Source organism: Rhamphochromis sp. 'chilingali', assembly GCF_963969265.1.
Source record: "Rhamphochromis sp. 'chilingali' genome assembly, chromosome: 1".
Taxonomy (NCBI): domain Eukaryota; kingdom Metazoa; phylum Chordata; class Actinopteri; order Cichliformes; family Cichlidae; genus Rhamphochromis; species Rhamphochromis sp. 'chilingali'.
In genome coordinates, this window is record NC_137929.1 from 40919798 (window position 1) to 40990093 (window position 70296).

The 70296-nt window shown below is 42.2% G+C and overlaps 1 protein-coding gene across 1 annotated transcript; it reads left to right on the top strand.

Moving 5' to 3' along the window:
• The first annotated feature begins 284 nt into the window (after nucleotides 1–284).
• znf219 (zinc finger protein 219) lies at nucleotides 285–22154 on the top strand. Its single transcript, XM_080874540.1, has 5 exons — nucleotides 285–431; nucleotides 9837–9921; nucleotides 10153–12475; nucleotides 12637–12783; nucleotides 15744–22154. Exons 2-5 carry the CDS (start codon nucleotides 9916–9918, stop codon nucleotides 16916–16918), a joined length of 3651 nt encoding a protein of 1216 aa, XP_080730666.1. The 5' UTR covers nucleotides 285–431; nucleotides 9837–9915; the 3' UTR covers nucleotides 16919–22154.
• Nucleotides 22155–70296: the final 48142 nt, after the last annotated feature.

Here is a 70296-nt window from a genome sequence, read left to right on the forward strand (position 1 = left end):
AGCGTTGTAAAATGGTGCCCGTGCTGAGATTATAATTAACATTTCCAACCTACATCACTCTCCCTCCCACTTCTCCTATGCTCCCCCCACCACTCCCCCCCATTCACTCACTCCTGTGTAATAAATGGGCAAAAATGCAAGAAGAAAGGAGAGAAGGGGAGAAGGAAAAGAAAAGGGAGATGGAGGAGGAGGAGGAGAAGGAGGAGGAGAGAGATAGTGTGTGTGTGTGTGTGTGTGTGTGTGTGTGTGTGAGAGAGAGAGAGAGAGAGAGAGAGAGAGAGAGAAGAGGGTGACCAAACGGAGGGAGGGGGAAACGGCGTATGCTTGTATACAACCCTGATTTCCATTTTTTTCCCAACTCGTAATGTATTTAATTCAAGTGAAACGTAATCATGACGTGTCGTGTCATTAATCTCCTCGCCGCCTCTCCCGTAAGTACACTGAGTCTTTACTTTCAACATATATCCTATATCTTCATTTATCTTCTTACATTTTATTTACCACTATGTTTACATATATGCACTTTTATGCGTGCTGGCACGAAACACCGGCGACGAAACATTTCCAAAATTGTTTAATTTACTGCGACTGTTGTTGCCTCTTTTTTCTCTCTTCTTCTTCTTCTTCTGTCACGGGCAACACGCGGGATAATGGCCAACATAGTTGTTGATGTGTTTTATTTCACTCCGCTTTTTCACATTTATTTATTTCATTGGCAGCTTTGGCTGTGTGTGTGTGTGCGCGTGCTCGCATGTGAGTGATTGGCACGAGGCATGCATGTATGTATGTATACATGTAACCGCGCGCTCCGGACCACTTTACGTGTGTGTCATGTATGTAAGCCGGTGTATGTGCGCGCGTGGTCGACAAGCATGTAGCAGTCGGAGCTCCGCTTCTAAGCCGTGACATGACAAAAAAAAAAAAGAAAAGAAAAAAAGCGGAGAAATGCACTGTTTTCCCTCATAACTGAGGAAATACTCGGTGTAACAGTTAAACCAAGTCGACTCGAACAGTCAGCACGAGATGAAATGCGACTTAAAAATGCTCGCAAGTGCACGAAAAGTCACTCGGAGGTTTATTTTTGTTTAAAAATTGGACACAACTTCAGCTAAGTAGTTGTGCAAGCTAGCTCTTAATTTTTGTTTTTATCCGCGCGAGCAGTTTGGTAATTTGGCAGCTCTTCTTTAACCTCTCTGAAAAAGAACGGCGTCTTCTTCTTCTTCTTCTTTTTTAAGTAGGTTATATTTTTATTATTTATTATATATGTGTATTTTTTTTTTAAAGAAGAGCCAAGTTCTCTGTGCGTAACGGAGAATTTCGATAAGCCGCGGACATATTGTCCAAGCGTAAAAGTGGATTTTTGCATGTTAGCAAGTTGATTTACAAAGCGTAATTTGTAGGTAGATGCGATTAGCTTGACTAATTCTTTTGTTGGACACACATTAGGCATTGTGTTGTGCGTTGTTTCCGAGATAAGCACCGCCACTTTTCGTGTGGGATACGCGCAAAAAAAGAGAAAAGACTGTTTAACGGTGCTTTATAAACCTTATACTTTCGGCCACCTTTTACTACAATGTTTACTACAACCCGTTTAGTTGTCCTAACGTTACCTCAGCGCTCAGAAAGTAGCATAGCAAGTGTGGCAATACATGCAATGTTGGGGCCGTGTGCGTGCAAAACGCGTGTTGCCAGATTGTGTTCAGTAAAGATAAGTTACCGGTTTTCGTCCAAAAATGTGCGTTTTTGGACACGATGGCTCTTTTTTTTGAGGGGGGTGAGGGGGGCACTGATGTCGGTGGTAGATTGGCAGAGAGGGATTCAAGATGAAATCCATGATGGCACTTTTCCCCCCTCCCGTCCTCTCCTTGCTCGCTCACTCGTCTTTTTCCCCTCCCTTAATCTTTTGTATAGAAAATTTAGGAACAAAATGGAGCAGGGGAGAGAGAGCGATAGATAGGCTGACATGACACACACACGCCACCCTCCGACTTCTCCGACTACCCTGCATCCCCCGTGTTCATGATTTTTAATCGCATTTTTTCTTTTGGTTGTTGTTCTTGTTTCTATTTGGAAGCGGGATTGTGCGCGGACACCATCTGCGGGCAGGGTTAATTTGATTTTTAGTGTGTGTGAGGGGGTGTTTATTAGTGCATTGTTTGTTGATGGTTATTTATTTCATTAATGTGCCTCTAATTGAGATGGCCGCGAGAGAGAAGAGAGAGGGGGGAAAGGAGCGTACTGAAAATGGTTGCACGTTATTGACGCACATCACAGGGGCGAGGAGGAAATTCCTCTTGAGATAAGGCGCAGACGTGTCATCTGGGTTGACCAAAGACACTCCCGTCGCCTTTTTCTATATCCAATGGAATATGTTTAGAGATCCTGAAATGCCCTATTTTTTTTTTTTTTCATATCTACCCAAAATGTCACACTCTTGAGAGCCTGTGCACAGTGGAAGTAGGTTGACATTGCTTGCGTGTCCTAAAATGAGGCATGTTTTTGGAGGGTTTGGCATTTTTCAAGACGGGTTTATGCACATTAACTTTCATAATCCCTCTACGAAAAAGAAAAAAAGAAAAGAAAGCTGAGACAATTAGAAAAGAAATGACTTCACTCCAAATCCCTGTTTTTCTTTGGATCATCGCCTGCAAGAGTGACTTTTGGCAACAAGACGCTACTTTTCCTTATCCGGGCTTGATCAAAAACTAATAACGCAAGCATTGTTTTTTTTTAATTATTACTCTGTTAGTAAAAAAAAGCCTCCCCTGCCTCTCTACAGGTTGTTTGCCATTAGATATAAGGCGTTGATTTCATGTCAAACCCTTGGCAGATACTCATCTGCAACCAGCTGTACTAATGAATATAAAACACTGGCCCCATGTTAAAAAGGCTCTAATGGTTTTTGCTTCATTCAAACCTCTGTCTGCTTGTTGTGTTCAAATAGTATCCACCTCCTCCTCCACCTCCTCTGTCACCCTCAATGCTGCCTACTTCCCATCTTTGTACATACTGTACTGTACTTGAAGGGGCACATCCACCCCATCCAGGTGGCTCTTGGGAAAGAGATTGTATGTGAGGGGAGAATGAGACAGAGGGAGAGAGAGTAAAAGGGAAAGGAGTGTAGCACCAATCAAGGCTTCTGATTGATATAATTGGGTCATTAGTGCGCTGCGGGAGAGGCACCTGCTTGCCCTCAGTTAGGGAGAATCTACTGCATTGTGACATTTTGAGACTGTTGAGAGTTCTGCTAGGCTGCTCGGGATTAGAGTGTATTTAGAGCATTAGGGTCTTACTTAAATAGTCTGCCACTTTTTGTCGCTCGCATTTAGTTTGGAAGACCAGCTCTGAAATCAGCGTTTGCAGCAGAGGCGTACAGGTAGACGGTCTGAATAAAAAACAAAAAAATCAAACACGACAATTTGATAAGCAAAACATTTTTCCAACTTTCCATTAGTGGCAGTCCCGTGACTGCGCTTTTCAGCAAGGTGTGCGATGTTATGAAAGCAAGCAGTATTTGAATTTCTCCCTCAAATCTTTTTTAAAGTTACAATACAACTCTTTTTGTGTTTTTTGGTTGCATTTCATTTGACCTGCTGAGATCAGCACAACAGATGCCTTCCCAGATGAAAAACTGAAAGTGTGAACTATTTTGGCCTCAATTTAGTCTGAAAACATTCTGGACACCGCATCAAAGCACTTTATACTGTAACCTGAAGACTGTGCAATAGAGAGAGAACCCCACAGTCCCCAGTGAGCAAGTACTCGGCGACTGTGGGGAAGAAGACATAAAGTCATTGTTGGAGTGCATCCTCACTCTTCAGCTCAAATCCCCTGCAAAAAAAATAGAAATAAAATGTTACATTCCAGCCTATACATAGAGTCAGGGAGCCCTTGAGTGCAATCAGTCACCCAGAATTACACCAGGATGTGTTGATTTAAGTACTGGCACCTCCCATTTATATGTCTTTATAAAATATAGTGCAACAGAGTGTGTTTCAAACAAGATGTTCCTAAGAAAGAGAACACATGCTCTGCAAATTTCCCCAGGGTGAAGAAAGAATGAAGCCATTACTATTATACACTTACCCTTTTCCCCCCCCACACTAAAGCTGTTTTAGGTATCTGATATATATACATAAATACCCCAGGGAGGTCACAGTGAGTGGTGAGCATCCCTGAGGGGGTCGAAAGTAGTGTGTTGCTTAAGGACACTAAAGTGGAAGGGGCGTCATTCATGGAAGAAAGGTTTCTGAACCTTTTCCCAGACAGTAGGGAGAAAATTGATCAGGTGGATGTTTGTTTCACCTGCAGGATTGTCTCCAACCTAGCAACTGATCCTCGGTGTGCACACAAAAGCCTTTTAGGAAGAATGCGTACAACCACACACATGCTCCAACCAATTCTTCTTTTAAAGCATCAGTCTCGTAATCCCGAGTCAGACGAGTCATTCAGCACCCCCCTTCCCCCTCCACTCACTGGTTTTAGGAACGGCGCGGCCTGTATGAGTTGGAGTGAGACTCTTTTTTTTCTCTGCCGAGATGCTTTCCGGTGTTCGGGATTCGCCCGCTCGGGTCTGGCACTGCAGCGTTGCCTCCAAGTTCGAGCATCAGCTCGTGTTCTCTCGCTAGAGGAGTAATTCATTCAAAAAGAGGAGAAGCAGGAGCTCGAGAGGGGATGGTGCATTAGAGGAGGAGAGGTTAGACAGGAAGAAGCAAAAAGGAGTAAGGTTGTGAGAAGTGGAACATAAAACACATCAGTGAGGCAGGAAATGCTGGCTCAAGCTGGACTTTGCGCAGATGAAAGACGGTAAAAGTTGGGACGCTTCCTTTTAATGTAACTTTTTCTTCAACTCCGCTAAAGTACCTTTCGAATAAGGTCAACGGCGTAACAGATGCGAGCCATTAGATCGCCGTTTCACTTGCGTTCTGCGATCAAAACGATACACATGAAGTAGCATTTTTCCCCGTATAAGCAATCTGCAACACTCATCTTTAACGGTCGGTGGCGGAGACTGCGCGGGAGATGTTCACCCTTATCATTGTTGAAGCTGAAGATGAGGGAAGAGCGAGAGTGCGAGGCAGGCAAAGTTGAAGCGAAGCCGGCGGTGGGGAGGGAGGAGGTGGTAGTGGTGGTTCAGGGAAAGGTGAAGTAAAGGAAATGAATACCGGCTGTGGGGAAGTTCGCCACGTGACCACGCGATAAAAACCACAGGGCCAAATTATACTGTACCGCACAGGGAGCGGGCTCCCCTCACTTCCTCTCGCTCTCATCTTCTCTTTTTCACACACTTTGTTTTTTTCCCCCCTTCCTTGTGGTCAGTCTCTCATACACCCACTTATCCCCAAAGGACACCTCACCTCGCGCTGGCTTCATCACATGAGAGTGCAAGTAATGCAGCGGGAAGAAAGATGCACTTGTAGGGATTCACAGAAATACACACAGACTACGAGCACAGTCCTTACTTTATGCCTTAAGGCCGGTGCCTGAGACCTTGAAGATGTCTATTTTTAGGTACGTGGAGGAGGACTTAATTTTCAAACAACACAAAGGTCGCTGTTGCTATAGATCACTGGTTCCCAAACTGAGAGCGAGATCCCCAAGGGGTCACAAGGGGTCAAGGAGAGCAGAGCATACACTCAGATTTATTCTAAATCTTTTGACATTTACCTCCACAGACTGATAGGAAATGAATGAAGGGATCATTGTAAGTCAGGCTTAATTACACAAACTGTGACGAGGCATTCAAAGTACTGTTTAGCTTCATGAGGCTACAAATCACAATACACAAACCCTTCTTATATACAACCTATGATACATTAACACTATTTATTATGAAGCTGTATAACACTTCTATCCCACACACACGGTTACCATTATGAACACTAGGTGAAAGGTGTTCACGCCCTGATATATATTTACAATTACAACATGTATCTCTCATGTGCATGTGCAAACCTGCACTGACTGCCTTCACAATAAAACTCTGCCACTTCGGTGGATATTTACACAGTGACACCCCCGATCCCCACCCCCAGCTAAAAGAAAAAAAACAAAAAACTTGTCTGAACATATTGTGCAAATTTCCCTCAGCTAGTATTTACCAGGTATGTAACGTATGATTCAGCCATATCGTTATGCACTCCTTGTGATCTGAGTCAAGGAGTAGTTATCAGTATTTAAACAGTGCAGTTTAAAAAAAACAAAACAAAACATAGTGACCCTGATGATAAAAAAAACCTCATTTCCAGTCAAGGCAATTCAGGACCCACAAAGCTGCATTTCAATTGCTGGAATGTCAACTTTGGGACGCTTTAAAGCTGGTGTCATCTTGCGAATTACTGTGTCATTACACTCCTGCTCATGCACTGCAAATTTCAGGATCAGGGGAAAAAAGAAAGGGAAAAAACAGGAAAAGCCAGTGAAAGTGCAGGAAAATCCAGTTTGTATCGAAGGGATGGGAAAATCCATTATGTGTTGCATATCAGCAGTCAACTATAGCTCTGGGCCTGAGAAGTGGAACAAATGCTTAAGTGCGTTTTACGTGGAGTCTTTGTAACGGCCCGCAGGCCGTGGCTGCGACAGGAAACCAGGTTGCTCAGAAACCCTGCGTTTCACTCCATTTGTGATCTCAGCAAACGCTTTCCTGAGCAATTTAGGGTCTCAGCGGTTCGCTTTTTAATGATGATGTCATGATGTCTATTTTGTAAATTGTGATCACATTTAGGCGATAAATCAGGGCCTGATTAAATGTGTGGCTATCCTGTGATTGACAAGCTGCTAGCATGTATGTCTACAGTGGCTATTAAGCCTCTTTTCCACTAGTACCTGCTCAGCTAAACTCAACTTGGTTTTTAGGGTTTTTTCATTAGGTGGTAGTTATGGGTACTCTGCAGTTTATTAGCGTTTACTCTGACTGTTTTCCAAGTGACCTGAGTCAAGTTGAAAAAGTGATGTCAGAAGATCGCATGCCACTGATTGGCCCACAAATGAGGTCACTGAGGGAGTCATGAGAGCAACTCTTTCGCAAGACTCAAACCCGGCAACGGCTGCTGGGCAATGGCCTCACACCTACTTGGCTCTTTCTTTTACCCTGAGTCTGACAAAAAGCCAAAGTGTGTGAAGCAGGTGTACCATCGCCTCGACCTCCATTGTTGTGTTGTCTTTGGATTGCAGGCAAACAGCGTCACTGGACTTTTGGGCTGCCTTGCTATAACGATAAGAGTGAAGATTTAAGATTGGGTGAGACCCCATTTTCTGGTTTGCAAGTGGGCCACTTGCTGGTCTGTAATATCATTGTGAATCTCCTACGTGGATCACATTACCTAATATTAAATATTCATTGCCATGACGCACATTTAAAATCAGATTATTACCCCTCCCCTCACAAAACTAAAAACACCCACCACACACACACGTAGGTGTCACATTTTTGTACGCTGCTCTCACCCTTGCTTTGAGTACCTACCCCAATCCATTTTATAGCTCGCCGTGTGTGTGTGTGTGTGGACACACTGGGAATGAGCAGCATTTGTGGATGATGTGAGAATGTCGTCTTCGGTGCGCTTCTTGCTTAATTTACACCTGCTTTTTATGTGTTTCTCCCCCACCTGATTCCAGCATGATTTCTTCCCCACTCCACCCTCTCCCCGAGTCACCCCCAGCCCCCTTTTCCCATGCATCCTCTGCTGCACCTTATCTCCCTCTCTCAATCTATCCAAATTTTCTTTATTGGCATGACAGGGCCGGTGGTTGGCGACAGCCACCGTCACGGTGGAACAATGCATTGTGATGGTGATATTCATATGATAATGCCATCAGACTTAATACTGCAGCAGATACATTTAGATAGCCGCTCTCTCTCCCTCCTTTTCCTGCTTTTTATTCCTTCTCCCTTTCTGCACCCCCCCCCCCCCCCCCCCGTCTCTGTCTGCATGTGTATTTCCGTGTTGACTTTCAAAATGGTTTTTAAATGTTGCTCTCTCTTCATGTTATGCCCCAGCCTGCCACTATCACTACTCTGATTTCTCTGCTATTCTCTGTTCTAGCATGTCGCTTTCTCTTTTTTTGGTTTCTTTGCTTTTACCCTCAACACCATGTTGCCAATCAAATTAAATCATTTTCGTTCACATGGCTTCTGAGACTGTTTCTTTTTTTTTTAATGCTGCCCAGTTTGTAACTGCTCTGTCTATTTGTCTGTGTCTCCCTCTTTCTTTCTCTCTGTCTGCCTCCTTTCTCATTTTTTTTTCTTTGCTCTTCGCCATGTTGGCAGGGCCCAATCTACCAGCTGATATCAGCATTCCTTGGCACTCTGCCAACTGGCAACACTGCAGGAGAGAAAAAAGAGAGGAGAGAGAGAGAGGGGAGAGGGAGAGAATGAAAGAAAATTAGTGAATAATAGACGGAGGGAGGGAGGGAGGGAACGAGAGAATGAGAGGGGGATGGGAAGAAGTATGAATCAGGGAGAGAAAGAAAGACAGAAGGGAGAGGAATATGGTGAGAGAAAGAACAATAATGGTGGATTAAGAAAGGACTGTCTGTGTCTGTGTAAGAGAGTGTGTGTGTGTAAGTGTGTGTGTTAATGTGATTGATATGGTGTGATATCCCTGTGAGTCATAGCTGAGCTAAAATGTCAACTGGCTACAAGCCTCAGTAACTCACACACACACACACACAAATACTCAAATCCATATAAACACATATGTGACCATACCGCCATGTGAACAAAAATGTGGGTGACACACCTGCGAGCACAGATGTTCCATTGTTTTTGCCACAGTGATTTATGACCTTTTTGTTGTGTTGTGGGTGCTCAACTCCTGCAAAAATGATGGACAAAAACCAGCCACGGCGCACACAAATTCGGTGGAAGTGAGGCGAAGTGCTGCGCTCTCAAAATATTTGGGCGTGTGAGCGTGCCCTGCCAAAATGCTTGTGCGTGTTCAATGCGCAGTATCACACTTCACGTTTCAGCTGACTCTGTTATCTGGGGTGACAGTCGCAGTACAGTCGAGACAACAGCAGCAGCGGCGGCAGCAGCAGAATAAGCTCACATATATAAATGACTTCAACAATTAAGCATGACTAAGCAATGTATGGGTGAATGCCACCACACCCAAACAGCAGATTTATTGTTCTGGCTAGGTGCATGCATACCATATGTGAGTGTGTGTGTTTGTTTGTGAGTGTGAGTGCGTCCGGGCCTGATTTAAGCAAAAAAAGCTGCTACTGTATGACTGTTCAGGAAGGGTGTGTGGGGAAGTCAAAACATTGCGCGCCCATCCTGTTTGGGACAGTCCGTGTCCTGTGGTGGTGCCCTTAACTCCTAAACACACACACACACCAATGCACGTTCACACTTCAGATAATCATCCCATATGTGCTAACAGTATGCCAGCATGTACGCTGAACACATGCAGGAGGCAGAACAGGTGCACACCTGTTACACATTCAATGCGCACACCAACGCAGGCTGAGGAGCAAGTGACGATCAAATACAGATTTTCTTCGTAGTAAACATGCACGTGCATTAAAATGTATTGTTGAGTGTGCATTTGGTGCTTTGCAATCAGAATTTAGGGTGAAATCTGTTCAAAGGGTCTTAGTGTAAATAGCTTTTAATCCTGTTCGGCAAAACTCTGCTACCTGCAGTTCATCGCTGGATATTTCAAAAGCATTACACTGATACTATTATTCCTAATTTACCTAAAGTCTTTAGTTAGATAATTGTCTTAACATGCTTTTAAAAAAAAGGGTGGGAACAACTTCAAGTGCAGTAATTGTTAGATTTTTGGTTGCAAATAATTTTCTGAGCTTTCTATGCTTGTTTTTGTCCTCAGACAATTACAAGAGGAGACTGCCACAGGACTGTGTCCCCCCTCAGCAGAGACACTAAAGAATGGCATAACATCACACACAATGCTGGTAGGACTTTTTTCTATTTTCTTATATGCGCATGCATCAACATATAAAGACTCATACCCTCGAAGTTTGTGCAGTTTTTAAAATCTGGCCAAGGTTGTGCTATAAAAGCTAATTATGCACAACATGCAAATTTAACCTTTTCTTGAGGTTTTTAACTTTTAACTCCTTCTTAAGTCGCTGGTTGCCGCTCATTATCTGTCTCTCTCCCTCTCTTTGTGTTTTTTCTGATAGAGGATGGATTCTCCACCGGAGTGTGTGTTGTCTCTTTCTTGTGAGCAGACCCAGTCGCCCCCAACGCTGCCGTCTCTAGACCACAGCCCCCAGACCTCCTCTCCTCACACTCAGCTCTCTCTCCCCGATAGCCCTGTTGTCTTGCCCATTCACAGCTCCGAACCTTCCCCCCAGAGCCCGGACACTGCGCCTTATTTCCCCCTCTCTCCGTTCCCCCTCCACGAGGGTAATAACAGCAATCACCATGATGTTGATGAAGAAGATGATGAGGAAGGGCTGGATGGAGTACCTCCATCCCCAACGCCGGCAGTGGCTTTGTTCCCAGGAGGAGGGGGACAAGAAGCTGGATGCAGCCCCTGTTTGGACTCCTCTCCGCCAGATACACCATCAGCACCATTACTCGGGTGTGGTGCCCTGGAGCTGGCCCTGTCTTCAGGACAGAGTGGGAACTGTAGTGATGAACTAGACCTCCAGCTGTTCCAGAAGGATACTGTTACCAGGGCCACACCTGGAGTTGGAGGGGCCTCCTCGGGGCCTGCACTCAGGTATCCCTGTCATGTATGTGGAAAGAGATTCAGATTCCAAAGTATTTTGTCTCTTCATGCACGAGCTCACAGTCTGGACAGAGACCGGCGAGCTTCAGCTCTGTATAGGACTGGGCTCCCTTCAGCTCCACTAAAGCAGCACCTCAAAATCCAGCAGAACCACAAAGACCTAATTCCGAATCACAGAAGTCACCCAAACCAGCGTTTACTGCCTGGGGCTCTCATCCAGCATCTCACAGAAGACGATGAAGTCAATGGTGAGGTCAAAGGTCTTGATGATGGACTACAGACAGACCAGAACCCCAGTTTTTTACTGGATGACAGCACACCCTTGACCCCTCCGCTGACAGAGGACCCTGTGTCCGTGACCTCTCCCTATTCTTCAGCCACCGGGGAGGGCGTATCTGCTTCCATCACGCCTACATTTCGCTGCCATGCCTGCAAAGGAAAATTCCGAACAGCTTCAGAGTTGGCGCGGCATGTACGCATTCTCCACAATCCATACAAATGCACTCTTTGTCCCTATTCTGCCAGCCAAGAAGAAAGCCTGGCGTCCCACTTACAGGAGTGCCACCCTTCTCCCGATGTACCTGCTCTTCCACCAGCTTACAGTTCGAGGCCCATCATCGCAACCCCCGACACCCCAGTACCCACGCCAACCCACACGCCAGCCCCAACCCCGAGCAACCCACAGCTGACATCAGTTGCTGCAGTGGGCGGGTCCTCTCCACTGCCAGCATTTCGCTGTGACACTTGTGGACAGCGATTTACGCAGTCATGGTTTCTGAAGGGACACATGCGAAAGCACAAGGACTCATTGGACCATAAGTGTCAGGTATGTGGCCGTGGCTTCAAGGAGCCTTGGTTCCTAAAAAATCACATGAAAGTTCATCTCAACAAACTTGGCCTCAAGGCTGGACTGGGAAACCCTGGGGGACCAGGAAGTGCTGAGCAGCAGTCTAAAAGCTCCCTCAACGCCCTCTACTCCAGTCTCCTTCTGACTCAGCGAGGAGGTGGTGCCAGAGGAGGTCAGGGAAGACCAGAGAGAGAAACTGGAGGCAGAATTGGGATGGGTTTGAGTAAGTCAGCCATCCTGGGCTATCTCGGTTTGCCTAGTGATGGCAGTGGGGCTAGCTGCATGGAGAGACTTCAAGCAGTGGCTCAAGTAGCAGAGATGGGAAACGGTGGTGGCAGTGGTACTGCAGGGGGAGCAGACTCGGGAAGAGGAGGGGGAACGACTAGAGCAGGGGGAACCGGGGAAACTCCAGCAACAGTTTCAGAAGGAGGAGATCAGGCAACTTGGTGGCAGCTGGTGGCTCGCAGCTTGGCGGTAGCTCAGCAACAAAGGCCTCATCAGCGAGGCCAGCAGCAAGGGCAACGAGGCCTGGGGCGGAGTTCAGTGATTACAGAGGTCGACCAAGTCAGAGCCTACCTTGGAGGCCTGGATCCTAGAGAAGAGACCGGAGGACCAGGAGGGCCATGGGAATGCCCAGATTGTGGAAAGCTGTTCCGCAGTCTACAGCAGGTGGTAGTTCATGCTCGAGTTCACACTCAGAGGCCCCAGAAAGGAGGTGGCAGCGAAGAGGAAGGGAGCAGTCATCATAGAGGAGTGGGGCTGGGAAGAGGAGGCAGCAGTGAAGTGAGACAAGAATCCCAGCTACACAGCGGTGGATCCCAACAAATGGCAGAACTGAGACAGGAATCAAAATTGATGGGTGGTGGATCACAACAAGCTGGAGGGGCTGCAGGGTTTCACTCTGTCATCTCAAGCTTCAAAGGTGTGACATGAGTGTTTTTTCTAGTTCTTTGGTTTGTGTTTGTTTGCTATCATATAAGAATACATTGTTTTTCAACTTCAACTTTCAACTTTCTATTGTCATTAGAATCTTAGCTGCTATCTTTACATTTTCCACTTTTTTCCCTTCTTCCCTACTTGCAGGAGAAAATGGGCTGACGACAGTCTCCTCCATACCTTCAGTTCCCACCAGGGAGCGAGTGCGTGGCAGAGGGATAAAAGACTGCCCCTACTGTGGCAAAGCCTTTCGCTCTTCACACCATCTCAAAGTGCACCTCAGAGTTCACACAGGTGAGATACTGCTGTGAGTTTAACAAACCATGTTTACTTTTTTAACCTTTATAAATCCCTGGAAAGGTTGCATTGAGCATCGTTGCTTTTCTAGAACTACAGTTTTTTTCTTTTTCTTTTTTTAAAAGATTTTACCCCAGAGGCCTGGCCAGCACTAATCATAGCCCTCTACTGCAGGCAACTGAGCTGCTCCACCGGAGCAACTCCAGCTTAAGTGCCTTGGTTGAGCGTATATTAACAGTAGTTTCTGGGGGGAAAAAATCAAGCCACTCCAGGGATTAAAAAGGGAAATTGCTCACTTCTCTTACTGGCCTCTAACATCGCTACCAGTAAACGGTACAAAAGAAAACCTTTTCATGTCTTCTCCACTAATTAAACAGTAATCCTCATGTCTCTATTTCGATTTGTATAATGCAAAATTTAGCTAAATGAAACTGGTGTGGTTTGATGTTTTTTTTTAATAACCTATTTATTTTTATAGACACATTTATTTCTTGTCAATTACATAAAAATACTAAATCTTCTTATCTTATCTTAAATAATGCACATATTAAATGCATGAAAAATTGCAGAGAATTCGCTGTCTTTGAAACAAGAATCTGTAACAAAAATCTTTAACATCCATCTTAAATACTGTAAAGAGAAAAAACATTTTAATAAACTTTTTTAGGACAAAAATAAAAAAAAGAGGAAAAACTGAGTACAGGATTTCTGACAACCAACTAGTTGGACTTTAATGAAAGTTAGAATCTCAAACACCACTCACACTCATACTATTAATTAATGTTCCATATTCATAAGCCTTTATCAGCATGAGTCATCGTCACTTTTCATTATTTGCCTTCAGGTGATGTATTTGATCAAAATTAAAACCCATCTCTCATTTTTTGCGATGCCACCTATCACTACTAACTGGAGAACCTCCCATAAAGACAGCAGCCAAAAAATGCACAGTGTGAAGTCTTTTTAAGAGTTGCCATTATCATTACTCATTTTATAGCTGAAAGGACTTATCTCAATGCGTTTATATTTTTCCCAATCATGCACTGCTCATTTTCTCATACACTACTGCCTCTGTTCCATCAAGTGATTATCACATGGTCAGTAATTAAAGCAAATGCATCAAATTATGATAATGCTCTCTTCAGAATCTCGTTTCCCATCGAGAGTTTTATCCCGTCTTTAGTGTTTGTTTCACCAACACAATCAAGTTGTCCCTGCATCTGTACGTGCGCCTGCGTTCCTCCTATGTGACCAGTTTTTTCTTTTTTGACTCTTGGGAATAAGATCATTTACGTTTTTCATATGTTTAACGTTTCCTGATGTTAATGTTCAACATCATCCCCTTTATCTTTCCCAGCTGTGTAATTTTTAATGAGTAATGGAATACTGCCATCTTTCTTTAAAACATGTAACTGCACCTCCTACTCAGAATTGCTCAAATGACCTTTGAGCAGCTTATACTTGCTGCAATTTTGCAAAATACTTGCTTGCCATACTTATTTGCAATGTTACGATTTTGCAATAAGTGCTGTGGCATAGTGAAAGTACTTTTAACCTATTTTAAAAATGATTGCATTTTTTGTGTATCTTTTACACATGAAACGATTTAGACTGCTGAAATTTGTCCTCAGGTCTGCATTTCACACAGAGTGTACCCATGAGATAGTCCTCAGTAAATAGGAGTAAAACTGATTAAAAAAATAAGAATTATTTGCAGGGAAATTTAATTTTAGCTGCCATAAAAAAAGTACAAGTATATATTGATATTGGAAAAAATCAATCTGACCTTGTTTTATTTGCAAAACTGGCTTTCCTGTGAAAAAACATGATTCGTTTATTGGCTTATGAACCGCTCTTTTAAGGTCCCACCACAACATTTCAGTCAGGTTGAGATCTTTACTTTGATTAGGCCACTGCAGCACCTTGAATTTTTATTTTCAGCAATTCTGTTGTAGATTTGCTGCTGTGCTTGGGATCTTTCTCATGTTGCATGGCCCAGTTTGAAACAAGCTTTGACTATTAAACAGATGGTCTCACATTTGACTCTAGATTACTTTGGTATACAGAGGAGTTAATGGTCGACACAATGACTGTAAGGCGCCCAGGTTCTGTGATTGCAAAACAAGCCCAAATGATCACTGTTTCACAACTGTGCTCAACAGTTTGTATGCTTGTGTTTCTTAGCAATAAGAGGCTTGCTCCTGGTAACTCTTCCAAATAAGCCATATTTGTTCAATCTTTTTGTAATTGTACTGTCATGAACTTTAATATTTAACATGCTAACTAAGGCCTGTAGAGTCAGAGATGCAGCTCTTAGGTCCTTTGCGGTTTGTTGGACAGTGTCGAATTGGGGGGACTTTGCAGAGACGTCCACTCCTGGGAAGATTGTGTCCTTTTATTAACACACTCCTGAACCTGCCAGACCAGAAAACTTCTAAAAATTCTGCTTTCATAGAAATGCTCAGACTTGCTGATGATCATTTAATCAAGCATATTTGATTAGCAGCACCTGGGTACTACTTAAGTATTTAATTCCAATGGAAGTCTCAAGAGTATTCATAGTTTATCATGTGGCTTCAAGGACCTGTGAAAGCTTTCTTTTTTGCATGACTGTATATGTGTGTATAAGAGGCAACTGTTTTTCAGGGTCAAAGGTGAGTACCATCAGGTTTCTACTGAAGAAAAAAAAAAACATCCTGTATGTGAAATCAACATTGTGTATGCCATAAAATAGCTGGTATATGATATCATTAATACTAACACAAAGGTATTTCACTAACTGTAATATAAAAATACTTAAAATCACCAGAATATTTTTTTTCCTTCTTACCCAGTGAACACCCATTTTGGGGCATTCATTTTGGAGCATCTAATGAGTCCCACTGTTTTTTAAAAGATTTTTCTAGCTTTATTTTTACTGTTCTATAAATAAACTTTCTTCATTGTGTTTTCTCTAGGTGAGAGACCCTACAAATGCCCCCACTGTGACTATGCGGGTACTCAATCTGGCTCTCTGAAGTACCATCTCCAGCGGCACCACAGGGAGCAACGCAATGCCTTATCAGCTGCCTCAAATTCCTCCTCCTCTGGTCTCACCTCCACTATCAACAGTCTGACCTCTGGAACCTCTGGATTGGTCAAGCAGCGCCGATCTCAACCCAACCACTGCCCGGTCAACCGGGCTCCAACAGACAACCCCGCCTCTCGACCCAGCCAGCAGTCCTGGCTCCTGGGACTTCCAGACCAGCGGGAGCATCGAAAGGCCTTAGCAGCTCTAAGGGATGTTGACCTAGAGACCCAGTACAGGTACCTGTCTGGAGTAATGGGCGCTCTTTACCAAGGTGGAATGGAAGGAAGCTGGATCAGGGAGTCTCCTCCACCAAAGGCACCTAAGGTGTCACGACGTAAGCCCCTTACTACAAGCCGAATGGTTCAAGCATCAAGTGACAAGGAAGTACCCGTGCCATCAACTCAGGAGGGTGGTTTTGAACCACTGGATCTGTCCCGTCGCACTTCTCCTGGTCTTGGAGGGATGGAGGAGGATGGAGGCATGAGTGTAAGGGAAGGTGGTGAGGATGCCGTAGAGGATAGTTCAACAGGGGTCAAACTGAGCGAGTGTTTGTTTTGTCCTTTTCGAACATCATCAGCAGAGCTGATGGCCATGCATCTCCAGGTCAACCACACCAGTAAGTCCAGGCGCAAAAGAAGCTCTTCAGTGATCTTGGATGATGATGGAACCTCAAAGACCACAAGGCCAAGGATGGATCCCTCTGACCTCGACCCTCTGACAATATGGAGGCACGTAAGTGAGGCCGAGTCCCAGGCCTCCATGGGAGAATGGTCCTTAACTCAGTCCCAAACTCTTAATGGTCTCTCTGAGCACACAGCAGAACATCTGGGTAATGCTCTTGAACACCCAAACTCCATGTCCTCAGTGTCAAAGAATGTAACAGATGTTCCTGAACTCAAGGGCAAAATTGATGAAGAGAGAGATGAACAAGATGAAGAATTTGAAGAGAATTTGGAGAATAGCAGTCTGGAGGATTCACAAGACCAAGACCTGAGGATGTCCCTCGCTCTTTCACCAGCCCTGAGCTCTAACCACGTTGGAGGGGAGGAGGATAGAGTCTGAGGAGATTAAAATGTTTTCAATGACACCGCTTAAATTGGAATGTTGGGTTTATTGTTTTCCAACAAATTTTGACAAAGAATTGAAGAAAGGGCAGAAAGTATTACATAGAGAGAAGTTGTTTATGGTTTTGCCCTGTCATACCTTCATTTCTGGGCAGTCCTGAGGAGTCTTGACAAAGAGGAGAGCCAAAGCTATGGTATTTCCTCTGTCATTATTTGTCTCCTTGGCTTTGTGGTCCACCACAAAATACGGTAAAATTCCTGTAAAAAGAAAGCGCATGGACGCATCTTTTCAGGATTTTGTCGGCCACATTTTCTATTTGTTTTTCAGACTTCACCGAAAGATGGGTGATTTTTACGATGATCTCCAATTTGATAATCGAAAGATCTAGGGCAAAGTCCTGCATCATTCTAGAGTCGTGCGTTTATCCCACACTTATAATGGACTGGTAAATCCCAGACTACAACACTGACCATGCTGGAGCCAGCTGCGACTAGATGCTCTCCTGACGGACTGACCACTGAACAGCTTCAGGTTCCTCCTCAAACTACAACAAACAGACATGGAGGAAAGTTTAGTCTAAAAGTTTCAAGCTGCAAACCTCGGCTAAGCTATTCTTTATTAATTTAAGGCATGAGGCAACCGTTACAGGCCATGTGCTTTCCTTCAAGTATGTATCACTGCCTTGTTTGTCAGAAAAGTGTTTCTTGATGACTGTGCTAAAGAAAAACAGAAAGTTTGTAATATTTTTGTTCATTTGTTTTCAGTTAGTGCCTGTTCATGTATGTCGTCGAGAGAGTCTCTGGTATCCTTGCCCATCGAGGCTCTGATAGATCGTTCATTTTATCTGAATATACAGTTTAAACGATTTAAGTACAATATATTTGTTAAAAGTGGTTCTAGGGTGTTGTGAATAGTTCAGTTGTAAAAGAAATGCTACATCATAGTGTAATGTCCTTGACACAGACTGTAGCTGTTTGTGGCTCAGCTTGAAAAGAACAAAAAAAAGTATGTCATATAATGTGAGGAAAGGTCAAAAGCTGAGCGCTTAAAAAGGAGGTCAGAGTTCAACATTCAGTGTTTACAATGGTAGCGGTTGTTGGTTGGGGATGCAAAGGCACCAACTGAACACAGAGCGAGAGTCTGTGTGAGGGCTGAAGGGGCGACGCTTGAGCTCCTGAATACAATCAACTGACACATTGTTTTGAAGAGACTACGACTGTGTCAAAAAAAAGGAAAATTTTAACTTTTTACAAGGTAGAGAACGACAAAGAAAGCAGTCTAGCTGCCAGACAAGACTAAATCTAAGAAACAAACTGTACTCTTGGGTTACGGTGTGTTTTAGATGAGTAGTTTCCCTCTCTTCTTCTTCTTTTTTTTGTTTTAATAAGAAAAGAAAAGACAATGGTAGGAGTAATTATTAAAACACTAACAAACGCATAGGCATCCCAGTAGAATATGTGTAGCTTTTGTAAAGACGAAAAAAAAAAAAAGCAGACTTTTGTTTATTTTCCTTTCAAGATGCTTACAGAAAAAGGTTATCAATATAGGTGATATTGATTATAATGTTTGTGAGCTAAGACTAGTTGGAATGTCTATACAGAGCACTGTGCAAGTTTTTTTTTGAGTTCCCAAAGTAGTTGTTTTCATTTTGACTTTATCAATAGACCAAACGTTTTTTCAATGGCAGTTGTCACTTTCGGTTGTCATTTTTAAGTGTGTAAATGTGTGGTTTCAGTAGATTTACCCCATCGATTAGCAAAATCAGTCAGCTAGGTTGTCAGTGTATCAGATATTCGACCACTGAACTGGTGGTTAGGAAAAAAATGAAGTGCATTTTGTTTTTTATGTGGAAACATCCAGTAATCATTTCTTTATCCTAGTTTGAAGGTATATTTATGAATGTGAGGCATTAATATTCTCTTACACTGGTTAACAGCCTCTATTTATCTGCTAAGACTCAAATTGATGGGGTAATTTATGATTGTGACCACTCTTTAATGTGCATTATTGTGATTAAGTTCCCTTTTTAGAGCACCTTATGAGTTTTGTAGTGAAAGTCCCTTAGTGGTGTCTCCTTTAACAACTACTGTCAATGCCACCGTGCCTTCTGTTTCAAGCACTTCCTGGTATATTTTGTAAAACTCACCAAAAGCACTTAGCCTATATCGACACACTCTCTTTCCTCTTTCCTATTCCCCTTCAACACATCAGCCCATTCTCTTGATCATCTTCTCCTGTGTTCACCTCCTGATCCCTCTATTCTTGTGTTTTTGTTTTTATTATTTGCCATTTTTTCAGGCCCATTGGGCCTTAAACAAGGTCACTAGGCCTTATGTTCTAGCATGGCTAGACTCTTAAAAGAATGAACTACCTACCCTTAGACAAGTAAAAATTGTTGTAGAAGTAGGGTTAGAGAACTTCGGGTCATAATACTAACCCTTGGTAAACCAAAGCCCAAGTCTAAGACACATATACATTGTGTTTAATCTCATGAGGTGCCAAAACATGTCTGATGTGACACTAAATCAAATACACTAGAGGAAACAAAATAATTCACCGTTTTCCTTTTACTCTCTCTTTTTCCCCTCGTCATGCTTGCTCTCCCTCCATGTCCTGCTCTCATCTGTAAACAGTCTATCTCTAGCACCACTTGAAGGTGACGTGTACTATCTGGTATTGAGGCCTTTATTAGATTTTTATTTCAGTTTGTGTGGTGTTTGTTCAATGCCGTTGAGATGGAAAAATGCTCTTATAATGATAAGTATTATTGTTTTAGCATTATGGTTAAAAAAAAATCAAGAGAAATGTGTTGTTGAATGTTGTACAGATAGCATTAGAGATGTTGTGTTTTTTTAAGGAGAGCACAAACCCGAGCAATGGTCCCTCCAACTCCTCCCGCTGGCAGATGGGAATAAAATGGACTGCCAATCATCATAAAAGTCTAATGACAAAAAGTCCCAGAGCTGTGGCATGTTTTCAAAAGAAACAAAAGATTTGAATGTAAAAATGAAGCCAAGGCCTCATTATTTCCAAATTGATTGCAAAGAAACAAAAATCATCTTTGTACCTAAGCTAATCATTTTACTCTTTTGAAGGTGTAGTTTAGTAGGAGTAAGACAAACACACGCACGGCTTTGTAGTGACTTGAAAACAGGGAAACCAGGATGTGCTTACCTGAAAACTGATGAATGCACAATTACATTCCAAGGATGCACAATTGGTGTACCTAACATGTTTAGCAATTTCTATTTTTTCATACTTTGAACACCTTCCTACTGTTTCATTGAGGTGTAGCAGTTTTTTACATGGCGTCATACACACATTGCATGAAAGTTGTCTGCATATAGGACGTGATACAACCACTGGTAGCTACTGTTCCCAGACTGTTTGGCAAGTGGTTGCTGGAGGTTGCGAGTTGAAAGTGGTCTCAAAGAGAGTGGTATAAGGAAGATTTTGTTGTTCTTGCTTTGGCCACTAACAAACTGTTGTGGTTGCCTGTAGTTTCTACACAAGTTGGTGAATTATTTGCAAACACTCGCAAACTGCTTCCTCAGTGGCATTAAACCTTGAAAAAAATTGCAACACAAACAGAGAATGTTCACCTTCAAAGTAAAAGCCAAGTAATTTTAAACGATGTGGCTTTTGCTTTGAAGGCAAAAGTTTTACTACTGCTCTGAGAGTAGCTGGCAAGTGTGTGCAGATAAGTCAACATGTTCCTTGTAAACCGTGGGCAACTGTAGCAGTTTTCTAGGAATAAAGGCTTTCACCAACTAGTCAGTGAATAAACATTTTTTGCTAGCAACTGGTGGTTGGCAGATGATCACAGCCTCATCTCTAGACCTGTGTGTCTGGAGCCTTAGTCACCCTGCAGTGTCACACATCCGAAATAGCACACAAGTTAACATCATGTTAGCCATCATGTTATTAGCAATGACATGACTGCAAAACATAAATAAGCTATATATGGTGTAAAAGAGAAAAAAAGACTTCTAAAAGCTAAGCTGCTATTGTGTCATTAGATATGTGCCTAGTTTGTGTAAAAAATAGTACTGCTGTTCAGTGAAATCAGTTATAATTAATGCATTGAGGAAGACGTTATCCACTAACTGACCCTGGGTAATGCCTTGATATTTTAAACCAACAATGGCATCTTGTTGGGCAGTGTTTTGATCTAGAAAATAAAAAATATGGTTGTATATGTCCTCTGTCATTTATATAATCACTGTCAGAGTGCTGAACAACCACACATAGTAAACACAAGGAAAGAAAACTACTCATGCTAGCAATGCTAATGGTAGCTACAGGTTTTCCTTCTATTAAACTTGTTTAGTCTAAATTTAAAAGTACATTTAGCCAAATAGGAGACTACAAACAGGCCTACCTTTGTCTTGAGATACTAAGACATCAGAGCAGATTGACATGTTTAATATGTAACAGTTTATTTGCCAAAAGATTATTGAAGCAAAAAGAGTGTATAACATCCTGTGTTAGCTAGCTCGTCTATATTGTTACGGTTAAACTTTACTGTTAAGTTCAAACTGCTTGTTACCGAGTAGAGTCTGCCCTCTTTTCTTGTGGTATTTACCCTTGTCTGGTATTTATTCATTAGTTGCTTAAAAAATGTTCTCAAAGTTGATTATTGCCCTGAAGAAATAAGATTACATCATGTTTTGTGTATCAGCAGCAACTACAAATTCTGTTTTTAATTAAATAGTTGTAAACTGTAATTTTGTAATAGCTATTAAGAGTATTGTCAGATTTTTAAGGTGCATTCCCAATTTTTAGAATAATTCACAATTAGAAATAGAGACAAAATCAGCTGACAATTTAACAAAGTATTCAAATGTTTCCAAGAAGATTGCTTGTGTTTGTCTGACTTCAGTTAATTTTTTTGCCAAACAATTGTTAAAAAATCAGCGAATTTTTTGCACAATTTTCAATTTGCTCGCTTGTAATTTACAAATAGATGTGAAAACGGCACCTTATATCCTGATTGTAAATCAGAAAATTCTCCAGAAAGGATACATTTGTCATTTCAAAGGGTATTGTTCTTTTTTTTTGTAATATGACAAATCTTTTGTGAGGTGAGGGGACCACGCTGGGTTTGGGCTCTTGTGTAGTTTACTGCCATTGCAGTGAGGGAAAACTGACCTAACATAGTAGTGACTAATATAACTTTGTGGACAGATAAAAAAAATAAATAAAAATAAAACACATTAGAAATAAATAAACACAAAACAAATCCTGTCTCTCTCTTTTTTATACCTGTTCATTTAGGATGCAGTTGTTCTTTAAAGTGTGAAAACGCTCAGTGAGACAGCTTTATTTTGCATGTTTATCTGCATTCTATAAGAACGTGTTTGTGACTTCAGAATTTGAGATGTTGAGATGCTGCATCTGGTTGAAGTGGGTGAAATACAGAAAGCTTGAGCTTGTTGCAAAGGGAGCCCTCCTGTGGCCTCCTGGCCGATATTGAGGGGATTTAAACAGGCTTCCCTCAGTCTTGATATTCATTTCTGCTTACAGGTCACAGAGATGTTTGCTTTAAAGACTGATAACTTAGCAAATCTAATATTAGAGATCTGTAAATGTATATCCATTAATTATGATTTCATTTGTGTTTTACAGCAGTGGTTCCTAATCAAATTCTGCCTGTTTAAACTGAGTAGCAAGGGCAGCTAAGACTGAATTTTCCCTATTTCCCGACTAAGAAGATTTAAATTTATTTAACCTGTAAGCTGCACAGTTAGCGCTGTACTGGCATGTCCTGCTGGGAAATGAGAAATGTTACTGTATATTCACAAAAGGACAGCAATACAAAGTAATCTGAACATATAGGATCTGTTCGTTTTTGGGGTTTTTTTTTATTCATTAAGCTTATCTTTATGGAAGTTTTTTCCCTTATTGAAAAAAACAAAACATTTTTTGCCATCTATAAATAAAAAAAATCTGGATTATGATCTCAAAATATTTACTTCTTAACTCGAAATTTCAGGTTATTTTCTCATAAGTTTGACTTACCAAGTCGACATTTTGATTTATGTTGGGGTTTTTTGTTTTGTTTTGTTTTCTTACATTTTTTCCAGTGGCAGAAAGAAGCTTTTACAAAACTGTGATGTTTTTGGCATTTATGGTAGATTTTTTTGCATCATGCATATTCTGTCATCTGTGCTTGTGCTGCGTGATTTCCTTGATTTCATGTTAGCCTCTAATTTGGGCTCCATTTGGCATTTAAGGCCTACTTACAGCACTCTAAATGTTGCGTGGGTTGCATGCGACCCAAATGTCAAGGCACCCCTGACATCTGGGCCAATAAGGGTTGACCTGTGGCTGAGTGTAAAATGGTAAATGGTAAATGGCCTGTATTTATATAGCGCTTTTCTAGTCCCTAAGGACCCCAAAGCGCTTTACATATCCAGTCATCCACCCATTCACGCACACATTCACACACTGGTGATGGTAAGCTACATTGTGTACACAGCCGCAGTCACCGTGAGTCAGTGCTGTCAGTCAAGGATGAGTGTGGCCCACATTTGAACTGCACATGTGGGTCATAACTGGTGCTGACATTTTCCTCCAGAAGGAGGATGTGGACAACAACGACCACTGCAGTTATGTCAATGTCTTTGAGTACCTAATGTGTTCTAATAGTATTATTTGAACATGGAAAGGGTTCTATTATTTACAGCAGCTATGAAATCCCCAGGCCAGGTGCAGGCTAGGATCAAATGAGATACATAATGACAACAGCACCATCAAGTGGAGACACTTGGCAGGGTTGAGCAGAAGGGAATCTGTTTTCTGTCCTTCTGTGTTTCCTCTTCCCTTATCCCTGACACTAACCAGTTATGTCTGCTTACTTCCAAGCCTTAGAAAAAAAATAGGTAGCTCTTAAAATAGATTCAGAAATTCTAAACACCCTTTTTAAAGTTAAGTGACCATGATCAGACATGACATTACATCAAATTAACATTTAAACACATACAACTGTAAGTTTAAGATTGTTTAAATAGAACCCCCGCCACCCACCCCCAGGCAGATCGACAGAAATACCAATGGTATTGACACAAAAGGTACTGGTATTGGATTGATACTTTGTTTCTGTTCTCTCAGTGTGTAGCCCACTGAATTGTGTTAGCCTATAGGCTATAGATAGCACATTTAAACAACAGAAGTTGACCCAAAGTGGTTAAAAGACAGGGAAAAAACCCACAGTTTCAAAACACACCAAGAGCTTAAAGGTGTGTGTTGTTGTCAGAATTAATTATTGTGGGAAAATAAACATCACAGTGATTCACTGGTCATTAAAATGTGTTCAGAATTGCAAATGCATGATGATTCATCTATAAATGAATGACAGACTGCTCTATCATGTATACACGGCCTTTATAAGTGAATAGTATTGGCATTGGTATCAGCAATAATGCTCCTGCATTTAACTTGGTCTCAGATCGATACCAATATTTGCAGTATGCTGCAAAAACACAATTTACACTTTCTGCTTTTGCAAACGTGGTTTATTTTGAAACTCTGGACAGGAAATCGGATATTTATTCTGAGTGGGATGTGGAAAATAGCATCCTTGTATTGTGAAGCCTCCCCCACCCCACATAAAAAGTTTAGAACAGGATGTCACTGCAGTATATTCGTGTGTTTGCAGGCTACACGTGTTTTCAGCTCATGGTCATTTCAAAGCTGAAAAAAAAATCATAACTATAACACATCAATTACCACGCTTATGTAAAAGGCGTATCTAAATGCTCCAGGGTTATACTTCTTATTACCTGCCTATTAGCCTACATGTCTGTACCAGGGCAATAGTGTGCTCCCTGGTGACTGGTTGAGACTGAGTGGGCGAGACAGAAAGAGAGAGAGGGAGGGAGAGAGAGAGAGCGCTCCTGTTGCCCATAAACCGCAGCGTTGCTGTCACTAAAGCTTCCTCCCATCATCTGCACCGGAGAGCTGAGCATCTCCTCACTCTGTCAGCCTACCTGCTTCACTCGGTCTCGGAGCCTCCACAGTCCACTCAGCCCACCACCCCCTCCCCTCCATCACTCTTTCATCTTTTAATTTTTTATTTTTTCCCAGAGTCTGTGAAGCACACACTGCAGCACTCTCTCGCGCGCTTCTGGCTGAAGGACTGAGCACGGAGAGCAAGAAAGACCCAAGTCCACTTCTTCTTCTTCAGTTGCAGAACTCCCTCCGCGCATCTTCCCAACATGAGTGAGGTGAGTATGTTACAAACTACAGCTCGTGCTCGGTGTTTGGGACTCGATCACTTTCTTCTGTTTTTAGCGGCGCACGGTCTACAAGTGCAGTTCCTGGACTTGGTTTTATTACGCGCTGCAGTCCGCGCATTCTACCTCCGTGCTGAGCCGTAATTTCCTCCACGCGTGTCCGCATCTGCACCTGTGTGGAATTAACCGTGTTATCTCTCGTCCCCGCGAGCACGCACGGGTGCATCACATCCGATCAGATCAAACTGCTGGTATTTTTGTCGTTTGTCCAGACCCCCCCACCCCTCACCAAATCCCGCTACGGCGAGGTGCGGTTAAGAATCGGAACAACGTGTCTTAGCGCAGCGCTTTTTGCTCCTGCTTGGCTTTGATCCCGAGACTGACAGAAGTGCTGCAATGAGAGCAGCAGCAGTGGCACCAGCTCACATCGCCAGTGGGCACTATGGACATGGTGATGGAGCAGAAGGGTTTTCCCAAAACCGGGATGTCGGGGCTTGTGGAAGGCAGGGAGGGAGGGATTTCATAACATCCAAATGATGAAATTCCAGCATGTGAATGATTTCTCATTTAGCGAGTGAAATGAACCTCTCTGCAGTACAGTTCTTTCCAAAGCTAGGGCTTTCAGGCTTTATCTTAAGGATTCATGCAGTACATAAAGTTCCATATTTACTGCAGAACCACTCAGTGATTCATTCTCAAGCTGCTTTTTCTCCTTTGTGTAATGAAGTGGTTTTCTGGTGTGGAAATGTGTGTGGTGGTGTTGGGGGAGAATCCATGGAAGCATTAAAAGTATGCATACCTTGTCTGTAGGTATAAGCTCACCAGCTTTATTACTGAAATGCATCACTCTCCCAGTGGTTTTTCATGGTCGGAGCGGGTTCTTCATTATTTCTGGGAAATAATCCTTAAAGCTTTAAGCTGCAAGTTGACTTAGAAGTAGAAAGGAATGATGTATTACTCTTGTAGGGGTCTTGAACAGTCACCCTCCTTAGACCTCATATTAATTACTTGTGCATAATCTCTAAGATATTCATCTGAGGTGGAGTCATCGTGACTTCCCTTTCCATAGGCGGTGGAATGGAAATGATAATCAGGCAGATTAAAAGATAGCCATGTTACGTAACTTACCAGCTTGTACAGTGGAGTGTCATGTCAGGAGGTGCTGAGATTTGTCGCTGAATCGATCACTTCAAGCGTAGATAAAAATAGCCTCCCTGTGGAGCGATTATTTCCTCTCTTCTGTCACAGAAGTGGAGCAATGGTCCAGTGGGACTGTTCCTTCTGTATGTGTAATGTATTTCACTCTTCAGCCCGGGGCAGATGGGACGTGTCACTGTCTTTTGATACGTAGCAGATGATGCCACTGCTGCACATGGGGGGATTTGAAATGTAAACACACACAGTGAAGGATAGAGCATCTGCCGGTTACCTCTGCAAATCACTAGATTTCCGAAGCCTGTCTCCTGCATGTGTGCAAAGTTGTGGGCTGAAGCTAGTGGCGTCATAAATGGGGAAAAAAGGAAAGAAGAACTGGAGGTTTGCCTTTGTGAAGCCATTTAGATTTTAAAAAGTGCATCTGCTGATGGAAAAAATGCACTTTTTTTCCATCTGTCTGCACAGACAGACAGTGCCTAAAAGGCCTGAGCTGATAATGAACCTGGGCTTCAGTCATGATCCCAATCAAGAGAAAATGTAAGAAAAACAAAAAACAATAACTTTTATTGATATAGTTAATAGTCTTATTACAGATGTACAGAGTTGCATTACAACAATAGACTGTATATAAAAGATGGGCATAAAAATGGTGCTTGACGTCAGACTGGGTATAAAGACTTCCTATTTTAAAGAGTTGAAATTATTATATCTGTTGTTGTCTTTAACAACAAGTGAACATGTTTTGACAAAAAGGTTGAATGCTAAGCTATCAGCTAACGCTGACTAGCTAATTAACAAGATGCATTCATAACAGACCCACATACCTGTTGCTATTTGTTGGATGGTCCGCTAATACCATCCCAAAAGATGGTACTAATATATTCATAGCACCACAAACCGCATTGTTTTCCATAAAACGTATTAAAATAGTCCCAAAGCCAACATTGCTACGGAAGCAGGTGAAGGTTCCAGTTTTAGTAACTGGAATTAGCGAGTGTAAAGTGTCCACACTGGAAGCAGTTCACAGTGATGTGGAAACCAGAGAGAAAGTCAGCGAGCTTCAGTGACTAAAGGTGAAGTAACTGCAGTGGGCGAGAACTTAACTTCCAGGTGAGTCACTGAAGTGATTACCAATAAGAGTGCAGGACACTGCTGATAGTAAATACACTGGAGTTATTTAGCCACCCAGAGACTAATCAAAGCGATGTGCGATAAGCGAATCGCTTCCAGTGTGGACTCAGCTTAAGGTGCTCCATGTTTTTCGTTGGCAGACTGTAGGGAGGTACGGACTGTCCGTCTACCTGCAGAGAGCATCAGATGGAGGCAGTCCGTCAGCTAGCCAAGCCGCAGTGACGAGCAAAGTTCTAACATACAAAGAGCTGAACTGAAACAGTGGCAAGTGTCCACTGTAACCACTGTTTGTACTGTGCATACTTTTGAGCTTTGATCACTTGTCTTGCTTCTCCCATTCCTGGTGAACTCCACAATGGACAAAGCCTCTGCTTTCCTTGATTTTCGTGATTTCCTTGATCCTTGATTCTCTTGAACACAGGGCTCTGTGGCGATTGAGTTTTTAGCACTTCCTCTTTTTGTTTTTAATTTAAGAGGCTGATGCTCGACTATAGCCGATACCCGCTCACTTTCCTGCTTATATTCTAGTCCTTCAAGTTAAAACTGACATCTCAGAAGCACGTTTGGCCTTAAATGTTACATTTCTCACACTACATGAATGCAGCTGCCTGAAATGAGCCGACACAGTGTTATTTGTAACCGGCCTATAACCTCTGGCGGCCGTCCCACCTCTAACCCCATTTGGACTGATACAAGTTGAACCCGTGATCCTGTGCATTAGGCTGCAGTCATGGCGCAATCCCAGAGGATGAGGCGCTAAGTGGGGTGTAAAAAGGCATTTCTCTCTCTCTTGCTCTCTCTCTCTTTTCTGTTTTTAAATTGAATTTTTAAAATTTCAGCTTTAAACTTCCTCTCTGACGTTTGAGCGTCAAAACACTGAGCTTGATAACAAAAAAGTGTGAGTAAGGAACACATGCATAACACACATTTAACAACTGGTTAATGACTACAAGAACATACGTTATCTTAATGTGCACTTCCCCTTTTTTTAAATGTAGCGGAAGAAGATGAGGGCGTGTGTGCTAACTCTACAGCGAGTTCAGCCTGATGTGTGTGAGCTACGCTCAGCCTCACTGAAGTAATGCTGATGAGCTATCGTAGCGCACCTTCTCACTGCTTTGACAAACTGTCTCCTGCAGCTGAAATCCTGTCGCCCGCTGCCTCATTTCCTCCTCTTTCCCTTTCTCTCTGTCTCTTTTTTTATGAGCTTCTATTCATCTCCCCCTCTCTCTTCGCCTTTTCCTCCCCTCGTTAAAGGCTTCGCCGTATTCTCCTTAGCAACAGCAAGAGGACTCAGGCAGGGTATTAACACTTGCGCGCACACATCCGGGAGCCAACATCTGCACAGCAGGAGGCGCTGAAGGAGTCAGAATGAGAAGAAGCGGCGGGGGAGAGAGGCGGGAAATGGGGGTGGGGGGGTGAAGAGGGGCAGACAGTTTTAAATTTTGCGGGAATATGAATGGGAAACGCGGCCATTGGAACGAGTTCGGGGACATTACGCAATTCGTGTTTGGCTCCGTTTCCAGTTTTGACAGCTGTTTGCTGGCTTTTCCCTTTTATCCTCGCTCCCTCTTGAAACCAGGTCGGCATTAAGAGGAGAAAACAAGATTTTTATTTTTTAATACTTTGAAAACAAAATCCCGTAATCCAAAGGGGCTCAGCAGAGCATGCGCGCACGCTCGCAAGAGGAAGGTATAGCTTTCTCATTATGCTGATAATTAACACTTGAGCACGCAGCACACCCACTCACCCTCCCTCGCCTCCCCTCCCTAAAAGCCACCCTCTTCCTAGCAAGCTGGCAGGGGATAATTATCGGGGTCTGATGCGGCTCCAAGGCCAATCTCAAGCTAGTCAAGTAAATCTGAGAAAGCGCCAATCTTTGTTTCTCTTTGTCAGTGTGTCTCTCTCCATCTGTCAGTCCCTTTTCCTCACTTCCACTTCTTCCTGCCCCCCCCCCCCCCCCCCCCCCCCCACCACCACCACCACCCCCTCCCGCCTCAACTCAGATTGTGCTGCATCTGGCATGTTTGGAAATCACTGGCTTTCCCCTACTCCTTCATGGAGGTATAATCCTTTTATTTTTGTCTATAAATACATTTCTGCTGAGCTTTTAGAGGCTTTCCACTGCCTCCTTCCCTCCTCTCTGACAGGGAGTGCAGCACTAAGCCCCATCAGTGTGTATGGCTTAAGAAATGTACTCTATGTTTTTTTTTTCAAAGGAGACACTGTTGAGAGTTGAGCAGAGACAAGCGCAGGCTGAGAGAAGGGACCAGTAAGAGATGTGTCCTTCTATTAAAGGAAACCTAAAAATGTGCCATCTGTCTCTGGGCTGTTGTACCTTCTTTTTAGCCATCTTTTTTTCTTCTTCTTCTTGTCCAATCATCTTTCTCCATTTCTCCTGGGACTCGGGCTCAAATGATGAAATGCAAATACGTACGCTCAATGGCAAATTACTTTGAATGCGTGGATAGTTGAATAGTGTGGAATATCTACCTTTCGTGAACTGTCTTGAGCCCTTGTCTACAGAGGTGAAGGATGTGTCTTGCAAGAGAAAAGCCGTAAACTCTCACACTTTTTAAAAAACTGGGAAGCCAAAGGTGTTTTTAGCCACGCAGATGTGTTTAAGGTATTGTTCTAATGTTTGTAGTTTGAAAAAAAAAAAAAAAAGCAGTAAGACTGTCAGTATGTCTGGCGTGATAGAATAGAATAGAATAGAATAGAATAGAATAGAATAGAATTCAACTTTATTGTCATTGCACATGCACAGGTACAGGGCAACGCAATGCAGTTTGCATCCATCCAGAAGTGCTTTAGTGATATAGATATATTACAATATATATTAGCAATAATATAGATATGTGAGTATATTACAGAAATGGGTCTATTATGGTATGTTATAATGTACACGGTATGAAGTATGTTGTGAATATTCTATAACTATAGGTATGTACAGGCTGTAGTGAGTACAAGCTATGTACAGGCTATGAACAGGATACAAATATGAAAAACTATACAGAATATGAAATAAATAACTTTACAGAAATCTGAGATATACAGTTATACAGAAATAGGAACTATGCAAGTTGTAAACAGTTGTAGGGTTAAAAATTATCGTATGTACAGAATGATTATTTATACAGAGCTATACAGTAGTGCAGTTAAGATAAGTGAGATATGTGGATAATTTCTACAGAGGCTATATAAAGTGGTAGTGGTTGTGAGTGGTGGTTCAGTCCATGTTATTATTGTGTGTTTGAGGGTACAGTTGTCCATTGTGGGTGTGTGTATGTTCAGTCCGTGTGTTAACGTGGGTTAGTTGTCAGGAGGCAGAGTTCAGGAGTCTGACAGCTGTGGGGAAGAAGCTGTTCCGGTACCTGATGGTCTTAGTCTGGAGGCTCCTGTAGTGCCTCCCAGAGGGCAGGAGGGTGAAGAGTCCATGTGATGGGTGACTGGGGTCTCTGATGATTTTCCCAGCCCTTTTCAGACACCACTTCCTGTAGATGTCTTTTATGGCAGGAAGTGGTGCTCCGGCGATGCGCTGGGCAGTTTTCACGACCCTCTGCAACGCCTTCCGGTCCGAGGCAGAGCAGTTCCCGTACCAGACTGTTATACAGTTGGTCAGGATGCTCTCGATGGTGCAACGATAGAAGTTCACCAGGATGTCTGAGGACAGGTGGTTCTTCCTCAGAGTCCTCAAGAAGAAGAGGCACTGGTGAGCCTTCTTGACCAGCTTGGAGCAGTTGGTCGTCCAGGTGAGATCCTCAGAGATGTGGACTCCCAGGAACTTGAAGCCGCTCACACGCTCCACAGGCGTCCCCTTAATGTGGATGGGTGTATGTGGGTCAGCATTCCTCCTGTAGTCGACGATGAGCTCCTTGGTCTTCTCGGTGTTAAGCAGCAGGTTGTTTGTGTCGCACCACTCAGCCAGACGATCCACCTCCTCCCTCTAGGCGGCCTCATCGTTGTCACTGATGAGGCCAGTCATCTGCAAACTTAATGATGGTGTTGGAACCATCAGCAGGTCTGCAGTCGTGGGTGAAGAGGGAGTAGAGGAAAGGGCTCATCACACAGCCTTGTGGTACACCGGTGTTCATTGTGATGGTAGATGAGCAGTGGTTATCCAGCCGGACATGTTGGGGGCGGTTGGTCAGGAAGTCCAGTAACCATTTGCAGATGAGGGAACTGATGCCCAGGTCTGTCAGTTCCCTGATGAGTTGTGAGGGGTGGATTGTATTGAACCCTGAACTGAAGTCTATAAACAGCATTCTGGCGTAGGTGTTGTTGTTGTCCAGGTGTGAGAGGACAGAGTGCAGTGCGATGGAGACTGCATCCTCTGTGCTCCTGTTCTGGCGGTATGCGAATTGGTGGGGGTCCAGGGTGGGGGGGAGACAGGATTTGAAGTGTGCTAGGACCAGCTGCTCTAAGCACTTAGTGATGATGGGGGTGAGTGCTACTGGGCGGTAGTCATTGAGGCAAGATGGGTTGGAGTTTTTGGGTATCGGGACGATGGAGGTGGATTTGAAGCAGGCCGGTACCACGGCGTGGGCCAAGGACAGGTTGAATATGTCTGTCAGCACTCCTGCAAGCTCCCCAGAACACGCTCTGAGAACACGCCCGGGGATGCCATCATTTGATTTGGAGTTTACTACGATTATGATATGCCACTGCTGTATTTGAAACTTGAGTGGCGGTGAAAGGGTCGACCTTCTTCAGTGATATATCACGGCCTCTCTTCGGGAATATAAACTGTCACCATCAGGGCGGAGGTACAGTGCAGAGTTACTGTGCACAGAGATCCTAGAAAGGTTCCACTACCACCCATTTAGAGTGCTACCAGCCTCGTGGAAAGCCCTTATTGTAAAATAGAAGCAACAAGCCATATGTTTTCAAATGAAAAGCAACAATAAACAATAAAAATCCATATTTGGAGGCTGGAGGGGGTGGAGAAATCAAATTCAAATTAAAGCTTAACCTATTCTGCTTCTCAGCTGTGACATGAGTTTGAGTGTTTGTGTAGTGTTAGGTGTAGAAACTAACAGTACTCAGTGGGGCTACAATGCACTCTTTTAGAGTGTATGCACTTATTTATATGTAGAGATAAACAATTTCCGTAGTTTTCCTTCTAACTGCTTTTATTATTTGCTCAAACCGAGGCTGCTAGCTTGTGGTTGGCTCTGCACTCTTGCTAGCTTTAGCCTCTTTGCCTTAGCTAGCTTCTTTAAAATGTTCGTGTTCAGCTGGGTGAGGATGATTTAAGTGTCTTATTAGGTTTATTGTTACAAAACGCAATTTCTCCTCGCAATTTACTTCGGTAGACTTTTTGTCTACAATCACTCTGAGGAGCGCCATGCTAAAAACATGTTAGCATGTGGCTGTCAGTGCCTGCAGTTGTGTACATGTTGCGCATGCATGAAATATGCTTTGTGAGGCTGACTGGCTGGTCACTGGTCAGGGTTGGTAGTTTAGTGCATCTCTGTTGATATGAATGCTAGTCTTATTTATCACTAACTGAAATGAGCCCATTGAACCAGCCAGAACCACATGCTTAGAGATCTCCTGTTGGTGATATGTACTCAACTAGTAACATCTAAATCAGTTGCTAGCACAGTGATGATCTGTTAAACAAATCTGGATGATCCGGTGTTTTTTGATGGCATTTTACTGTACTGTAATGTTATGGAGCACTTAAATGTCCACCTGTAAGGGTGGACATTTAAGTGGTTGTCCTGCAAACAGCAGCTTGCACCAACACTGATGTCACAGCTGCTGGCTCGAGTTTTGCTTTGCTGTCATTTTGGCCGGGTGCACACCACACCTGTCACTTTCTGTAACCTCTCACGGGGGGCCATGGGTTGGGTTGAAGACACATCTGCACAATAGTGTCAGTTTATACTGCCACTTCAGTTTTGCAGCAGTGCAGATGTTCAGAGATTCTCAAATAATACAAAGGGAGAACTGCAACCATTTCGAAAGATGAGCTGTCTGGAGGAGGTTCAACTTCTCCTCCTCTTGTATGTACCAGCACTGCGGATGCAGAGGTTTTGCCTGAGTGACGACACCTATTATTTATGAGAATACTGCAGTGGGTACCTGCGCCCTCAGTGCTGGTGTAAATGGTTACTGCACTGTGGTGACATCACTGTTTCCCTGTGGTGTCGCCATGATAGGCCCGTAATGGTAATGGTTCTGATTTCGCTGCTCTGTTTGTTATTTAAAGGATTTGAAACAAACTTAATGGTTAAAGGTTTATAAGTTCACCTCCTTAGTGCAGACTGAAATATGTCGACAACTTGAGGATTGATTGCTGTGCAGTTTTATACATACACTCATGGTTCTCAGGGGATAAGCCCTAACAACTTTCCCTCTAGAAATATACCGACAGCTAATGCTATAAATCTTTTACTATACAAGATTTTATATTGTCCAACAGTCCAGGATTATTGGTTATTCTCTTGTAGAAGTCACTCTACAGAAAGTCTCCATACCTTTTGTCAGATTGTTAAAGATATTTGCTTTTTTCATTAATATTATTAGCTTTAGTTATAAGCACAAAAATGTTTATTATTCAATATTTCAACTCATTTTAAAAAGCCAGATAAAACTATGTATCAGTAAAAGATACATACCTTAATCTTCACAGTGTTGTTTTTCTCTGGTTCATTGTTACCAGGATGTGAGAGGATACAAGTATGTCCTCTCACACACTTGCTATCCCCATCTGCCTCCAGGAATCCCAACTATTTCTGAATCTCTTGCTCACCGCACAGACCCCCACCCACTGACTTATATAAAGCCATTAACTGGCATTGTGCTATTTTTAGTGGGCAGGTACAATGTGTTACAGCATGAGATTGTTATGACTCGAGAACAGAGGCCGAGGGTGGCTGAGCTGCAGTATTTAATGGATGGAGGATTGGGCTCTGGTTTTAAAAATAAAAGTGGTCACAAAGTCAACAGAAAGGGTTGAATACATTTAAGCGGTTTTATGCACCAAAAGTCTAAAATGTTCTTATTGCTTACGTTGCATTACTATTTATTAGCCTGACAATCGTGTTTATGTTTACTTGGATGCACAGTGTTTACTCTCAGGTCAGACGGATTACATATACATACTATAAGCACATGTACTCCAGACAGGTTAAGCTCTTAAGCTTGATGATGTCTGGCCTGTACATTTAATAAACAGTACATCCACAATAAGAACATAATCTTGTGATCGTTGCACCCATTAAACCTCTGTTCTATTTGTAAGTCAGAGTCAGTTACAGCTCCAAGCTCAGCTCCAGCTGTAATTGTATTAGAGCCTAAAGTTCATTAGAACCTGAAGCCCATCAGAGTCCATTAAGATCAGCAATTATAAGCAGTGGTTTGAACAGGCTGAAGCATCTGGGGATATGAGCAGCTTCGTCCACTTAATGTACAGTAAGAGCAGCTTTGAGCAGATGTTGAGCTCGCACAGTATCACACACTCAGCACCAACGCACATCTGGCCAGCCGGCCAAAACACGGGTCATTAGACGAGTGTTCTCAGCGAAGGGATGGAGAGAGGACGAGGAGGAGGAGTACACTGAGGGGGCAACAGGGTAGAGGAGATGGAGACAACAAACGGGTGGGCGTAAAAATTGAAGGGTAGAGTGCAGGAGAGGACAGAAGAGGAGATAAAAAGAGGGAGGCGAGAGCATGAGTTCACCCAGGCTAAAGTAAGCATATGGGAGAACTATAAGATGGATAAAAACAGCCCACCAAATGGCATGTGTTATGTAAGAGGAGAGGGAAAGAAAAAAAAAAAGAGGCAGGAAAACGAAAGATGGATAGTTGGACAAAGAAAGCCCCAGCTTAAATGCAGCTTCGCTTTTATTTCTTTTTTTTCTTGGCACAATTAAGAAATAAAAGTCACTAACAATGTCGCCTCTTACCGATGATGCACCCTCCCTCTGGACCGAGTAGTAATGAATCCAGTATTTTGACGCATAATTATTGCATCCCTCCTGGACTAGTTACCACTTTTATGGGGCTCATTTATCCTTTCAGCTGGTTTTCCAACAATGTTTTAATTTTATGATTATGTCGACATAGAACCAATATGTTCTCCAGCACGAGGCTGAGCCACTTCATAACCTCTTTATTGTCCTGCTGGTGTTTCGTTAGAGCAAGAGCGGAGCCTTTTGTTCATCATGAAGGTATTCCTCCCAGCAATTAAAATCCTCGCTACTGTCTAAAGAAATATTGGATCGTTTAATCAAATGGCCGTCTTGAGTCGACTTAAAGTCAGAGTTGAATCTGATTTTCTCATCATTTTATGTGTGATGATAATTCTGCTCAGTGCTGTTGGTTGGTATTCGTGGGAGCCGTGTTTGTTTACTGGATTAATCTTTTGGATTTATTGGATTCAATAACATTGGTTGGATGTTGGTAAGCCTAGATTGGTAGTTGTGATCCTTTGCCGAGTGCTAATGTCAAGCTCAACGATATATAGAGTTTTAGCTAAACAGCCTTGGGTAGTGGCAAGGAGAGGACACAAATCTTGGGCATGACGGCAAATATTTCACTTGGACAAACTGAGTTCAAAGGAAATGAAGTACATAAGTCAAAGAACAGGCTGAATAGCAAAGGTGAGTCACAGGAACACAAAGGAGGTAGTAGAACAGACAAGCTAGCAAACAAAAGAGGGAAACACAAGGGTAGATGTACTCAGAGGACTAATTAACAGGGAACAGGGTAAAAACAACCATGGAGGAGCAAACAAAGGATGGAAAAACACAGGAATTCAAACCAAAAATAGACACAACAGAAATCTAGCTCTCAATGTAAGTAAATAAAACACAATAAAATAAAAAATAAAAATATAACATACCATAACAATGTAAAACAATAAAATAACATATATAAAACAACAAATTAATTAAATGCTTGTCTGTATAAAATTGCCCTCAGCTGCTTTTTAAAAGTCAACGTATGACTTAAAGACAGCGGCCTTGGTACCACGTCCTAAACAGTACACGGGGCCAGCAGTGACCCCTGACCTGAAGACCAAAGGAATCATGTAGTTTCAACAGGTCAGAGATAAACTGGGGAGCTTGACCATGTAGGCCCCTAAAAGTAAAAAGTAAATTTTGAATGTGAAACCAAACATTTACTGGCAACAATGAAGAAAAGCCAAAACTCGAGTAATGTGCGATCCCCTGTTAGTGCCAGGTAAAAGTGTTGCTCAAGAATTCTGTATAGTCTGAAGGCGATCCAAAGCTGATTTGTTGAAACAAGTAAATAGACTGTTACAGTAATCCAAACAGGAAGAGATGAAACCATGAATGATCATCTCAAGTTTAGCCTTTGTCTAAACTTGAGATGATAATAATCTGAGTTTAGAAATATTCCTTAGATCAGGGGTGTGGAACTGCAGGCCTCAAGGGGTAGTGTCCTATACGTGTTAGATGTCACCTCGTGTCAACACACCTAAATCAAATGACTAGTTCATTACCAGGCCTCTGGAGAACTTCAAGACATGTTGAGAAGGTAATGTAGCCATTTAAGTCAGCTGTGTTGGATCAAGGACACATTTAAAACCTGCAGGACACCGGCCCATGAGACCTGGAGTTCCCCACTCCTGCCTTAGATGATAAAAACAGTTCAAGTAGTTGTTTGGAGTGATGCTCAAGCAACATTAAACTGACACCCAAATTTCTGACTCAATTGAACAGAAGAGCCTAAGAAGCTGATATACTGCTTAATTTCTGAAATAATATGGCCTGAATGCCAAAGTCAAGCACAGGCAGAAACACAGGCAAGGCAATTACTACAGACACTACTATACATAGTAGACAAGTTGTGAACTAAAATACTATAAAACGCAAAACTAATCTTATCCATAGAAACAAAATAAAACAGTCAAAAACTGAAGTATGAACCAACACCCTAATTTACGAATAAATTCTTTACAAATCCTACCATGTGGATTCATGGATTTTTTTTTTCACATTCTGTCTCTCACAGTTGAAGTGTACCTCTGGTGCAAATTACTGACCTCTGTCATCATTTTAAGTGGGGGAACTTGCACAATCGGTGGCTGACTAAATACTTTTTTGCCCCACTGTATATGGATGATCTGGAATCGCCAGATAGCATAACAAGCAAGTCTTTGGGCTGTGGGAGGAAGCCCGAGTATGAAGGCAGTGAACACAGTTGTGATTTGTTAAAGAGCTGATCAACTGGGAAGCAGTGGTGACTGATATACCCCCAAAATTCTATCATGATATTTAAAGGAAATTTGAAATAATAATACTTCGTATCTTAGGTCGAGCTTCTTAACCACCATGTTAACATCAGTAATTTCCATCCATCATTTTGCTCTTCTGTCAGCTAGTGCAGCTATCGAATGTTCCGGAAATACTCGGTTGAGTCCTTTATTCGTTTTTACTAGCATCTCTTTCATCGTAGCCTGGTTCTACTATATGTCAAGTGGTGAAACAAGTTTGTTTCCACCTTCAGTTTCCTGCATATTTTACAAAGTACTGTGCTTTGTTGGAGGCAATTGAAGGAGCTCATCACAGCAAGAACAGCAGACAGCTACTCTCAAACATCCAAACATGCCTGGGCTTGTTTCATTATTGTTTGCTAGGAAATGACACTTTTTTTATTTACATGAAAAATAATTTGCAAAATATTGTGTTATATTAAGCATTACTTAAAACTAATACTTGAGATCATATTCTCGACAGGAATGTGTTTAATGAGGTCAGAGAAAAAAGCCTGGATTATACTGCGGATCCAGCTGGAGACTAGACGGCCGAGTGGTTATTCCTGTTATGCTTCTTCAAAGTCCGCTCCCTGGGCACATGGATAGTTGGTGCATTGTAATGTAAATTCTCTGCGGATGAGTCAGCGCAGTCACAAAACACAGTCAGGCACGTGGATGTACACACAGATCCTCGCAGTCACTGTCCGATGATAAAATGTATTTCACTGGAACCCAAGCAAACCCTCGGCCATGTACAAAATATAAAACTAGGCCTGTTTCCCCTTAAATCTGTAACCACAGAAGTCTCCCCCTGCTGCCCATTAGAAAGAACACAGGTCTAAGGCACTAATGGCCTTGACTTTTTAGACCCGAAAGCTCTGTCCATCTTTGCCATACAGTCTATGAGAACAAAGGGGGAAAAGAACAAAATTGCCAGAACTTGAAATAAGCATCCCTCTGACCGTACAAGCACAGGCATATAGTTGTTGTTTATATGGGCTAAGAATAAATAATCCTGACTTCACTCATGACTCAGACCCAACTCTCCCAGGATTTTTCCCTGGGAGTAAGGTCTCATTGCAGGAGCCGACTTCCTCCTCGGATCACTTTGAAGGCGGCAATGAAATCTCATCATGGATTTTTTTTTTTGTTCAGTGCTGCCAACAAAAAAACATTTGGTCTACAAAGGTTTTAGTTTATTAATCTATCAACACAAAATGAACCAACACATCATTTGATAATAAATTTCTCAGAATGTCCAGAATTAATTGGCTCCAGCTTCTCTTATTTTTTTTTCTTCTAATGAAAGCAGCAGAACAGCTTTGAATACAGGACTGTTCACTGACCAAAACAAGCTTAACCATTGCCGACTTGGATACCTAGTCCTGTATGGAACAAATGATTAATCAGCTAATTGGGTGAACAATCAAAAGTAACTGTTAGATACAACCCTAAATCCTATGTACACACACAGGCAATCACAAAGCCCCAAATCTCCCCCCCAAAATTAAACAACACTTGGAACGAAGATGGGAACAGTGGGCTGCTTTTGATTATTATCATCTCTGACAATTGCAGGCAGCTCTCGAGGACCTTATATAAGTAATTTAATATTTATCGTGTTTATTCCACGAAGACTAGTCTTTGAGAACAGGAGAGGGTAGAGAAGGACCAGCTGGGAACGGATAAAGAAATGTGACAGGAGTGTGAGGAAAACAGCTTGGAGAGGTGTATTCCCCAAAGGAAAACTGTGCCGTAAATGAAGTGCATCGCACTGTGTGAGAGGAAGAGATCTGGGAGAGGAGGGTATGTGAATGTGAATGTGTGTGTGTGTCTTGCTTCTGTATATGTGTGTACAGTATGAGTCTGTGCATCCATCTGCACTGTTTAGGCCGGCCGAATCCTTTCTGAATAGACACTGTATGTTCCAATTGTTGTCATGGAGCCCGTTATTTTCAAGTTTTTTTCTAGCCTCCCTCCTGCTACAGTGCGTGTCTCTTTCTCCCTTTCTCTTGCGTCCCTCTCCTTCCATATGTGTCTTTCTCTCTCTCTATCACCTTCAGTGGCTCCCCAGGGCAGCCTGTTAAATGCTGCAATCTGTCTCTGTCTTCCATCCTTACCCTCCCTCCCTCTTTTCCCTTCCTCTCTGTCTCTCAGGCTGTTCTCCGAGGCTCGGTGCTCATGAATCACAACGCTAACTACTACATGTAAAAGAGGGAAATCCCTGACTAAAAGCAGAAAGTGGAGGGGGTGATAAGGACATATCTCAAGGGGGAATTAAAGCCAGCGACTCTTTTGTGATCTAGAGAGAGTAGGAGACAAGGACAAGAGAAGAAGAAGGAGGAGAAGGGTGGGATAAAGGGACGAGCAGATGACATGAGAGTTACTATCTGAGGGTATCGAGGTCGGAAGGTTGCTTTTAATTTGGTTTCAGCCCATTCAGAAAGTTCATTTGTGACACTCTTAGGAACAGAAGCTTGATGGTGTAGAGGAAAGTGCTGAAACAGAAGCCAAAAAATGAAAAAAAAAAGTTGCTTTTCTTCATATTAATTCACTTACTTTCCTACAGGAAGCTGCTCTGCTCAGTAACACTAATCTGTTGTCACAGAGAAGCTTCACTGGAGCAAAAGGGGGTTAAGTGCCCTTCAAAACTAATAGAGGAAGTGCAGGGGGAAAGTGTTTCTCACATGCCATTTTCAGCAGGGATTTCCCAGCAAGTATGTGACACGAATTAACAACTTTCCCTTTAGTTACCCTTTCTCTACCTTTTCCCTCACATTAACTACTAGAACTCCACCAAAATTTTCAGCAAGCTTCTTATTCAACGCTTTTCAACTTTTATTTCCAAGAAATGATCCAGCATCTTTGCAAGGGAAGCTCTTAATGGAAAACATACTAGCACTCATGCCTATTTTATAAGGTACACTTGTCTGACTGCTCATTAATCCAAATATCTAATCAGTCAGTCACACTGAAGCAACAGTGCAGTGACACGAAGGCATGTTAAAGATGAGGGGGCTCTACAGTGGAGTGGCCAAAGAGCCCTGGCTGCATCAGGAAGGTCATCCAGCATCAAAATCTGTGCCAAATATGTCAGTTTATCTGCTGTGGCAAGCCCTTGCAAAAAAGGGAGCAGCCAAATGAAGCTCAGAAGCTCAGACATAGTCAAAAAAAGCTTCCAAAGTTCAAGCCAAGCATCAAAATTGGGAAAAAACACTATTTAAGTGGCATGGTTTTTGGTGCAACAAAGAAAATATCTAATAAGCAGCAGATCTATGGGTGAGAATGTCTGGTTGATTCCGGAAGTTGGAGGTGAGTGATTACACTGCTTCAAGCAAATAGGAAGGCAACAGTCATTTAAGTAAACACTAATTACAATCCAGGTATGCAGAAGAGTTGTTAAGAGACAACCTTGAAGCAGAAGACCACACCAGCTGCCACTGCTGTCAGCTATGAACAGGAACCTATGGCTAGAATTTGCATGGGTTTAGAATAGAGGACTGGAAAAATGTTGCCTGGTCTGAAAAGTCTCAATTTCTGCTGCAATATTTAGATGGAGGGTCAGAATTTGGCGTAAAAAGAACATGAAAGCATAGAGCCATCCTGAATTGTATCAATCTTTCACTTTGCTACTCTTGTTGTGGTGGTGTGGCGGATATCTTGTTGCCACACTTTGAGCTCCTTAGCACCAAATTATCATCCCTTAAACACCACAACCTCTCTCTTTATGATCACATCTTCTATTGACTGCTACCAAGAGGACAAAACATGATGTCACAAAATTTAAATCATCAATGTGCAGCTGATAAATCTGCAGCATCTATGTGATGCTGTCACATCAGTGCAGATCAAAATCGATGTTTCCGGCACCTTGTTGAATCTACGCTATGAAAAATTAAAGCAGTTCTGAAACAAAAATACGGTCAAACCCAGTAACTAATAAAGTAGCAAGTGACTATACGTTTCAGTGTGCTTCCAAGGAAAATCTTTCACTGTCTATTCAAAGCTTAATTCAAGAACCAGAGGCCAAGAGAAGGGGCCAAGTATTTGTAGTTAATTATATCTTTCATCATCCACGAGATTTGTAAGCTTTTGATTTACATCATGGTCCTGGAAATTCCTCGATTCTCAAGGCCACAGAAGGTACGCATCCTTTCATTGCGTACACTTGAGACTGCGTATTAATGAGTACAAGCTGAGGCTTTGAAAAGAAAGAAAAACACATGGTAACAAGTGCCAACTTAACTGCAACAACCTCTGGTTTGTGGCTTATGACTGCAACTCACTGCGGTCTGTTTTAGGGCCATTTTTAGTTGGCAAACATTTTCATGCTCTTTTGCTGTCTAAGCACTTTTCAGTTTTTTGGTAACACGTCTAAAGTGCTTCAGTCAAAGACAGCTTGAGCTCTTTTAGGTTCTCGAAGATGTTTTACCACTCACGTAGACAGCTTCTTCAGTTCTGAAGATGAAACAGAACCTGAACCTTCAAGAACTTAAAAGAGGCCCACGTGCCGTTGACTCAAGCATTTTATATTACTGTGGCCTGGATCACTAAAAACCTACTCTGATACAATTTGGTAACTACTTATCACTCAGCTACTCTTGTTATTAATAGAATAAGTGATTTGTTGTGCCAAAATGTATCTTTTTTACCAGCTAACAAGTTCATAAAGAAGTCCCTTAGGTCAGATTAAATTCAACTCACAGTTAAGATCTGTCAAATTATATCTTTATGTCTCACGTTCTCAGTTTAAGTGTTACCACAGTGTTCCCTCGTGTAATTTTCTCTGTCTTCTTGTACTTGAATTTCTCTGACTCTGTCACTTATGAGTTCCTCCATCCCATTTAGCTGCAGTTAGAAGCCTGAATACCTCGGACAATCACGTGTCTGAAAGAAAAGGATGGGAATTTGAGGCGATCCAAATGAGATAATAAAGATGTACTCTGGTTATCGTAACAGGTCCATCATGCTCTCACTCTAATCAAGTTTCAACCATTTTAATTTCTTCATTCAAATAGCTTGCCACATCCTGCCAGACATTCACAGGAAAAAAAAGCCATGACTGCACTGGCTCAATCGGTTGAAAAATGTTCAAGCCATTTAGTGACCCTTCCTCCACACATTTATTCACGCTATTCTTTTCATTTGTCACCCACACTTTGTCATTTTATCTTTTGCTTTTTTCCCTGCTTCCTCTTTCAAACCTTTGACTTTTGGTTTTCATAGTCATATTTTCAAGGCCAGATTCAGTCTTTCTCGCTTTCTCTCGCTCAGCTTATCAAACACACCGTTAGGAAGGGATTCTTTCTGAGTAAAAGCCTGTTTCAGTGCCGCCCTCGCTAAAAGCTCCTGCACTTCACTGTGCAATGTGTGTTAATGCTGAACATACAGCCTTCCCCTCTCTCTGCAGTGTTTCACCCTCTTGCTGCAGAAACACTCATATCTCTGCAGTCTCTCCCTCATTTTGCCTTTTTATGTTTCCCCATCGCCTTTTTTTTTGTTTCACCGCCTTGTTCTTTTCTTTTTGTTTCACTTTTGTTTTTCAGGTTTTGTAGTTTATTGCTGATGTTTCACCACTATTGCAGCAATGCTGTACAGTGTACGGCTTTAAATGGGCTTTTTTCTCCCTGTAAAATGGAGCAAAATAAGTTGAAGAAGACATCTTATGCCAGTGTTTTGAACCACAGTTTAAACCAATCAGACTTGCCATTATGATCACTGACAGGTGACGTAAATTACACTGATTATCTCTTCATCATTGCACCTGTTAGAGGGTGGGATATATTAGGGCGCAAGCGAACATTTTGTCCTCACAGTTGAAGCGTTAGAAGCAGGAAAAATGGGCAAGCAGAAGGATTTGAGTGAGTTTAACAAGGGTCAAATTGCTGGACGACTCGGTCAGAGCCAAAAGTGCAGGTCTTGTGGACTGTTCCCAGTCTGCAGTCGTCAGTACTGATCCAAAGGGATCTAAGGAAGGAACAGTGGTGAACCAGCAACAGGGTAATGGGCAGGCAAGGCTCACTGATGCAAGTGGGACCGAAGGCTGGCCCATGTTGTCCGATCTACTGTAACTCAGATTGCTGAAAATCGTCAATGTTGGTTCTGATAGAAAGCTGTCAGAATACAGTGCATCATAGTTTGTTGCATATGGAGCTGCATAGTTGCAGACCAGTCAGGGTGCCCGTACTGACCCGTTGCTGGAAGCCCCAAAAATATGAGCATCAGAACTGGACCACGGAGCCATGAAAGATGGATGAATCATGCTTTCTTTTGCATCATGGCTGGGTGCATATGCATTGGTTACCTGAAGAACACTACAGGAAGAAAGCAAGCCGCAACAGTGGTTCAAGAATGGTTTGAGGAATGTAACGAGCTTGAGGTGTCCAAATTCTTCAGATCTCGATCCAAACAAGCACCTGTGGGACATACTGGACAAACCAATACATGGAGGTCCCACCTCGTAAGGATCTGTTGGTAACATCTTGGTGGCAGGTACCACAGCAGAGGCACATCTTAAAGATCTAGTAGAGTCCATGTCTCTATGGGTGATGGCTGTTTTGGCAGCAAAAGGGGGCTCAATACAATATTAGGCAGGTGGTCACAATGGTATGTCTGATCGGTGGATTTATGTTATTGAAATTGAATAGCTTTATATGTGGTTTATATAGTTATAAATAAGTTGTTTTCATTAGTGGCTCCAACATCACAGCTTCTGACTGGCTAGAGTGCTCTCTCAAACTGTTTTGGTTGTACTCTACAGAATACCTCTTTGCTTTTAGACATTGCAAAGGTAGCACAAAAATACTCATACTCATCTTCATTGAAAAAAAGCCACTTTACCCCCACAAACAGTATATATTAGCAGCTATAATATGAATGTAGGAATGAACAGAGATAGTCTTTTATTATAAAACTCAGACAATTTTCATTTTATTTTGAAACTCACTGACAATAATAATGTTTGTTTTGCTGGATTATAAAGAAATGCAACAGTGTTTTATTTATAGTGTTCTATTACACTGAGCACCTTTTTAACTAGAAGTGTCTTCTTTTCACATGTACACTGCTTTATGCTTTTAAGTGCTTATTTTCAATCATGCACACACACAAACAGGGATGAATGCAGTGGGGGCAATTTGTCGTTCAATGCCTCGCCTGCGTATACACTTTGGCACACAGACTGGACAAACCACTCTACCTCCTGAGTCAGAGCTGCCCCTGTGGACACTCAGTTCTGATCTCAATGATATGAAACAGAATCGGGTTATCTTATTTTCCGTAGTTGTCTTACAAAATGAAAAAGGCTGCACTGCTGGAAATAATCAGTGTACACTCCTAGAGCATTGGTGACTTTTATGCACTCTGAAGCCCCGCTCTGTAACTTTACGTTGTCTGACACTTTGTGGCTGAGTTACTGTGATGCATCCTAAATGCATCCGCTTCAGAATATTACCATTTGCATTGTGGAATATTTAGGAGGGAGGCAATTTTAGAAAGTCATCTGCAACAATTAGGGATATCAACATACCAGAAATTTAGTAGTTAGTACCAATAGACTTACATGATTCTTGATACCAAATTCGATACCGAAACAAACTGATCATCCTACATTTAAAGCACAGCTATGGTGGCAAATCATGTATTGAAAATTACCATTATATTTTGTTGATAAGACGCAGAGTGAAATGTTAGGATGGTTACTATTGTTACGCTTTTTTTTTTTTTTTTTTTTTTTTTTTTTTTTTTTTTAAATGACATCAGAAACAGCAGTATGCGACATTACGTGATGGCAGAGCTTCAGTTCATCCTTTGTCATTTTTTTTTTTTTTTTTAAATAAATAGGACAGGGGGAATGAATGAGAGAAAGAGGGGGAGAGAAAGAAAGAAAACCAAAGGGGAGAAGAGACGGTGAGAAGGGGGGGGAAGAGAGAGAAAAAAAAAAAAAAGAACTCCTGGGTCACCTGTATGGAGAAAAAAAAAAAAACAAACAAAAAAAACAAACAGAGGAGACAGCAAACAACAAAGAGCAACATAATAATAGAGAAAACAAAGCACCATCACAATAAACTAGCTAGCCATAGATATCAATATTTACTAAATAATAAACGATATTGTGCAGCACGCAAGATAGACAGCGCACAGTGTGCTTTGAGGTAGCAGCCAAGAAAGCTTTAGTCCGCGTCTGTGAATACCCATGTGTGCATACCTGTGTGGATCAGCATGCTTGCATTCCAAAGGTTTCTCCATGTAATGATCTGCTAGGGAGTGTGGGGGGGCCACAGCCCCGTCCTCCAGGGTGTGAAGCGGGTATGGAGGAGATCAAAACTCCAGATATCCAGAGGCCCCCAGAACACAAGAGACCATGGAAGACCAACAGAGGGGCAGCCGCGCCACTATTCCAGTAAGAGCTGAGGAGAGTCCCAGATGAGGGCTCGCCCAGCAGCCGCGGAGCAGAAGTCAGGGGGAGTTGCAGTGACGCGCCCGTGAGCTCCGCCGGCCCCCAGCTGCGCCTGAGTGACCGAGCCCCAGGCCGAGAGGCCGGGGGCACCCCACCTCCAAAGGGGGCCCGAGCGAGCCCCAGGCCCCAGGCCCCGACAAGCGGCCGCCAAGGAGTGAGCCGGTGTGTACCCGGACGCCCACCCCCAGACACAAAGAACCACCAACACACCGACACCTGAGGGAGTCCGCCACCGGCAGGGGAAGTGGTGGTGGGTGGAGATAGGCCTCCAAACCTTGGAGGGCCTGAGGTGTCCCCAGAGAGGTGGCGTCTGATACCCAACCTGACATATAGACACAGACATACAGGCACACACAGACACAAACATCCATTCCCACCCTCATGCTCTCATATGCACTCACTCCACACTCAACCAACGTGGAGACAGACATAAAGAGACGCTGTACACACAATCACACTCCCCAAGCGTACTCTACAAACCGGGTCTAGGTACCCTTGCCCCTGGAGGGGGGAATTGCACCCAGACCCAGGTGGTGTTACCCTTTTCCCTGCGGTGGGGAGAGGCAGACCACCCCGACTCCGCAGCAGCAGGGAGGCCCCACACCCCAGACCGCAGTCGGACGGCCAACTCCTCCTACTAGCCCTCCCGCTCCAGCAGGCCGCAGAGAATGGGGGTGGGAGAAGACTCCAAACCTCCCTCCACCCGCTCATTGTAGTGTTGATGCATATGTGTTCTAAGGTGCAATTAAAACCCAGGAGGGCATGGAGCTACCTGCCATGGAGCAGCAGGTAAGCGCATAGTCCCTCCTGCTAGCCCTCAATGACTAAGTGTATTTAAAATTGAGAGGTGGGCAACGACGTCAGGGGTGAGGTATACACCCTGATGGTAAATTGGACTCCGTGATTGTGCCCACCCCCAAGATCCTATATGTATGTGTAATGAGAGTGTGAATAATGTGAATGTCTAAGTTGTGGGATAAAATTGAGGCAGAGGCAGCCAGAAGGGGACGGGGGGGGGGGGGGGGGGGGGGGGGGTAGCCTCCTCTGCACCCTGGTGACATACCCCCACTCCAAGGCCCTGCATGTGTGGGTGGTTGTGGAGGAGCGGGAAGAGGGAGGCAGCTGGAGATGGGGAGGGAAGGAAGGGAGGGGCAGGTAACCCCTCCCTGGGGCCAGCTCCCCCGCTGACCCCAGTAGGCACTCCCACCCTCCGCGACCCGCCAGGGAAGGGGGGCCCAGGCCCATCAGACCGGGGCCCAGTGCAGTAGCGCCCTCCGGCTCCACAGAGCCCTGGACAGTCCACCCAACCCCACCACAGAGAAAACTGCACCCACCCCACCATCCACACATCTTCCAGACTACATAAGACGGTAAACGCCCAGGCTGAGATCTTCCTCCACCTCTCCTGTATCTCCCCCTCCCGCAGAGAGTTCCTGAAGAGAAGAAAGCTCCTGCAAGATGTGACCATCCCCCCCACCAGATGAAGAGCCCCCCAGGCGGCTCGACGCACCGGCGGCACCCTGCTCCAGGGCCGGGCCCCCATGCACCCACCCGCCCACAACCCCGGCAACACACCAACCAGGACCCAAGCCCCCGAGGCCCGGCCCGGGCCCCAGCCCAGAGACGGAGCGCCCCCAGAACCTCACGCCCATCCCGGACCCACCCAGGGGCAGCCAGGTTGCCAGGTCAGTAACCCACGTCCGTCAGCACAGACCCTCCCCTAGCCCCGCTGCACGCAGCCGCGAGGAAACAGTCACCTGAGAGCCAACAGAGCCCCCAACCGGACGTGACCGCTACCCCGGGTTGAGCCCCCCAAGGAAGATGCCTCCGGGGAACCCCCCGACGCCCTAAGCCTGTCCCTACCCCCTCACCAATCACAACAGTGAAGGCGGGACCAAACTATGACCCCCCACCCCTACTAGGTGATGGAGCTGATAAAAGGGGCCCAGAGCAATTGATCTAATGTGGTGGCAGAGGCTGTGTCAAGACTAATGTAATCTAATAGATAATTTCTATATTGGTTAGAATTAAGATTATTTTTATTTTTCCAGTTCATGAGGACTGTTTTCTTGGCTATGCATAGGGCAGTGAAGATCATATGGGCTATATTCTTTTCTGAAGTGACATTATCTAAGCTGCCCAGTAGACACACTAAGGGGGAAGTTGGAATGTTACATTTCAGACACTTTGATAAGTCTTCACATATCTCGCGCCAAAACTTTTGCACTGGTGGACAGAACCAAAGAGCGTGGATGTAATTGTCTGGTGTATTGCCTTGACAGTGTGAGCAGTTGTTGGAAGATGTAAAGCCCATCTTGAACATCCGATGACCTGTATAGTGCACTCTATGAAGTATTTTGTATTGTATTAATTGCAGACTGGGATTTTTAATTAATTTGAAAGTTTTTAAGCAAATCTGAGACCAGAAGTTTTGGTCTAGGTTGACTGATAAATCTGCTTCCCACTTTGCAGTAGGAAGGGATATTGATTCATCTAATTTAGAAAGTGTTCTGTATATTTTAGATAATAATTTGGGGGATTTAAGAGTAAAAAAATGTGCCGCACTTAGTGGTGTTTGTAATTCAACTTGACTGAGGTTAAATTTCTTTTTTACTATGGATTTAATTTGTTGATATTCTAAAAACCTTGTCTTGTTGATCCCATATTGTGTAACTAGTCCGTCAAATGGAATAAATTCTGTTCCCTCTAATATATGTTCTAAGTATTTAATTCCTTTACAACTCCATTCTGGGAAATTAATCATATTATTGTTTTGTAATATGTCAGGGTTATTCCAGATAGGTGTACGTTTGCATGGGATTAATGAAGACTCCGTTATTTTTAGAAACTCCCACCATGCTGTTAGAGAAAAGCTGATGTTGATACTTTTAAAGCATTCATGTCTTTTGATGTTTGAGCTAATAAATGGTAGGTCTGAAATCTCTAGATCCTTGCATAGTGCCTGTTCAACATCTAGCCAGGGCTCAACTAAGAAGGAATGTTTTAACCATTCTGAGATGAACTGAAGCCTGTTGGCTAAGAAGTATTGGTGAAAATTAGGCAGATCTAATCCTCCTCTATCCTTGGTTCTTTGTAGCGTTTTTAAGCTAATACGCGGGGGTTTATCTTTCCAAAGGAATTTGGAAATATATGAATCCAGAGATCTGAACCAATCTTGTGATGGTTTGTTAGGGATCATCAAAAATAAGTAATTTATTTTTGGCAAGATCATCATTTTTATAGTGGCGACCCTTCCCATGAGTGATATAGGTAAAGATTTCCATCTAGTCAGATCGCCTTCTACTTTCTTTAGAAGTGGGATGTGGTTTAGTTTAGTTAAGTCTGAAAGCTTAGGAGAGACATTAATACCTAAATATTTAATATTTCCGGATTGCAGTGGGGCAGAGGAAGAATTATGGAAGGAGCAGTTAATGGGGAGAACTGTAGATTTTGGCCAGTTAATTGAATAATCTGAAACTCTTGAAAACCAGTTTATTAAAGTAATTACCTCAGAGAGGTTGGTTTGTGTGTTTTGCAGAAAAAGCAACACATCATCCGCATAGAGACTGATTTTATGTTCTATGTTCTTACATGTTATGCCCTTAATTGTTGTAGCCTGTCTAAATGCTGCTGCTAGAGGTTCGATAAAAATTGCAAAAAGTGAAGGGGAGAGTGGGCATCCCTGTCTGGTGCCCCTCAGGAGACAGAAGCTGGAGGATGTCTGGTCATTTGTTCTGATACGAGCCGTTGGGGAATTGTATAATATTCTTATCCAGTTTATGAAAGAGTTTCCAAAACCAAATTTGTGTAAAGTTGCGAATAAAAATTTCCAATTAACTCTGTCAAATGCTTTTTCTGCATCTAGAGATAATATTATGGTTTCGATGTTTTTATCGTATGAGTAGTCTATTAAATTAAGTAATCTACGATTGTTACGCTTACATCACATTAGCATATAGCTTTTAGCTGCTTTGGTAAATTAGAGGTATTTCCTCTCTTTGGACATTTCTATTCCCTATTTCTATACAGTGGTCCCTCACTATTGTTTTGCTGATTTTTTGTGTGCAATTCTACATGCTTTTTTTGTTTCTTTGTTTGTTTTGTTTTTTTTACAGCACATTGTGTTCTGCATCCTGATTGGCTGTAGACCATTGTCAATCAATCTCGTGCCGTGTCTCCTGTCCAGTACAGAATGCGTTCAGGTTGTCAAATTTACATAAATCTTCGATCGCTAGCAGTGTGACTCTGAAGTGCTGCACTGTATGTTTTCTCCTCAACAAACACAACAATGTCGATGAAACGTTTTGCACCGTCTAAGGCAACCACGGGTGCCTTCGGTTTCATTCCATTATACTGGACGTATTTTTCTACGAAGGTTTGAACTTTGACAGTGTTTAAACAAGAGAGAAGAGTGTGAAAATGTTCACACCTGTCTGAGAAAAGTGTATAAACTGTGCACTGAGGGGTTTTATCTATAATAATTCTAAAAAATAAAGTTGGCTTCTTCACGGATTTCACCTATCGCGGGTCATTTTTGGAACATATCACCCACGATAAACAAAGAACCACTGTATTATATTCTCTAGTCGACTCCTTTTCTGATCAATGAGTTGGAGCAGAGCTATCGCAATAGCTGTACTAGTTGCATGTGTAATTTTTCATGTGCGATTTGTAGTTTTTCCTGTGCTTATTGGATTCCTTCTTCTTCTAGATTAGAATGCTTGTAGCTGTATGCTGCCCCCTTCAGGTTTGGAGAAATTGATGCCTTGGTACATACACTTCCTAAAGTACCTACAAAACCCAAATAAAGCTACTGTTGTGTTTTCAACATTTTGATATAGAATGGTACTCTAAGTATCAATTCTAGTGACATAGTTGCGACAGCCACAATTATAGTAACACACTCAATTTCAGTGACCTCTTTAGAACTACCTATTGTTTCATAAATGTCTGTAAAGAAAGAGAGAGCTGATTAATGATTAACAGCTGAAAAATAAAATGGCCGTGTTGAGATATTCTGATGACGTTGTTCTTTACTTGAGTACTACTCTGCACAGAACACTTCAGTTCTATCTATTACACACTGTTGTGAACTGGGTTCACTCGAATTTAATAACTGTGTTATAACAGTTGCTTGCACTACCTTGCCTACTTCCTGCTGGAGGAAGTAATACTGTTACAGTAAAGTCACTGTGGTTATACAGTGTTTAATACATGTATTAGACACATGTAATACAAATATAAAGAATGCTAATATATTAAAAATGTATCCAGATTTCTTTTTAATAAATTGAATTGAATTGACGTTTAACGCTCAGATTTAAGTCGGCACACTGAACTTCTTTGAGAAGTGAGAAATTAATCAAGTGTAACATTCAAGCATGAAAACATTTTTTTTTTCTGTTCAGAAATGGACATAAATAACTGTAATAAAAAAAAAGTGCTTTACTATTTTTTCAGGCTTTTTTGTAAAACAGTGAATTTTGAAATGCATTGATAACAACAATAAATATCTTTTAGCAATAAAAATATAATTTTTATTGAGAGCTATTGTATACTGCTGGATTAACCATTACAGAAACATAAAAATTATTTTGATAATTTACCAATAATGTGAACTTAGGGCAATTTTGGCATAAATCTTACATTGGGTGGCGGTCTAATAAATTTGCCAAGTGCTGTAATTAAGACATACTACTCCATTTGCTATGGGATTTCAGCTTTTATACCTTGAAAATTGAAAAACCTTTGGTATAAAAGTGATTATATTCCCAGACACATTCACTCTTTTCATGCATTTGTTTTTTTGGTCTGTAACATCCCCGTCTCTACTGCTGCCTCCTTGCCTGTCATTTGAATTTCTTCCCTCCAATGCTTTGTCGCTCTTCTTTTGCCTTACCCTCTCGCTCTTTTTTCCTTTTCTTAACTCCTCTATATCTCTCATTCCTTTGCTTCTCTCTCCCCAAAGTCACCAGGCACATACTGTATACACCCGCAGTGTCTGGACATTTTGCACAGCTTTCCTCAGAGTCTGGCGTTGACCCTGGGTTGGCTGTTGACGGCTTTTTACGCGTCATGCCTGCACACTGTACGGTCACAGAAGAACTCCCACACAAATCAACACACAGCACACGCATACACTCATGCGTGCTTGAAGACATGGCAGGAGACTGAGTTATTGGCGGGGCCGGAGTGACATGCCCCGCTTCACCAACTCATTCACGCTCTGCTGAATATTGGGTTATGCACGGGCCATTTGTTACATGGATCATAAAGTGCAATAAGGACAGAGTTAAGCAGCAACAGACACATACGCACTCAAACTCAGGCACAGGCATGGACTTAATTTTTTTTTTGTTCTCTGTCAGAAACAGCATTGCATAATCTCAAAATCTGTCTAAATCTCTCCCCCCTTTCTCTCTGGCCATCTCCTCCTCTGTCACTTTCCCCGACTCGCTATTTCCTGATGGCTTTAAGGACATGCAAGTGACTGAAAAAAAAGGCGAGATGCAAGAAGAAAGACCAGAAAGAGAATAATCAGAGACGTGTGACGACTAATGTCTTAACAAGGGGAAAAAGGGAAGTGTAGAAGAAAGAAAAAAGTGTGACAGTTAAATAACTGGGGTCATGTGCTTGATAAGAAAAACAAAAACCATACAGCACCACAGCTCAGCAAAGAAGCAAAAATACCCAAATAGTGGAAACAAGAAGGAGAGGGAAGCGAGGCAGACGGCTGCAAAACAAACTGGATTTTAGCGAAACAAAACAGAATGAGATGCATCTGCCTCGCGCTGCTTTTGCTGAGCGCCCAAACGAGGCCAATGTGCCATGTGACAAGCTGCTGAAGAGCCCCGCACATGCACGCGCTCATTCAGCTTCGTCTTTTCTGCTCTCTCTGCACAGTGAATGTGTCATTTTGAAGCCTTTAGTCATTTAAAGAGCGCAGAGAAGACTTCGTGCCATCTTCTGCTTCTCATCTCAGTCTGCCAGGAACTGCTCTTGAGCAACAAATATACGATTATCACACTGTGCAGTTTGGCAAAATTTTATTTTTATTTGAATAAAATACCGACCGAAGATTCCTTTATTACTCAAAACACTTAAAATCGAACCTAAAATCAGTTGCTCGACTGTCCCGTGGTTTAGCTTGTGTTTTACTTCTTTAAAATACACATGTAATGCATGCAGTTATAGTACAAAATGCTTAAAGTGCTCTCTTTCCTCTACAGCTGGCATCCACCAACTCTGCTAACAGCAGTCAGACAACTGCAGCTGACAACAAAGGTAGGTCTTAGTTTTGTTTGGTTTAAAATGTTTTCCTTTATATAAAATTCAGGATGTATTTTTTTGCTCTTCAGCATCAGCGTAACTTTGTGCTGAACATTGGGAGGGGGGGGGGGGGGGGGGGGGGTCAAGCTCTCTGTCTAAATAAATCTGGGTAAACTCCCAGATGATTAAACATGCAGCTATATTGCTGGTAATACCTGAAACAAGTAAAGAAAATCAACAGCCTATTTATGCAGATAAGTCATAATTTTATTGGAGGGGTCATATTGATTGGGTCTGATTATTGGGGAGGGTCATTACCCCCCTAACCCCCCTGGAAATTACGCCCCTGCTCTCCAGCATTTGCATGTTATTGTATGCATTGCATTCATCATATTCAGTTCACTTTTATCTGTGCAAAATCCAAACAAAAGGTAACCAAGGGCACTTTATGTGGTAAAGAGTTTAAAACAGAGAGAAAAAAAACACTGCGGCAGTTCGAGAACTTGTGACTTTAACAGGAAGAAACCCTCATTTCAGACTCAGGGAGGGGCGGCCATCTGCTGCCACCAGTCGGATGTGTGAGAAGAAAGATAAGAGAAAGAAGAAGAACAGAAATAAGCACAAACCATAAAGAAGACGCAAAGCAAGCATGTCAATAATCAGTGGGGAGTGAAAAGAAAAAGGATGAGACTGGAGATATTTTCCAGCAGCGCTGACCTCCAGTGGCATAACTAAGAGATACTTCAAGGTCACTTGGTTTAACTCTAACTGTAAGCCTTATAAATGAAAGAAAACTTTAAGCCTGATCTTAAAAGTAAAGAGGGTCTCCTGAATCCACACTGGGAGCTGGTGCCACAGGAGAAGAGCCTGATCTGCAGGCCTCCACCTTCCATTGTTTCTCATTTCTTAAAGAACCCCCAAGTAAGCCTAAGGAACTGGGATAATATGGTGCTGATGAGACCTGATCATTAAGAATCATTAAGGACGCTTAATGCTTGTTCATCATATGAGTAATGATATATATTGGAGTGTGTGAGATAAAGGACATACTCTGGTCAAAACAGAGGTTCCTTAAAATAATGCTATATGGATTTGGTTGGACACAAGGTTTCTCGGGACCTTAGAGTCAAACGCAGTGACTTCAGATTCATATGCATCAGCAGATTTTTGCTGTTCTCCTAAGTGCCGTCAGATTTGGCAACTCCTCAGACCTTACTGTGGCAGTTTTATTCATTAGATGTTTAATAGCTTTTTCGGGAGAATTTTAGAAAGAGGTTCAGACGGCTCGTTTGGGCTCACCGCTGCCTGTTAAAGTAAGAGAAAGCTCATAAAGACTGCAGAGAAAGAAGCAAAGGTATCTTCTTTTCTGTGGTTAATGAGCAAGTTTAAAATTGCCATCACTCTGGAGTTATTAACTTGTCGAGCAAATCAGAAGCATTATTAAATATAGTGACAAAGTCGCTAACCATATCTCTTCCACAGCCTTTTTTCCTGCTTATTTCTTTCGTTCAGCATCCTGCTCTTCCTCTTTGTTCTTCCATATTATTAGAAAAGTGACATTTTTTTCTATGGAGGGATCAGACTGCTGATTTTCCATGAGCTAAGCAACCAGGGGGCAAGAAGGAATTCTGGCAGGGATGGTAAATGGCCTGCATTTGTATAGCGCTTTTCTAGTCCATAGGACCCCAAAGCGCTTTACACTACATTCAGTCATCCACCCATTCACACACACATTCACACACTGGCGATAGCAAGCTACATTGTAGCCACAGCTGCCCTGGGGCGCACTGACAGAGGCGAGGCTGCCGGACACAGGCGCCACCGGGCCCTCTGACCACCACCAGTAGGCAAACATGGGGTTAGTATCTTGCCCAAGGATATTTGGCATGCAGCCAGGGTGCAGCCTGGGATCGAACCACCGACCTTCTGATTAGTGGCTGACCTGCTCTGCCACCTGAGCTACAGCCACCCGATCAGCAGTGCGTCAAGCAAGAAAAAAAAAGTTGGCTGCAGCTTAACTTTTGTCCAATGTTGCTCATCAATAACTAATTCCAGCACTGGGAAATGCACAATCGATCACGTTTGCACCAACAAAACCTGTGATCAGCTTCTGTTCCTTCCATCATGTCCCCGAGTCTTTCTCTTCTATCCTATAAAATATTCCATAATATCAAAACCAGCGACTTAGAGTTTCCATTTTTCCATGTCTCCTGTCTTGTCTCCATTTTTCATTTTTCACTGTGCTACTCTCTCATATTTCCCTGCCATTCTAATCTCTCTGCATTCTCTCTTTTTGAATGCACCTAAATTTAATCTCACATAAGGGTTTTCCATTCTAGCCCTGAGGCAAGGTTGCCCAGCTGTAATGACTGTAGTATCTTGTAGCTAACACAGATATACAGTATGGCGGGAATGTACAGATGATGTAGATGCCCCAGGGCTACTCATAGCGCTCTGATTCATACTTAATCAGACACACACAGAGGTGCAGCGGGAGAAGGTATAAGCTTATATAAAGTCTGTAGTCACGCTGCACAGTGGAGTCTAACCCAGTTCAGTTTTTTTTCTTCCTTTTGTTGCATCATTATGTCTCTGTACACAATGAAAGTGGCATGATCTCTATTTTTGGTCAAATGATGGATATGTTGTAATACTTTTTCTTTTAACTGCTTCTCTTGATGTCAGACAGCCCGTTCTGAAATGTTGCTGGAGCTGCTTGAAGCCACCAGACACCACTGAGAGAAACGCTAATTTTACCTCGCAGAACAGTGTGGTTGCTGTCCTGAAGCTGTGCGATGTTGGTGTATTAGCTTGCATCGACTAATGTGTTCACACCCCAAAGTCGCACCGTAAAAACTAACCGAAGCGGGCGACGGTAAACCAGTGGGTGGCGCGCTCTGTGACGTAAAATGACAGCTGTTGTCAGGAGTCTGGTGGCTTCGATGAGACCAACAGAAAGGCTTCAGAGAAAGGTCAGGAAGGGCTTCCTGACAGAACACGAAGCAGTGGAAGCACTTCAAACATGGCCTACATTCAAACTGGATTTGGCTGATTTACATTTTGCAGCTGATTGTGTCGACAGTTTCAGTGTGAAGTTAGCAGCACAAGGACAGCATGGGCACATTTTAGCCCTTTTCCTATTGGCAACTTCTCTGGCTCTGTTCCAGAGTGTGTCTTTCATCCCATCTCCCTCTCCTCACTCCTCACTCACAGCAGATGGCTGTTCCTCCTTGAACCTGGTCTGCCGCAGGCTTCTTCCTGTTAAAAGGGAGTTTTTCCTTCCCACTGTCACCAAATTGTTGCTCACAGGGGGTCATAGGGGATTGTTGGGCTTTTCTTTATTGTAGGGTGGTTACGTCACAGTATAAAACGCCTTGAGGCAACTGTTGTTGTAATTTGGTGCTATATAAATAAAGCTGGATTGAATTGAAATTGAACATAGCAAGTAGTAAAATTCACGAGTGGCTGGTTAAGATCGGGGCAGTTTAGAGTGACGTGACTTCATCTCTCACAGCTTTTAATAAACAATTCTGTTTTTCTTTACTATAATCAGTTTAAGTGTAGACTGTGTTTGAAGTGCTTCTACTGCTTAGGTTTGTGTCAGACAGTCCTTTCCCAGGGCTGTGTACCAGGAAACAAGCTCAATATACCCCATATCTTTCTGTTATCTGGCTTTATTCACCCGAACATTAACAACTGGGCTAACCGGTCACACAAATGTGGTTATCTATTTGAGTAAGTTAGTCCAGGGTTTATCAGTCTAGCTAGCTATACGCCAGGGGTCCCCAATCCCAGTCCACGAGGGCCGGTGTCCCTGCAGGTTTTAGATGTGTCCTTGATCCAACACAGCTGATTTAAATGGATAAATTAGCTTCTCAACATGTCTTGAAGTTCTCCAGAGGCCTGGTAATGAACTAATCATGTGATTGACGCAGGGTGAGATCTAAAACCTGCAGGGACACCGGCCCTCGTGGACTGGGATTGGGGACCCCATGCTATACACTTTTGCACATTTGAAGCCAAAACGGCAAGCTGGCAAAAATGCTGACAGTGTAAGTCATGGGTGGAGGAACTCCAGGCCTCAAGGTCTGGTGTCCTGCAGGTTTTAGATGTGTCCTTGATCCAATACAACTGATTTAAATGGCTTAATTACCTCCTCAACCTGTCTTGAAGTTGTGCTAATGAACTAATCATTTGATTCAGGTGTGTTGACCCAGGAGGATATCTAAAACCTGCAGGTCACTATCCCTTGAGGCCTGGAGTTCCCAGTAGTCTGTTATTAAGATATGGCACAATCTGATGGATTACTATTTATTCAAATACATTTTTAGATGTGCGTAACATCGTTTTAGTTTTGAATTCCTTCAGCTGCAGCCACATTAGTGTTTTAACACTGCGGCAGCAAGCAGAGAATAAAAATAAAAACCGAATTAGTGTTTGTCTACATACAAATCTGACATAAGACCCGCAAGCTCAAGTACAGTAAGAGGTGGGCTGCCTTCGTAATACTAAGAGTCCTAAGCTAACTATGATGTTACCTGGATTAGCTCAATTCCTGTTTCGTAGTCCTTCAGCCTTTAGTTTTACTTGTAACATCAAAGATGCACCGCTTCAGAGTCTGTGCTGCAAAGCAGGACTTATCCAGGTAGCTTCAGGGTAACCCTGTGTTCTCTCTACAACAACGGTGGTTTTCTTCTTACTGGTGTAGATCATCTATGATAACTTGTTCAGTCCAAATTAGAGATCGATGCATATGAAATCATCGCCTACTGACCAATCAGGTCCATTCCTAGAAGACCTCTCTAACCTCTGTTGACAGATTGTAGGAGAGTTGAACAGAACGAGGTTTTTAATAGTGATCCTGGCAGCATCAATAGTAATATGGTTATATATGTTTTATTACAAGATCCTAAAACAGGACACCTATCTGGACTTTATATCGAATTAGCCCACATTTGAATTTGATTTTTGTATTTCTGCTTTTTTTTTCTTTTTTTTTCCAAACCATCAAATCCTACTGTCTTTAAACATTAATTTAATAAACTACTTGATATAAAACATTCATTCTCCTTTGCCTTAATGATACAGCTATGATATTAATAAGTCTGTTAACCTACAGTTGGTATTTTGGCCACCTGTGCTTAATGGCCTTAAATAGGCTAAAATGTATTAACACAGTAGCTCTTTTCCAGTTTGACTAAACAAAATGATTAAAGTGCACACACTGAACAACTGTACACAGCTTTTCCCTCATACAACCTGTTGCCATGTATACAGCAGCCGTGTTGCTTTTAGCCTGTTTTGTATATTTAACCTCTTCAAAATTTTATCCACAGTATAGTTTTAGCTTCATCTATAAAATCAGTTGCTCTCTTGCCAGTGCGTGTATCCATATTGTGATTAGTCAACTGCTGCCATCCCTGTCATGTTAATGCGCTGAGGAAACCCTGGGTTAACTTATCAAGTTGCTAACCAGCTTTGTGTGACCCCTGTTTGCCAGTATTACAGGATATGAATCCATGTAAGGGAAAAGCAACCTGGGCATGCTGAACAGACATTCCCAAAGGATGGACAGTAAAATAAGATAGATGAAAAAGTTCATCTTTAAATTAAAACCAAAAAGACAAACAACTAACACAGAGAAAGGTGTTCAACATTTGAAACTTTTTTTTTATCTGGCTGCAGCTTCTGGTTTTAAATTTCCCCAGATTACTGTCATTTCATTGACAAGCAATTAACTTCCAGGTGGCATTTCCTGGATTGGTTGACTGCGAGAGAATTTTTCCCTCACATGAATAACAACTATTTAATTTCACTGAAAACCATTCAGTCCTAAAGCGCTGCAAAGATGAGGACAGCTCAGTCTCATAGTGTACCAATCAGCCTCTGTCGACAAAGTCATTTAATAGTTGACTGGACATTTTGTATGCTACGGTCTTTTTAAATGGGGAATGAGCTGTTCTTTGTGTCAGAAAAATAACAGCAACATCATTGGTTTCACATCATGTTCCTAGGTTTTTAATAAACACTGTATTTTAGGAGATTTTCTACTCCACTAGGCCTCGCTGCTGGATGTGCTGTTTGTTCATCCACTCGCTGCAGATCAGGCCAACGTGCAGTGCAGTTTATAGAGCACATTTTCAGTCTTTGTTGTCGCTTTTCTCTTCTGTGATAGAAGGTTTTGGAGCATTGTGTGATAATAGGCACTTTACTTCTCTGAAATCACTCCCTTTATCTCCTCTATAGCCTTTAATTTCTCCACTTACTGTACAATCAAAGCGCGGCTAAGAAAATCTTTGTAATAAACAGGTAGTTGCTCACCAGTCTTTCTGCTTATTATTAACTCCTCCCCTCTGATTTCTAACCCTCTCCAGAGAAGGCATCAGCAGCGAAGCCTCAGGAGCAGGAGGAGGAGATCGACATTGACCTGGAGGCACCGGAGACAGAGAAGGCAGCGCTTGCCATCCAGAACCAGTTCAGGCGCTTCCAGAAGAAAAAGAAGTAGAGTGACTGAATGATTATAATAGAAAAGAACGAAAGAAAGAAGAAAAAAAAACAAACAACAAAAAAAATCTTTCCACAGATATACAAAATTACAGTCAATGATTGAGAGCGGGTGGGCGGTTGGATGGGGGGTTCGATCAGGGGTTGAAATCGTTCTGGATTTATTGTCTCATTATGCAAAGTGTCATTAAATACCTTTTTGCATGATAGATTGGCCGGCTTTGAGAGGGGAAAGAAAGGGAAAGGGGGAAAAAGCGGGGTGGGGTTTGGAATTTATAATCTAGCATGACGAAATACTGTAACCTCCCGTCACCACATTAACCTTTGCAGATGTCCCTACATGCCACCTGTTTGTCCCTCGATGCTCCCAAACATGCAAACTCCCCCCCAGGCTCTTTACCCTGCTCCTCCTGCAGCCCAGCACACAGAGACACAAACAGGCAAACTGACTGCTGACTGACAGAATAAGCACACATCCTTCAACACTGGCGAGACAGGAATGCACAAACAGAAGGGAAGCACACTCTCTAGTTTCCAGGTTCTTTTCTTTCCACCTCCTTTGCCGTCACAAGGCTTTTATTCCTTTCGCTGCGTCTCTCTCAGCGAGGATGAAAATAACACCGAGTAACTGGCTCAGGTGTAAAATCACCTCTGGATCGCCTCTTGTGTAGCCCAGATATTGAATAGCAAGTCTGATCTCAAAGGTGACTGAGGTGGTGGTCATGGAAACAAGGCCACTAACTCGCTCAGTTGGAGGCAGTCTGCTGCAGGCGAGATCAATATGTGATGGAGAGCTGGCACACCGCTTGATAATACGAGTCGCTAATACCCCTCACACGCATCACCGCTAATGAGTGACATTCATGCTCATGAATGTTTAGGTGACTACAATTTCAGCTTTTGGCAGTCTCCAAGTGAAATATGATGCGGTGAAATGTCATCGAGCACTGCACCACCGGTGGAAATGATTTCAAATATTCATACATGCTCATTAAAAAAAGAAATCATGTCGCTTGAAATTAAGCTTGTGGCTAATGTCACAATTTGTTCCTCGTTTATTGAATCCAAGGACTAAAAGCAAAGAGAAAAAAGGCTAATTGTCACTGCTTTAATTTAAATAAAGGTCTATGGTCAGACTTTTTCTCACATTTTAGTTGTAAGATGTTTTCTTTTGATGTGTTAGCTAAAACTTGTGACCCTAGCTAGCTAGCTAAAACCAACAGTATTTTGAAATTTGTAGATTTTTAAAAAGTTTTAGACAAAGGAACGTTAGTGTCACATAGAGTTCACCCTTAAAGGCTCACTTTTAAAGTAGTTCACTTCTTTAAAAGCTTGCTAAATATTTAATCTATGCACTACATAGGCCTAGATAAACTCCTAAATGTTTAAATAATTGTTGTTCTTTTTGCTAGGCAGTTTTACATGTAAAGATTTAAAGCTGAGGCATAAAGAAAATACGTAAAGGCTAAAAATAACGTTTTTGAGGACATTTTGATTAAGTTAAATGTAAAACTTAAGTACTGACCACCACATTATATGCTAGCGCTTTAAAATGATCACACTCCATCCACCGAGAAAGACTAGATGCAGTTCAAATCTCTGCAAATGTTGTAACAAGTGACTATATTGATTTAAAGTATTAAAAAGTAATTTAATATTTAATATTTAAAGTAGTAAAAAGTATAAATTGTTGTTGTCATCACCACAGATTTAGTGTCTTTGAACAGCCAAGAATTTTCTGAACGCCAGCAGGTCAGAAACCAGGTCTCGTGTCACTTGTCTTGAAAGACGTTCGCTCATCTATATAACAAGCATCGTGTTGCTGTCACATTCACAGCATTTAAGGAGTTTGTCTCCGCCTTTCAACCATGCTAAGTGTTGGGTTACTGAGTGTCCCTTAGTAACCTAAACCTTTGCATCCTTAAATAAACTCTTGATAATGATTCGAAACGGATGCCAGCCGTGAACCTGAGCCCTCTCACCTTTAGATCAGACGCACTGCAGCTACTGTGCAGAGATGGAAAGAAAGACGCCAAACAAGAGAGAGAAAAAAACAGAAAAAAACACAGTTATGGCGATTATATAAGCACACTGTGCAAATGTATCATTCCTTCAGCATACATGTACAGTTTATGATGTGACACACATATTTATATATATAATGGGTCAATGCACACACACACACACATCCATGTACCCTCCCCTTTCCTCTTCAATGTATGTAGCACACTGAACTGCTTCTAAAGCCAGACTTTCTTTCCATCGCTATAATAATAATCTCCACTAATTACTAGAATTATTATTGGAATGTAACCTCTTTTCTATTTCGAGCACATTGAGCAGTGCAACCGGCACAAGCTGCTGCGCGAACACTCTTCTCTATCACGGCCTCGCCGTTTTCCTTTCCTGCCCACCACCCCCAGCAGCGTAAAGGAAATATGTTGATGTCATCACCTGACTTTGATATCAAACCCCCTTTTCTCCCCTAACTGGATTGGACACGGTTTTCAAATAATTACCTGACATACATGTAGTAATGCGGATTTAGGTGGATTTGATTTGGCAGGCATGCTGAATAGACACATGAAGCATCAACATTGCTTTCACATAATACTGTTCTTTTAAATCTGTTTGGGCATATCCAGTGTAAATGCATTTGCGCTTCACCTGATGGGATTACCCAGTTAAAAATACAGCACAGCTGAGCTTAGTGGACAGCACTGGGATTCATCCTCCTTTATGTGTACCTGTGAGATATTACCCAGCTTTAGGAAAGAATTTGAGTGGCAGATGTTGTCCGAAAATATTGCTGTCCAGTATATCCTCTGAGCGCTGTAAAAGCTCTCTATTTTCTGTGTAATCTTGTTACTATGTGAGTGATGGCTTCAGACAAATAGTGAATAATTGAGGGAATTTAAAACTTTTTTTTACAAGACTCTTAACTGCCCACTAAATGATCTGTTACCATCACATGATGGATGGAAACCATTCATTTGATAGCTCCGCTTACTTTGAGAACACCATCCTTGGAAAATTTGTAATCTTTCCAATGGGAAGGAGAAAGTACAGAAAAGCATCCGCCTAATCAGTCTGCTGAATTGCTGTTACATGCAATTAGTGCTTATACTCTGCTGTTCCTGTTAAATAATTTCATGCATTTTACCCTCTAAAAATGTCCCAACAACTCAATGGAAAAAGAGGCTGTTTAAAATAACCAGTTTCCACTGAAATGACTGCATTGGAAATTTATAGACTACACTGTAAAATCCAGATTCACTGCAGTGCGGATCCAAAATTCTCCCAATGAGGTGAAAGCCGTGGATACTATGAAACACAAGTGTCTGCAGAATCAGTCATGAAATTGTGCTGCAATAATAAAGAGTGGATATCTATAGTTGGAGGCCGTTTACACCGTCATAGCCTAGTCTTAAAGCTAAGGAGAAAATGAAATAAAAATGAAATCAGACTGTGACTTTGTGCATGAAGTGTTTATGATGAACATTTTTAAAACGCAAATACTACCGATGCCAATTAAGAGCCATCTTGTTAAAGTAGCCGATTTTGACAACTTAACATGAAATCAGATAGTTGTTCTCTTTTTCTTTCTCACGGCTCGCTGTTAAAAGCAAAGTTAAAACATTCAGCTCCAGCTGCTCTCAGTAAGCTTTTCCTTTAATTCTGAGGAAGGCAATACATATGAATTCTATACGCATAATGGTAACACACATGTAACTTTCCTTACAGTCACATATGCAGAAGACTAACATAAGAATAAGTCAGAATAACCTTGTGACGCATGCTTATGTGTACATATAAAATAAAAAGGTAAGCTGTCTGAATTGTCACTGTAGGAGCTGTTCAGGGGCCAGATGTAACTGGAAACAGAGTCTGGAGGCTGTAAATAGCTACCTGTCAGAAACTAAAGAGCATTAATGTTGCTTGGCAACAGACACGATTCAAGAAAGTAAGAGTAAAGTGGTCATTTCAATGTGAAATGTGACTTGAGAAAATCCCTGTGGATTTGAGGCTGTGAGACAGAGGTGACACGTGACCGGTTGCAGGTTTGATCCTCCTTGGAGTTAACGGTCACGCGTCTTTTGGCCTCGAGCAACATCTGTTCTTTTATGCGCAGGAGCCCAAATGCCTCGACTCGTAAAAGTTTCATGGGGGAGAAAAAGCAGTTTGATACAAATTCAGCTTAACAGGTAAAGGTGATAAAGCCATCGAAGTTGCAGTTCTCTGTGGTCGGTCATGAGTTTGCATGTTGTCAAATCTTCAATGCAATTCCATTCTTTCTATGTATGACTTTCTCCTACAATCAGGCAGGGATCACACCTTTCTTTTTTCCTTCTTTGCGATATCACAAACGCCAGAACTAATTCACTAACCTGCTCTTTATTAAACTATTATTAAACTGTTATTAAGCCATTCGTGTGGATGGACTTTGCTTACTACAGTTATCACATGACTGATGCTGCTATGTTGACTTCAGCGCGTTGCTCAAAGTGTGGCTACATGCCTCAACAGGATGCTTCAGGTCAGATTTGTCACTCATATCAAATGTCATATTTTTGTTTTATTACCCGTGTTCCAAACCAGTGTTTGGCTAGATATTTACCTCCTCCTTGCACGCATAGCATATGTAAAGACACTGGTTTTTCTCTCTTTCTTTCTTTCTTTCTTTCTTTCTTTGCCAATGCTGTGTTTTTCGCTTTGCTTTGTTAGCCTGACCTCATTTTACTTTCCCCGAAGGCAACCGAATGCGGGGCTCGGCGAGCACAGCTTGCTCGCTGTGAATGAGGGAAGATGCGTGGAATAAAAAGCTTGTTTCACTGCTGTGATCGCGAATGGAGCAAAGCTGCATATAGTTTGGCTTAAGAGAAGTCCCCACGTTCTCCTTAAAAACCCTTTCTGACGTCACGGCAGACAAGAGCTTGGCAAACAGCGGCCAAAGCTTTTGTAAATATCATTCACATCGCATCGTCTGTACAGTGTCTCCCTAAATCCATGCTTGCTAACTCAATATTCCCCCCTGCTTGCATATGTTTATCTATATCCACTTCTTATGCTTGACAAGACTATAATGTGCTGAATAGAGGGAAGTAATTGGTGCAGATATTTGGGCTCAGCTTTACAGCCTAGAAACGACATCAAAGCCATACTTTCAAGATCAAAAACACATATTTAGATAATCTCTTCGTGTAGATCCCTTCTTTATGTTATCTGTAGTTGCGTAAAGCAACAGTGAAAGCACCCGAAATGATTAATATAACTCACTGTAATGAGCAAGCTCCAAAAAGCATGCTTTCAACAGGCAGTTTGTCCCCAACTATGACGAAAACACGAGAAGTAGGTTTTAAGTTCGTCTTTCAGATGATTGTACGCTCACAACGTGGCACCGAGGCTTTGGCTTACCCTTCACAGCGTGGCCAATCGGTGACCACTGTCCTTTCAGGGAGGCATCTGCCAATCAGGAAGCTCTACAGGGCCCCATTCCACAAATCACAAATATTCTTAATGCATCTTTACTTCTTCTACCATGACGATTGAGGCTTTATTTATTGAATTATGTTTGTGTAACTTATATAGTTGCCTATGTTGTTGTGAACCTCTCCAACTTGTTTTGTTGTGTTTCTTATGTCGAGGCATGTGGAATCCATATTTGTATGTTGTAGACTATGAACTCCCTCTGCGTATTTTGCCATTGCAATCTAAGTTGTGCTGTTGGACTTTCAGAAGTGGTAACTGAGGTGAGAATGCACATGAACACTCCCTGTATTGTGTTTTCTGCACTAAATAAAATTTGCTGCGTACTGCTTTCAACTCTAACAACTGTGTAACTGTTTTCTTCTTTGTTTTTTTTAAACCTTCAAAGACCCTCAACAAACATGGTTCAAACCCTAAAATCACCTCACTGGTCAAAACTGGTCAATGCCAAAAAACTGAACCATGCAGGTGTCCAATAAAGGTCATGTTAGACCAGGGGAGTCAAACATGAGGCCCGGGGGCAAAGACTCCAATCTGGCCCACTGAAGAGCTGTGGAAGAAGTGAAGGAGAGCATAGATTTTCTGCTTTTAACTGTATTTTTACAACTTTTTTTGCTCACACAAACTTCCACCATGGCCATTCATTTATTCTTATTATACCAAAGCCATAAATAAGTAATTAATAACAGAAGACTTCCTGGGGTTTTTTTCTCACAACTATAGAAATGTCTGTTTTTTATTGTGTCCACAACAGTTTTCTTTCTTTCTTTGTTTCTTTCTTTGTTTCTTTCTTTCTTTCTTTCTTTCTTTCTTTCTTTCTTTCTTTCTTTCTTTCTTTCTTTCTTTCTTTCTTTCTTTCTGTCCTTTTTTAAAATAATATGCACATTTATATCTTACAATTTAAGCAAATTGATGCTGAGAAATGTTCTTTCATTTGCTAAAGCAGGATTACTTTGTCATGCACTTATCTCAGAGATTATGTCTGCAATTAAACTTCTTTATACCGACAGAAAATGGAGTTTCACTGGTCGGGCCTGTGCTAGACCATCTGTTATAAAAAAGTGAGAAATATCGATCAGATTATTGAAAAAAAAAAAAAAGTACATGCATTAAAACAATGAAAACTACTATGGTTAGTGCATTGCTATGAACAGACATCCCACAATGTCTTCTGCAAGCAGACAAACGGTGGCTGTGTTTTAAATGAATAAATAAACAAGACTTTTATGCTATTTACAGTTTTGTACATATACATTATAATTCATTTGTTGCATGATAAACTTACAATTATACCCCATCTGTTTGCCATGGCAGCATCATAAAATCAGGAATGATATTATTTAAATTTAAAGTAAATAAGTATTCTAATCAATAAAATACAGAAGCATTTCCACCACTGAAAAAGAAAAAATACATTTCTTTTTCCATCCATAGGACAAAACTGTGTTAATGTCTAAAAATTTGATTTCCTAATTAAACCTCCAAATAAAAAATATCAAATAATTTTGAATTTTGCATCAAAGCTTCCATAAATGCTGAGAATTATCCAAAATGTTTGCAGGCTAACAAACCGATTCTGTCAGATACATTTAGGGCAGCACGGTCATGTAATGGTATACGCACTGTAGCGTCACAGCAAGAAGGTCCTGAATTCAAATTTTGTGTGAGTTTGTGTGGACTCTCTCCGGGTAATCTGGCCTCCTCCCACAGTCCAAAGACATGCAATTAGTGCTTATGCTAAATTTTCCACAGGTGTGAATAGTAAGTGGAAGAGGACGGATTATAAAATAGATTCCCTGCAACAAATTCCTGTATCATATCAAGGAGATTGTGCATAATTATGTAACATGCTCTGTAAATGGTGTGTGTGTGTGTGTGTGTGTGTGTGTGTGTGTGTGTGTGTGTGTGTGTGTGTGTGTGTGTGTGTGTGTGTGTGTTTTATCCAATATTGTGAATGTTGCAGAGGTGTGATGTGGTTTAGTTAAGGTTTAGCTCGTGAAATTTCATCACGAAAATTGACTATACTGATAAAGTTCAGGGGGAATGGAAAGCCATGTGGTTCTATATGTAACAAATACACACATTATAGGCAACACTAAAATACAAAATAAACTGGGAGTATTTTACTATTAAGAATGGATTCTATACAGGACACTACCACACATTTTTACTGTAAGATTACAGAAAGCAAAGCATTGTGATGTCAAATCTATTTAGCAGCACCTTACTGTAATTTAACAGTGTTTTTATTGCTGTGTCATAAACAGAAGCAGCAACAAAGAAAACATGAAATCTGTATGTACAGCTCCAAAAGTAATTTCAGTTGCTTAAAGGAGATCTTTCTGACCCCGTTTCTTCAGGGGATGCCAGTATTGCCACTAGTCTCCCTAGAAGCTAGTTTCAATCCAGGCCCCCTTTGGGTGCTGTTCCAGTTCAAACAGACTCATGGATGACACGACAGAGAATGCATTGCTCATTACTGAACTGGAATTTAGGAATTGGGAGCACTCAATTATACACAGAATAAATAGGACTCCATGTCTTTGCGTATCCCCTTGACACATTTTTTTTACATTAAACATGTAAACACAGGGACAAAATTTCACAGCATATTTGTCATTCTATTGATTTGCCTGAGTTACTGAGTAAGAGTCTCTATCTATCTATCTATCTATCTATCTATCTATCTATCTATCTATATATATATATATATATATATATATATATATATATATATATTAGGGGTGCAACGATATTCGTATCGATATTGAACCGTTCGATACAGTGCTTTCGGTTCGGTACGCATATGTATCGAACAATACAAAATTTGTAATTTATTTTATCAACTTTCCTTCTGACGATGCTGTCTGTGTTGAGCACTCAGTGAATCTGCGTTCGACTACTCTGCCTAGGGTCGACAGTGCAGCCTAGGCGGAGTAGTCGAACGCAGATTCACTGAGCGCTCAAACAGACAGCATCTTCAGAAGGAAGAGCGCAGGGCAAGCTAGCGAGACAGAAGTTAAGCTCTCCTTACAACATGGACCTCCCCCACTCTCATTCAGATCTGGCGTTTGGAATTATTTTGGTTTTCATGTGACGTATGACCCTGAAGGTAAGCGAGTCATGGACTAAAGTAAAACAGTATGTTGGATGTGCCACGCAATGCTCAATTACATGGGTGGGAGCTAGTGTGTTAGCGCAGTTAGCTCGTTAACGTGTTGGCCGTCTAGCCCCATGCACGGGGCGATCGCGGTAGCTCGTTAACGGAGATTTGCCGTGTTGTGGCGTTAACGTCATTTCAACGAGATTAACCTGAAAGCACTAGTGGGAACACAACGAATATGACTGCACATTTACGCCGACATCATCCTAGTGCAAAGACAAGTGGAAGCAGAAAAAAAACAAGCAAGCATGCTACTAACTTTAGCCGAGTCATTTAGACAGCTGTTTAATATGCTGCTGAGAATATAGCCCAGAAGAAGCGGATAGTATAGCTTTTATTTTGGAAAGAGACATTTCTCTGTAATAAACTCTCTTTTCCAAAGATGAGTGATTCCTCAATCAGATACAGGGCTCGCGATATTTTTTTCAGTCGGGGTACCAAAATCTATCTCTGCCCTGCCCGTCGGGCTATTGTAGGAAGGAAAAATATATGTCAATGCTTTTGCATTCTTTCGGAAATGTAGCTGGGTTATTATGTCATTGGCATCGGTGAGCCACTGTCAATATGTGACATATTGAAATCGCGTTTGAATTTGCGCTTGTTTTTTTGCTTTCACTTTGCAATCACGCGAACTGTGTATAGAGAGCGACAGCACTGATCTGTGAGTGATGATAATTTGTGCACCAATTCCTCTGACATCGTCTTATTAATCGTTAGCTTACTATGCAAACATGACAAGTGAAATCTCCCGCAGCTTAAACATGTGAGAGGTTGATCGCGCAGAGAATCGCTGAGCTTATGTGAGTGCGTATGTAAAAGCAGCAGGATTTATATTTGACTACGATGACCTGGATGACTGAGAACCTTCACAGACAGATATATATTTCAGTTCTGCTGAGCCAAATAAGACAGGTCAGGGTGAAGAAGTGACAGCCAAAGAAAAGCTTACCACAAAACGGAGAAGTTATGACAAATCAGACTATAAGGCAAAAAGAAAGTGCAGCTTTATGGTTTCATGGACAAAATAATTTCTGTGGCTGCAATATGACGAGCTAAATAACCAGGGCTGCACATAAGTGGTCCGCAGGTGCGCATTCGCTGTCAAAATAAAAAACACGCACAAGGGTTAGGGTTAAATTTAAAAACTGTACTTTTGAGTTAAAATATATATTTACAATTTTAATAAATGACAAATTAAAAAGGCATGAACATTTTTTTTGTATCGAAAAAATATCGAACCGTGACACCAAAGTATCGAACCGAACCGAACCGAACCGTGAATTTTGTGTATCGTTGCACCCCTAATATATATATATATATATATATATATATATATATATATATATATATACATAAAAACACCCAGCACGCCCCTGCGGGCGGTTTATCCTTCAAGCTCGGGTCCTCTACCAGAGGCCTGGGAGCTTGAGGGTCCTGCGCAGTATCTTAGCTGTTCCCAGGACTGCGCTCTTCTGGACAGAGATCTCCGATGTTGTTCCCGGGATCTGCTGGAGCCACTCGCCTAGCTTGGGAGTCACCGTACCTAGTGCTCCGATTACCACGGGGACCACCGTTACCTTCACCCTCCACATCCTCTCGAGCTCTTCTCTGAGCCCTTGGTATTTCTCCAGCTTCTCGTGTTCCTTCTTCCTGATATTGCTGTCATTCGGAACCGCTACATCGATCACTACGGCCGTCTTTTTCTGTTTGTCTACCACCACTATGTCCGGTTGGTTA

What these genes read in the sequence shown, in the direction of transcription:
- znf219 (XM_080874540.1), top strand. An exon ending in TGTCATCTCAAGCTTCAAAG is followed by an intron (nt 12,476 to 12,636) that starts GTGTGACATGAG and finishes CCCTACTTGCAG; the next exon opens with GAGAAAATGGGCTGACGACA. An exon ending in GCACCTCAGAGTTCACACAG is followed by an intron (nt 12,784 to 15,743) that starts GTGAGATACTGC and finishes TGTTTTCTCTAG; the next exon opens with GTGAGAGACCCTACAAATGC.